The sequence below is a fragment of the Triticum urartu genome, chromosome 6A (assembly GCF_056163025.1).
Source record: "Triticum urartu cultivar PI428250 chromosome 6A, HENAU_Tu73, whole genome shotgun sequence".
Lineage (NCBI taxonomy): Eukaryota > Viridiplantae > Streptophyta > Magnoliopsida > Poales > Poaceae > Triticum > Triticum urartu.
This window is the reverse complement of record NC_141878.1, coordinates 500,486,757-500,557,963: the sequence shown is the minus strand read 5'-3', so window position 1 is coordinate 500,557,963 and position 71,207 is coordinate 500,486,757. Positions and strand designations below refer to the sequence as shown.

The 71,207-nt window shown below is 46.1% G+C and overlaps 5 protein-coding genes and 2 pseudogenes across 5 annotated transcripts; 3 read left to right on the top strand and 4 right to left on the bottom strand.

Annotated features, from left to right (window-relative positions):
- Nucleotides 1–34,968: 34,968 nt before the first annotated feature.
- On the top strand, nt 34,969–36,457 carry LOC147965885 (BTB/POZ and MATH domain-containing protein 1-like). The gene has a single exon (XM_087526983.1). It carries the CDS (start codon nt 34,994–34,996, stop codon nt 35,678–35,680), a length of 687 nt encoding a protein of 228 aa, XP_087383109.1. The 5' UTR covers nt 34,969–34,993; the 3' UTR covers nt 35,681–36,457.
- Nucleotides 36,458–37,459: 1,002 nt separating this feature from the next.
- LOC147965884 (putative receptor protein kinase ZmPK1) lies at nt 37,460–40,137 on the bottom strand. Its single transcript, XM_087528481.1, has one exon. The coding sequence runs from the start codon at nt 40,095–40,097 to the stop codon at nt 37,710–37,712; it is 2,388 nt and encodes a 795-aa protein (XP_087384607.1). The 5' UTR covers nt 40,098–40,137; the 3' UTR covers nt 37,460–37,709.
- Nucleotides 40,138–41,134: 997 nt separating this feature from the next.
- On the top strand, nt 41,135–42,346 carry LOC147965883 (uncharacterized). Its single transcript, XM_087527148.1, has 3 exons — nt 41,135–41,197; nt 41,317–41,463; nt 41,822–42,346. Exons 1-3 carry the CDS (start codon nt 41,135–41,137, stop codon nt 42,344–42,346), a joined length of 735 nt encoding a protein of 244 aa, XP_087383274.1.
- A 1,313-nt stretch (nt 42,347–43,659) lies between these two features.
- On the bottom strand, nt 43,660–48,215 carry LOC147965882 (uncharacterized; annotated as a pseudogene).
- A 3,696-nt stretch (nt 48,216–51,911) lies between these two features.
- Nucleotides 51,912–56,217, bottom strand: LOC125514405 (65-kDa microtubule-associated protein 2). Its single transcript, XM_048679719.2, has 10 exons — nt 56,087–56,217; nt 55,301–55,483; nt 54,978–55,181; nt 54,382–54,639; nt 54,058–54,273; nt 53,810–53,965; nt 53,429–53,740; nt 53,224–53,311; nt 52,885–53,033; nt 51,912–52,486 (listed from the first exon to the last, which is right to left on the bottom strand). The coding sequence occupies exons 2-10, from the start codon at nt 55,352–55,354 to the stop codon at nt 52,160–52,162; spliced, it is 1,764 nt and encodes a 587-aa protein (XP_048535676.1). The 5' UTR covers nt 55,355–55,483; nt 56,087–56,217; the 3' UTR covers nt 51,912–52,159.
- Nucleotides 56,218–56,409: 192 nt separating this feature from the next.
- LOC125514404 (uclacyanin 1-like) lies at nt 56,410–58,080 on the top strand (annotated as a pseudogene).
- Nucleotides 58,081–58,277: 197 nt separating this feature from the next.
- Nucleotides 58,278–66,077, bottom strand: LOC125514403 (uncharacterized). The gene is made up of 5 exons (XM_048679718.2): nt 65,449–66,077; nt 61,134–61,446; nt 59,019–60,735; nt 58,625–58,743; nt 58,278–58,454 (listed from the first exon to the last, which is right to left on the bottom strand). Exons 1-3 carry the CDS (start codon nt 65,803–65,805, stop codon nt 59,057–59,059), a joined length of 2,349 nt encoding a protein of 782 aa, XP_048535675.1. The 5' UTR covers nt 65,806–66,077; the 3' UTR covers nt 58,278–58,454; nt 58,625–58,743; nt 59,019–59,056.
- Nucleotides 66,078–71,207: the final 5,130 nt, after the last annotated feature.

The window sequence follows — 71,207 nt, the reverse complement described above, 5'->3', positions numbered from 1 at the left end:
GGACGGACGAATCGAGAGAGATGGTTGTTGTGTTACGGATGCTCCTCTCTCTATCTCTCTCTCCTTCTCTCTCTCTCACACACACACATACAAGTAAACTAGAAGACCATTCTCTCATGTATACACAACGTATCAGCATCTGTCTATGTCTCACTCATGCATGATCATTTGCACATTCACACCTCTCTATGTCTGTATCACACGCACACCGTCTCCACATTGCCCTTCCGCCACAACACACATATGGACACATACACACGTTCTCTCTCAGTCACACACACAAAATCAGTATTAAAAAAACTAGGGCGCACCTAAAACGTCCAAATCCAAATAAACACGAACTGGAGCTAAATTCAAATATGTGGAAATATTGCAGCGTCAAGAACTTTCACAGGAAAAAAAAAGTTGAGTAATATTCGAGGATTGTTTTCACACACACAAAAAGGTTCGGTGGATGTCCTTCGAGCGCGACACGGTGACGCACCGTTCGATTGACCGCGCGACCGCGGTTCACACGCTTGCATAGGATTCCGTATCGTGGCTATGGTACTAACTAATAAAAGCGCTGCCTAAGTCTAATGTTTACGTGTACTAGTATGGTTTTCTTTTAAGTTTGACCAACCTTATATATAAAACTAAAGTAAGCTCCCACACGCGCACTCATCAATATGCCGCCGCCGTTGCGCATGCCGGCGCCCGCCTGCTCCAGCCAACAATTTCTCGCCCATCACCGCCGTGTCGCCGCCATCCATGTGCCATGAAGCCGAAGGCTCGCCCGCTCACGTCGTCTGCAGTCCCTCCTCGTGATGCCGCCGCGCTGCCAAGCACGCGAGCAGCTGGTGGAGCCGCGTCTATGCACGCAGCGTATGAAGAGGAGGACGAGCGCGTGCTCCAGCACGCCGGCGAGGAGGAACTAGCGTGTCATTATCGTCTCCACCCGCACGGAGGAGGCGCGCATGGTGGCTGTCGCGGCAGAAGCCGGTCGCACGCGCATCGAGCCCGCAAACCGGGTGCGGACGCAGAATCTACCTTCGAGACCTTGAATGCCACGTGGATCCTGCAATCTGAAGGAGCAATTTGGGTCAGTCGACTCATGTGAGCCGTTTGATGCAACATGGATGGCTAGAAGGGCTTCTTCCACCTCTTCTGCTGTCTTCTTCCTTCGCTCCGTCGAACTTCTTTCACAAATCGACTGACCCAAATTATACTACTAGTACGAACGTATTAAGTACAGTAGGAACACGAAGATACGAGCAGTAGTACCAACTGCAAGAAGAACAGTAGTAAGACATAGTACTAGTACTACTGTACGTACTAAAGAGTTCGAATAATGAGAAAGAACATAAACATAGTTCTGCTGGGGCCTCAGCACAACACACCCTTGAAAATAAACTAAGAAACTAGTCCGCTTGACACTGTAGTAGAACCAGCATGAGCGACGGCACTGCCACCTACTCGGAGTCCGAGTCCACGTCCTCGACTTCATCCTCATCCATCTTCCTCTTCCTCTTCGCCGACGCTTCTTTGCTTGAACCAGACACTGGGCTCTGCTTCTTCATCCAACCCTTGTAGATATTTAAACAAAGGTAGGCATCCATTGCTGCGTACAGGATGTGATCTTCATCTAATGTCTTCGACTCCCATGCATGATGAAACTCGTGATGAGGTTTCTTCAGTTTAGCGTACGAAGGATCAATCATGGCTGCTGCCAAGGTCAGCATGGAAGGTTGAGAGGAGGACACCAGGCTTGCCTTCTGGAGATCGAAGGGCTGGCCTACAACAAGACCTATCCAACGCAGGACATCCCTGTCATTCTTAAAGCCTACAGTAACGAATTTCACTCTTTTGTCCTTGAGGAAGTTCTTAAAATCCTGGCACTCAACTTCGGCATGGCATATGTGGTAGACCAAGCAAACGTTATGTACACAAACCTGGATCACGGCGGGCTTCTTCCTCTCTTCGTCCTTTAGATCCTTCTCTCGTCCTAGGACTGTGGTGTACTCAACATCTAGCCCAGCGACCCACACATTCGTTGAACTTTTGAACATGCGTAGGAAGCGAGCAAGCCATGCTTTCACCGTCTCAGATCCACGTGTGTAGATGACGATGAACTGATCGCTGGTGATGGCTCTATCCTGGTACTCAGCGGCGACCATGTAGATTTGGGAGGCCATGGATTTTGGAGGAGGGTTAGGATAAGTTGAACTGTTGTACCCCGTAAAAAAAACTGGGAGCGAACTAATGTGAAAGGACGGGACGGCTGGGAGCGAACTGTTGTAAGGTAGAAGACGGGGAAGAGTAGGGCGTGCGAACGGCGTGGGGATGCTAGCTTGCCCGGTGGATAAACGGCTGCAAGCCCCCAAAGAGTTCTCGAGAACTATGAGGGGCCCACTAGATGTCATGTCTACTAGACCCATATCGTAGGCCTGACGGTATAGTTTCTGCCTGTTCGCACGCCATGCCGGCGTGTGGATGTAACTTCACTTAATTCCGTCAAACGTCGCGCCTCCCACGACCTTCGCCTCCCTCGCGCGGTCGCGCCCTTTGAGACTTCGACCGGCTATAAATGAGCAATTTTTTTGCCTTTTTTGCCTACTCCGCATGCATGATACTCGCTCTGGTCCTTTTTACTCCCGTCAACCGTTTGCAAAGTGTTTGACCAAATTTATACTTTTTTGAACACCACCTTATATTAATTAACTAGCCACACCAGTACACTCATTCGATACAATATTCACCACACAGGGCGGTATGTTATTTAAAAGAATACCATCTAATCTATTGTCAAAGCTATACTTAGCGATTAAGTGTGCCACCTTATTGGCCGAACAGCTAATCTTTGACAATTGAAGATTGTTGATCAACTTCGAGATGCTCAACGCTTTCATCTTCAGGTCATGCATAGCAGACCTGTCATAGTCCCCCGATGCAAGAGACGCTACCACAAAAGCGCAATCAGTCTCTAAAATTACAGGATTATGAAGAGAAATACCTATGTAGAGACCGGCAATGCAAGCCCTAAGCTCCGCTTCCTCCACGCTTTGACAGGCATCAATGGAATCCCACGACCAAATTTATACTAAAAATATCAATATCTACAATACTGATTATAATGAGTATAAGAACTATGTTTTATAATGAGTGTAAAAATATTGATTTGACATTGTGAATGTTGACACATTTTTCTATAAGTCTGGTGAAAGTAGAGGTACATTGACTTCAGACAAAACTTAAATGCACAATGCAGACTAGTTCCTCCGTCCAGGTGCATGCCATGTCCTATCTTGTCATCACAACAAGGTTAGCTATTAGAGTACCACTACCTCCCTTCTAGTTTAAAGGGCTCGATTCAAAAATTTCACCTACTCTTAGCAAGATAGTAGAGGCGGTGGAATAGTTTTTGAAGTCTGCAAAAGTACTCAACTAGTGATGTCGTTCTTCACAAAAAATGTGTTTACCAATGCATGCATGAACACTAGTTACTCTAACCCCCTCTCTTCTTTAATTCTTTGCCACATCAGCATGTTTGCTATTCCCGTGTGCATGATAGCAGCTAAGATACCACCATTATGGTCAGCCTTAATCATCGCATGCAATAATTTAGTGCACCTTGAAATATGAACATGTGTGGGGCGTGTATGTTTTTAATGACTTGAGACTATACCTAGCCCGGCATGCAAGATGACTTATTATGCATCGTTCCCCATACCTACAGGAAGCACGTTCGTCTCCAAATCTTTTCCTCTCCATGTGTGGAAACAATATGCCTGCCAAACTCTCCTTCTCCCTCCGGCGGTCCCACCACTCCACCCCGTGTGAAAAAATCTGCATGCATGACTCTCCTCCCCCCACGCTCGTCCAATCCGTTGTGACCAGCAATATTTCCACCCCTTTGCTCCCCCATAATTTACTCCAACAAATATGCCCACGTAGTTGTTACTTAACTGCAGGTGCATTGGGTCACTGACATATGGGCCCAACAGGGGTCTGGCCCACATGTCAGTGACGCAACTGGACCTGCAGTTAGGTCAGTGCAGCTCAGTCCATATCTTACGTAGGTGTGTCATTGCTCGCTATAGATACTGTGCCTCCCACGACATCGCTATCTCCTCCCCCTCATGTTCACGTTCATCGCCATCTCCTCCCCCTCCCTCTCACGTCGACCACCATGGCATCGCCCCTCCCAAGCCCTAGGAGCCCCTCGCTGCACCGCGCGGACGGTCACGCGTCGCCGTTCTGTTCCTCGCCGCCACTAGTCGAGGAGGACGTGTCGGTGTTCCGCTCCTCGCCGCTACACGATGCGTCGCCGTTCCGTTCCTCGCCGCCACTAGTCGAGGAGGACGCGTCGGCGTTCCGCTCTTCGCTGCGACGCGACGCATCGCCGTTCCGTTCCTTGCCGCCACTAGTCGAGGAGGACGCGTCGGTGTTCCGCTCCTCGCCGCGACGCGTCGAGGTGGACGCGTCGGCGTTCCCAATCTCGCCAGCACGCGCGCCGGAGGACGCGTCGGCTCCCCACTACGAGGAGAACGCCGCGCCGCCCGCCGAGCCCCCCGGCCTTGAGGAGCTTTGGAAAGAAATGGATGTCGCCTTGTGGGAGGCTTTGCCTCCAACAGAGCACGCCAAAATAGAGGCAGAGAAGAAGGCCGAGGAAGAGAAGCGCACCGCGGAACAAGCTGCCTGGGAGGCCTATGTCGCGTCCGAGAGAGTCAGGCAATTGGCTCTTTGGCAGAAGGCTCCTGCAAGGGTCGTGAGGGTGGCAGAGGACGCCCGTGCCGATGCCCTGAGTGCAGTCGGGCCCAAGCGCCTCATCTACGCTTGGCGGTATGTGGACCGGGTGCACGCTTCCAGCGAGGAGGAGTACCTGTTGGCGCCGGATCACCACACTAGTGAGATCATGCTCGCCCGCCGGCAAGCCGCCAATCAGTACCTCGCGAGTTGCGAGGCTGAGGAAGAGGCGTTGTGTCGGCGCACTGGGAAACGGCCGCGCACCAGGGCACTCATGGCGCGCCACAAGCGCTCCTGCGAGCGTCGTGGATTTTAGGAGGAGTATAATTTTTGTTTCGTAAGGCGATCTCATTAGTTTTGGGACGCAAATGATAAATCCCGAACATTCAGGAATTTTTAGCGTCCTTAATTAAGTATGTAAAAGGGAAAGTTTGGAAACCTTGTGTATTCGTACACATTTTGCAAGTACGTGCATATAGCACAAACTTTACTATATACTATCGCACTACACGTCTCTCTCGATATATGCTTGCAGACTGTGCTACTCCCTCCGTCCAGGTCAATAAGTCATCTTTGGTTGTGCACCGTGACCAAGGAGGGAAGACTTATACACCTAGACGGAGGGAGTACTACTATTACTTATGTACGTGCAAATGCACGTTTTAACATTACGATGCGGTTTTTGTAAAAGTAGAAACACAGCACTAGTCAAGCTTGTGAAACGATTCAATGCAAAACAAATGCAAAAATGCTCGTTTGATTGTTTACTTTTAGCTTCCTTCTCTGTGGTTATTTCTATGTCGTACTTTCTAGGGAGTATCTCACTGGCTGGAAAGGCATGCAAATTCCCAAACCGCTTCCTACACCCTGTATCGAATTTTTTGCCTAACAAGTTGTGTCGTGCAATTGGAATTCCAACTTGAGTACTACTACTAGTAGGAGTACCAGGGGCCAGTTCTTTTAGGCTTCTAGATTAGTAATCCCATAACTACTACCTCTGTCCTGGTTTATTGGTCCCCATTGTAATCTGTGTCAAATTTTGATCATAAATTTAACTAATGAAATGTTGGTGCATGTCACATGCACTACTCCATCCGTCTAGGTGAGTAAGTCATCTTAGGCTATGCACCGTGACCAAGGAGGAGGAGAAAATGAGAAACGTTAATGTTTATTTGCTAATTAATAGTATTGCATGCAATGAACTAACCACTGCATGTCGTGTTTGATATCTCAAGTCATTAAAAGCATGCACACTCTTTATCTCTTATTGGTTGATATGTCAAGAAACAAGAAACGGGGTAGAAGTTAATGCACCGCACCTAAGTGTTTCGGGATTATTTGGTTTTCGTAAGATGACTTACACACGTAGACGGAGGGATTACAATGGTGAGGAATAAACCAGTTAAATCTTTGGTCAAAATTTAGCACAAATTACAATGGTGAGGAATAAACCAGGACGGAGTAGTAGTTTAGAAGCCCAAATAAATGAGTGAGGCGCCTTATTGTTACTCTCCACTGTGACTAGTCTTGTGGCAAAAGCTGGGGAAGCCGCCAAAAGAACTGGCCCTAGGAGTAGTAGCCAGGGATCGAGTGTGCGAGATGAACTGGAGAAAGTAAATGCAGAGAGATGAAATGCAAAAAAGACGGAGGGATGTGATGGTTGCTTGTCCATTTATTTTACCAGGCCACTTATTACTGGGAGTGGTTGGGTGTTGTGATATGACGGCTTTACTGCCGCGCCACGAGCGGGGTGAGAGGTGAGACTCCCGTGCAGTGCCGCCCTCTACACTTGTACTACATCGGTCGTGGTTTATTAGTCCCCCATTGAATTTGAATGAAGATTTAACTGACAAAATGTTAGTGCATGTCAACAAAAACTATATCGTTGGATTCGTATTTGAACATATTTTTGAATGATATAATTTTAGGTGACATGCATCAACATTTATCGTACTATATATAATGTTAGTTCAATTTTTGGTCGTACTAATCTATAGTAGTAAGGTGCCCATGCATTGCACCGAAGAGTGAAATGCATTGATCGGGGAGTTGTTTATTTTAACAAAGGATGAGGGGGTCATCTCATGTGTAACGGGTATCGATAGGTTTCTTCGGATATTATTTCATCTCTAGAGCTCACAAACATCCGGGTGAAATAGATAAAAAGGTATCTTTTGCAAACAAAAGCGTTCAACTGTTCAACCTGCATCCAAAACTTGTGAAGAAATAACACTTATTGTGCTTTGCAAGAAATGATCTTTAAGAATTAGTTTTTGAGTATCGATTGTTATACATGTTGGCTACAGATGACATGGCACTTTCTTATAGTCAACAGTTGGCTATACTATTAAGTAATATTAACCATGCCCTTATACACCTAGATGGAGGGATTAAATCAGGATGACTTGCAAGCAGGCAGAGGAGATGTAAGAAATGGTTCATCGTAAGTCTTTCACTAGTACTATAGTAAAAAATCATACATGGAAGATTCTAGACTAAACCATAAATGAATACACTTTTATTCATGCGCGATACACCAATAGAGCAAGATCTTGCATGGAAGTCTCCACATGCTTAGATAGCGGATTACATTGAGCGAAGACTAATGATCAACATTTAACTTGATAATGCGTATGTCCAGGTGAACCTCCTTAGAGTCCCCGTGCACCGCGTCGGCGGGTAAAGGATGCCATGGGTTTTCCAAGTCCACATTGGAGGGATAGTCCCGGCTCCCCAGAGTCCAAGTCCGTTCGATGAGGCTGGTGTCGCCACCCACGCGACCCGGAGGGGTAGTAACACTGACCATGCACCCGTACATCGGCCTCGTGTCAGTGTCAGCGTCAGCGGCGTTGCCCCTGACGCACATTACAGAGACGGGCCGGCGGCCTGCGCGGGCCTCGCCGGTGCCCACGATCAAGAGGAAGACGATGTCGTCCTCCTCCGAGACTAGCAGGCGGCGGTGATCCTCCAGCGACTCCGGCATGGTGAACGGGTAGCACACCTTGTACTTGATGTTCTCCGCCAAGGGCCAGCAGTGACCGCTGCACGCATCCGTGAGGTGATGCACCATGTCCGCCGGCGAGCCACAAAACAGCATCGGGCACTCATAGCAGTGGACCAAGGGCTCCTTGGAGGCATCGACCAGGCCGTCCATGAAACGGGAGTGGCTGTAGGGGACGTTGCGCCATTTGAATATATGAGCAAGTTACTACGAGATTTAATCCGAATAAGCACAAAATAAATCATGACGGCTATAATAGAGATGAAACTAATCATGTGGACTAGCATAGTAGTAGGATACAGAGTAGAAACATGAATTCTACCACAATTTCGAACAGGAAGGACAGAAACACATACGGTGCAACGGGAGCAGCACCGTTGGCGTTGAGGTTGTCGCCCATGTCCAAACACCACGTAGACACGGTCTTTGAGCACGGTTCGTAGTCATTCCACGCTCGGGCATTGAAGTCCTACTCTACTACTCTACTCAAGCAAGTTAGGGCATAGCACCATAGGGAGTACAAGTACTGTGATCACTCAAGCAAGTTGTCTAGCATCGACATGACCCTACGCTGTTGGTATGTGTCTCGTAAGTCAAGCGGCGTGCTGTAGTCATCATCACCTGTCCACTTCCCACAGCACATATTCGCTTCTCCATCTTTGTCCGCACATAATCTCGTCCAATCTTCCATCCCCGCTAAGGCGCCTCCCCCCTTGTCCGAAACCCAAGCACTAACAATGGCAGAACCGAGCAGCGTCCACCGAAAGAGTGGCTGCAATTCGCTCCCCACGGAGATAATCAAGCTCATTGTTTCACGTGTGGACAATCTCAGTACCATGCCGCTCGCCGCGTGCTCGTCGGGGCTGTACCGTTTACTCAAAGACCTCAGGCTGGAACTTTTTAAGCCAGCTCCTTGCTTGCTGATGCCGCCTGATCTTCAGAAACGGCGTGTCACGCAGCATAACGATTGTAGGGTGGCGAGCATCAACCCCCTTGACTGCGATCCGATCCCCGTCAGCCTCAACTACATTAACGGTATGTACTGGGTCGGCATGAACACGTCTTGGATGGTGCTCGTCGATGGTCGCAGCAGCTGGATGCTCGTGGAGGTCTACACCCGGTGATTGATCCCCCTTCCTTCGATTAACACTACACTGCTTTGGCACCGCGGCCCAGAATACTCGGAATCTTACAGTAGCCAACATGATACCAAGTTTGATTTGCTAAAGGTTGTAATCTGCCAAGTGCCCACAAGATCTGCGAATTATAAAGACTTCAGGCTAATTGTGTTCTTCAACCGCGGTCTCGCCTATCTAATAGGTCACTGCGGTAAGTGGATAAATCTGCACGTCCATCACAGGATCATACATCCTCCATGGTTCTCTGATGCCATTGAACACAAGGGCTTCATTTACGTTGTCGACTCCTTCTATGGCTGGACGTATTGCTGGCCTACTCCAGTCATCGCTACAAACGGCTGTTACAGCAGTATGTTACCTTCCTATGATATCATGATGGCTTTCTTATATTACTATCAACATTTGCTGAAAAATATTCATGCTCATAACATGTTGTTCTTAAGATTGACTAAATCAAGAGCCCTTTTTTATTTGACTCCAACTTGATATGATGTTGTAGGCCGCCTGGTGTCCCTACCCTTCCTAATCCCAGAACCTTTCAAAGAAAAGCGGCATGGCAGTTGCGGGTGGTTCCTGGCTCGATCAGACGAAAGATTGATGATCGTTCGCACGTACCGGACGTGTTGTTTCGCAGAATATAATCACAGTCACTGCAAGGTCTTTGAGCAGGATCCCAGCTTCTCTGGGCCTTCAGGAATTTTTGACTGGAGGCTGGTAAGTAGCCTTGGTACACGCTCTCTGTTTGTTGGACTGAATTATCCGATTAACTAGGAGATAACCGACGGCAAGGATCATGATGGCAGCGCGGTTTCGTTCATCAGGCAAAACTGTGTGTACACAGCGTACCATGCGTCTCTGCATGCACCATACCCTGATATGTGCCGCCACGCTCTGCAGCCCAAAGTAGGAGAGAGGGTCGCAAGTATCAGACTTCGACCTCCTGGCTGGAGTTTCCCCCGTCAGGCACCCATCTGGTTCAAGCCATCATCCAATCTCCACAGCTTAATAAATAGTAACGTCTAATTGAGCCAGTTAGTTAGATGCGTACACTTGGTGTAGTAGGATCTTTATTTAGTTCGATGCATACACTTGTTTTTTTTGGTTGCCCTTTTGTAATGATGGCTGATGTTTGGTTTGGAAGAGAGAGTTGCGTCTTCACTCTTCTGGCCTGCTTACTGCTTCTGTTGCACCCCTAGCCCTGGTTGTTGTTGCTGCTGCTATTTTCAATGTACAATCAGTAGTATATTTCGTTTGTTGCTTGAATAAATGTGTTGTTAGAACGACAAACACAATGTTTTGGAAGTCGTTGCACGGTTCGATCCTTTAGTGCCTCGTACCGTACGTAGCGCATACTATTTTTCGTACGGAACACATTTTCCACTTGTTGATAACATGCAGCCCACTGATGAAGGCCCAATAGGGAAGCCCATAATTAACTGGAAGGGAGGCTCTCACATGAATCCAGCCCAGGTACATGCTCATGGTCCCCTAAACATAAATAAGTAAATAAATAAATAAATAAAGTTAAATGCTCATGCACCAGTTCTTTGGGAAAATAGGTAGCCCGGTATTTCTTTTTGAAGAATACCCAAGCTAGGCCTATTTGTTTTCTCCGAATTACCGGGCTGCAAATCTTTCAAGACGAGGAGAGATGCATTCCGGCCTGGCTTAAGAGTATGGTCAATGTCTGTTAAAAGTAATATCAAAAGGGTTGAAAATTCCAAAAAAAAATATAGCAAATGGGATATAAGTTTCTTTTTTTTTTTGTTCTTCACTGATATCTTATACGTATTTCATTGGATTTAACATGACATAGTACTAATTTATTTTTAAATTTGTTTTAGTATGGCTATTAATTTTTGGATTAAGAATATTTCGTTCCCGAGCAAAAATTTGCGAATTTTCAAAATTTCCCACATATTTAGTTGATTTTTTGACCCTGGTACTGACCAGAAAATGGCCAGCAATTTTAAAAATGGAAAACAGGCTGCAATAAATTCCATATGAATTAGAAAATGAGTAAAAATTATAAAAATAATAGCAAATGGGTTGTACACGCCACAGATTTCGAGGCTGACTTATTTACGCAAGGCTTTGTCAGTGAACACACGATTCTAGCAGCAGTGACTGTTGGATGTCCATCCAATGGCCGACGTGCTTCTTCAATCTCTGATCTTCCTGCTCCAGCCGCCTAAACTAGTGCCGGCGGGACTGCCTGCTCCCTCCTCTTGTGGCCCACTGTGATGCCGCGCAGCCTTCCCCGGCCCACCCTACTCCCTCCGCTGGCCTGGCCGCACGCAATCAACTGCGTCCTTATTACGCGAAAAAAAATGATTCCTCCCACTGACATCTGGGGTGCACCGGTTGGGAGGCTGACCTGTGGGCCTACTAAGTTGACGCGTACGCAGGGCTTGTCAACTTAGTCAACAAACGATTCTAGCACCAGTAACCGTTGGATTTGAATCGAACGGTCATGCTGCTTCTTCAATCGCTGCTCTTCTTGCACCAGCCGCCCAAACCAGCGCCGGGGAGACCGCCTGTTCCTGCCTCCAGTGGCCGGTTGTGCTGCCGTTGAGGCCTCATCGCCCCCTACTACTCCCACCGCTAGCCAGGCCCTGCGGCACAGCAGCCTCACACCGCAGCCGAACCAGTGAACCCTCGTACTCCTCTCCGCGTGGGCATCCACTGCCGCGTCTTCCACGGCTGCACGTCGTCCCCTTCCTAGGCCTCGCCGTCGTCCACCGCCTTGGTGCTCTCGACGCGGCGTGGTCAACGTGGTCAACGATATTCTATCGGAAGAGTATTGTACGTGGAGAGGCTGACAGCAGGGTCCACGGCCACAGCCCAGTTTTTTTGTGATTTGCCAAGTAAGTCGCTTTGTCAGGCCTGTTGGGCTGCAAATCTTTCAAGATGAGGAGAGCTTTCATTCGGCTGGCCAAGAAAATGGCCCATTAGTAATGAGAAATGGGCTATACATTTTTAAAACACATCAAACTGGCAATTAGTTTCAAATATCTTTTTTTTCATTTCGAGATTTTAAATTACATTAATTTTTATGCGTGGGGAATTTGTTGGATTTTATATTGATATACATTTATTTTTAAAATTAGTTTGAATGTGAGTCGAAATTTCGGGATTAAAAACAGTTCGGACCGCACCGAAATATGCAAAATTTCATATAATTTTTTAACCGTGGCCACAATATGGGCTGTAATGCTAACAAAAATAATATGGGCTCCAAAAAACCTTAATAATTAGCAAATGGGCAGTAAATTATTAGAAATAATGGCAGATGGGATGTATGCTGTTTTCCACAGATTTGAGGCTTTTCTAAAAAAAGGTTGACGCACAAGCAGTGATTATTGGATGTCCATCCAATGGCCATCGTGCTTCTTCAATCTCTGCTCTTCCTACTCCAGCCGCTCAAACAAGCACCGGCGGGACTGCCTGCTCCCTCCTCCCCACGGCCGGCTCTGCTGCCGCGCAGGCCTCACCGCCCCACCGTACTCCCATCGCTGGCCTAGCCATCCCTCTACTCACCCACACCTGCTGTTATTCTCCGGCGACGGCAGACGAACCAGTAAACCCTCGTACAGTCGTACTCCCATCCGTGTGGGAAACAACTGCCGAGTCTTCCCTGCCTCCGTGACGTTCCCTTCCTAGGCCTCCCCGTCGTCCACCGCCCTGGTGCTCTTGGTGCGGCCTGGTCAACGTGGTCAACGACCGACATGCATCTGAAGTGGATTGTACGTGGAGAGGCCGACAGCTGGGTCCATAGCCGCACATAAGGAAATGCCTCCTTATTACGCGCAAAATAATGATTCCTCCACCTGACATCAGGGACCCACCGAAAGGGCCTCTGTATTTCGCCAAAAAAACGTTACCGCCGCTAACAGCTCGGACCCACCAGCTATATCTTCGTAAGCAAGGAAGTGCCTCCTTATTACGCACAAAAAAATGAATACTCCCCCTGTTAGCTGGGACCCAGTATAGTGGCAGGCTGACTTGTGGGCCTACTAAGTTGACAAAGCCCTCCGTCCCCGTCAACTTAGTATGCACGATTCTAGCTCCAGTGACCGTACGATGTCCATCCAACGGCCGTAGTGCTTCTTCAAACTCTGGTCTTCTTGCTCCAGCCGCCCAAACCAGCGCCGGTCGTGCCTCGTTCTCCTACCTCCCGTGGCCGGCTGTGATGCAGCGGAGGCCTCACCGCCCCCTACTTCCCACCGCTGGCTAGGCCATCCCTCTACTCACCCACACCCCCTGTTATTCTGCGGCGACGGCAGCCTCACACCGCAGTGAACCAGTGAACCCTCGTACTCCTCTACGCATGGGCATCCACTGCCGCGTCTTCCCCGGCTCCACATCGTCCCCTTCCTAGGCCTCGCCGTCGTCCACCGCCCTGGTGCTCTTGGCGCGGCGTGGTCAACATGGTCAAGGAACGGCTTCCATCGGACGTGGACTGTACGTGGAGAGGCTGACAACTGGGTCGACGGCCGCAGCAAGGAAGTGCCTCCTTATTACGTTCAAAATAATTATTCCTCCACCTGACAGCGGGGACCCACCGGACGGGCTACCGTATTTTGCGAAAAAAACGTTTCCCCCCTGACTGCTGGGACCCACCAGCTACATCTTCGCACGCAAAGAAGTGCCTGACGGTCGGGATCCACCTGGTCAAAGCATACGTAGCGTTGTCATTCTGGTCGCGAACGTGTACGTACATATATACTGGTGGATGTAGAGGCGCGCACGTGTCGTATTAGAGGCGCGCACGTAGCATGTACACGTATGTAAAGCGGCCAGGATGCAAGAAAGAAAATACAGCCACGTATGTGTACATACGGGCGGGGTCTCGAACGCCTACTCGCGCATACATACGGCCAGGGCTCATGTACATGGCTGGGTCGGAACGGAGAAACAACGTCGTCGTTGTGTTCATGGGGAGGCAACGGAATGCGTCGTGTTCATGGGGAGGCAACGGAATGTGTCGTGTTCATGGGGAGGCAACGGAATGCGTCATGTTCATCGGGAGGCAACGGAACGCGTGGGAGCCAACCGGTTGGGTCGGAACGGAATGCGTGGTCGTGTTCATCGGGAGGGCTTGGACGGAACAGGCGATGGAAACGAGGCCTGGCATACCGCAAAACGGAGGAAATGGACCTCCTACGTTCGGAACGGGGTCCTGTTGATCGGGAGGGGTGTGGCGTACCGCAAAACAGAGGAAACGAACCTCCTATGGTCGAAACGGGGGTCCTGTTGATCGGGAGGGGTGTGGCGTACCGCAAAACGGACGAAACGGACCTCCTACGGTCAAAACAGGGGTCCTGTTGATTGGGAGGGGTGTGGCGTACCGCAAAACGGACGAAACGGACCTCCTACGGTCGAAATGGGGGTCCTGTTGATCGGGAGGGGTGTGGCGTACCGCAAAACAGACGAAACGGACCTCCTACGGTCGAAACAGGGGTCCTGTTCATCGGGAGGGGTGTGGCGTATCGCAAAACGGGACTCCACGGGATACTGTTCATCTCCACCGTCGACCTCCTCCAGCCTCCACGGGCTACCGTCGACCTCCTCCAGCCTCCACGGGCTCCTGTTCATCCAGCCTCCACCGCGCGCTACTGCACCGGCTACTATTCAACCACCCCTCCACGGGCACCACTCCACGGTCTACTGTTCATCTAGCCCTCCACACCACGGGGTCATGTTCAACCACCCCTCCACGGGAACCCCTCCACCGTCTACTGTTCATCCAGCCCTCCACGCCACGGGGTCCTGTTCATCCAGAGGCAACGCCACCGCTCACTGTTCATCCAACCCCCCCCCCTGCAAGGCTCACTGTTCATCCAATCGATCGGCTTCAGTTAGCAGCAGTAGCAAAGGAATCGCTCAATCGGGTTCAGTTAACAGCCATCGATCGATCGCTTGGGTTCAGTAACGCGTAGCCTGCAGTGCAATCGCTCGGGTTCAGTTAGAGCCCAACGCCTCGCTTAGGTTTAGTTAGAGCCAACGCCTCGCACACACGCGCGTACATGTATGAGAGAAACGCGCATCGCTCGGCCCCCGACCTCCCACCGTAACCGGGAACTCCCCGAAATTTTCCTCCCCCTCGCTTCTACCACGGTTTTTCCCGTCATGGACGGCCCAAAGAATGTCATGCAGCTGCGTCTCCGGCCCGCCCAGGACGAAAGGCCCATTTTCTGTCATGATTTTTTGTCATAGAAGTAGGATCCCACCACATCTATGATGATACCGGGTTTTGTCACAATTATCGTCATAGAAGTGTCATATGTATGACAGAAAAAATTTCATTCGGCCCAAAATGTCACAGATGTGTCTTTTTTTGTAGTGGTACCACTTGGTTTTGCTCCTTTGTGCTATCTATAAAAATCTCAATTATATTGATCTAAAAAATTATAAAATCAAGATTAGTAAAAAGGAGGTGATTTTGCCACGCGGATGGCGGGGGAGGTTTCTTATTTTTAGAGGACATTGGCCTGGCAGTTTGCTAACATGCGGTCCCACGTGTCAGTACTTTACCAAGCCGATCCGTGTCCCACATGAGGCAGAACAATGGCAGAAGCAACTTGTGGTTAACTTGAAGAAGATGAGGGAGAAGCGGATTCAGCAACGTGTCAGGACCCCGATCCTAAGCCACATCGATCTAGCATGTAACACTTCATATCGCTTTGCGGCCTCACGCACAGTATTCCCATGGGTGCCACCTTACCTGGCCCGGGACCATTTGCGCCTTTTGGCTCACGTATATGATAGTGTCGTTAGCATCCATATGACAGAGAACCCGGGCCGACATGACTAGTCATGAACCCAAAGTGGCACTAACTTACAGGGACATGCATACATGACCTAGCAACGAACGTGTTGGTCATCAGCGAGTGAATTCGAGCTGTAGCAACTGGGCTAGCAGGACTCCGGGAATCCGGGCTGTAGCAGGCTAACAGGACTCCGAAAGACACCGCGTGACATTTCCCCGAAGGGATAGACACAGGATCGAAGAAGGACACATGTCGGCCAGTCTAAGTGTTCCGGAGCAGTAGCAACTGGCTGTAGTGGACTACCATGGCTCGGTGGAAGCACTAGACTACATTTCCCCATAAGAGAGGCTACCAAGGATAGACAACTAGGTTGTCGGATCCCACACATACCAAGCATTTCAATCATACACACAATATGCTCGATATGTGTAAATACAACATGGCATCACAACAAAACTCTACGACTCAAAGTATTTATTCAATAGGCTCCGAGGAACAAGATATTACAAACATGGGTCTCATGACCCAACATCCAGAGCATACAAGTCAAAGCACATGTGGAAGCTTAACATGTCTGAGTACAGACATCTACAAATGAAAAAGGCTGAGAAGCCTGACTATCTATCAGATCCTGCCGAGGGCACAAGATCGTAGCTGAGGTATCAAGCTAAACGTCGAACTCCACACGGAACTACTAGCGAGACTGAAGTCTCTCTGCAAAAACATAAGTTAAGAAAACGTGAGTACAAATGTACCCAGCAAGACTTACATCAGAACTAACTACATATGCATCATTATCAACAAAGGGGGTGGTGGGGTGTAACTGCAGCAAGCCAGCTTTGACTCAGTGGCTAACCTAAACTACTACTGCAAGTAACTCTTTTGAGGTGGCGCACACGAGTCCACATATTCACCATTTCAATACACCACTATGGATCCGCTCCCGTCTCCCTACGAGAACGCCATCCATAGCACTCACGCTTATCTAGCGCATTTTAGAGTATCCACTTTCACTTGTCTATGAACTGTTATAGGCAACCCAGAAGTCCTTTACCGCGGACGCGGCTATTCGAATAGATGATGTTAACCCTGCAGGGGTGTACTTCTTCACACACGCTCTCACCACTTACCGTCGTTTACACGACATGTACTCGGCAACCTTCAAGCGGAAGCCCAACGAGGGTGTCGGCCACGGCCTACCTAAACACTCAAGTCTCTAGTCCAGGTTTATCGCCTATTCAAGTTCCATCCGCAGGGAGTCCGGCCGAGGTTTCCACATACGGCCCCGAACAATGTGTACAGGGTTCCGCGACACCAAACAGGCGCCCGACATACCCGGCCACGTGCCTACCACATCACAGCCCACCCTTTGGGTCAGCGCTGCGCACGGCCTCCAGCATACTACAAACACCAGAAACTACTTGCAACTCCTGGACAGAGGACAAGGGTGGTTAAGAAGCCGAGAGAGTCAATTAAGGATCCCAATGTGTGGTAGTAGCTGTTCATGGATCACAAACACAGAACTCAGTTCCTGAGGACGGTTTCAATGAGACAACCCACCATGTACTCCTACATGGCCTCTCACCGCTACCTTTACCAAATCGTGTTCACACACTTAGCTCTCAATAGTAAGACATGTTCACACACCTCCAATTCATCCCCGGTGAATCAGACCTGACTCAACTCTAAGCAGTAGTAGGAATGGCAAACAAGCATGAATGAGTAGGCACATCAGGGCTCAAACAACTCCCACTCATGCTAGTGGGTTTCATCTATTTACTATGGCAATGACAGGTCATGCAGAGGAAAGGGGTTCAACTACCGCAGCATGTAACAGTTGAATCGTTGTTGTCCTAATGCGATAAAAGAGTGCAGAAGCGGGAGAGTGGGATTGTATCGGAATGAACAAGGGGGTTTTGCTTGCCTGGCACTTCTGAAGATAGTATAGCTCTTCATCGGTGTCATCGATCTCAGTGTCGGTACCACGTCTACTGAGGGGGAACAATTACCGGCAATAGAGAGGGAACACAATCAATGCAATGCAACAATAAGATGCATGATCATGACATGGCAAAATGAATGTGTTTGAGCTAATGCAACTAAGAACAGAAAGGTTTGAGCTAATTTGAACCAAGGGTTCAAATTCAAACTCAAGTTATGAATTTATAATGTGCATTATCATGTTTTGGTCTAACAGCAAGGTTAGGTTGTTTATACATGCATGAAACCAGTACAGATGGAAAGATTGGATTTTTCTGATCATTTTTCATATATAATTTATTTCAATCTGAGTTATAGATTATTTTCTATGAATTTTCAAAGTTCAGGTTATTTTCTGAAAATAATTAAATCATTTAGATTTATTTAAAATCCATAAAACATTATTGCATCAGCAATGCGTCATGGTGATGTCAGCAGGTCAACAGGGCGGTCTAGGTCAAACCTGGCCGGTGGGACCCGCACGTCAGTGTAACAGATCAGGAACAGAGTCTGACTAGTGGGGTCAGGTCAACGTTTACGTGGCAGGGTCAACTGACATGTGGGCCCAGTCAACGGCCACATCAGCGCGGTCAAAGCTGACGCGTGGGGCCAGTGTGCTTAATTAGAACTAAACAAGAACTAAACCGTGGTTAATTTGGCAGCAGGGCCCGACTGTTAGTGGGCCTGTGGGTGGTTAATGGTGTGCTTATAGGGAGCTAATGACGACATTAGCCGGCGGCAAATCGCCGGCACTAAGCAGTGCATGACGGCGGCGCTCGTGTGGCCTACTTCGGCGTCTTCTGGACGCATGGTTGGGTTCTTTGGAACCTTCGCGACGAGGCGCGTCGGACGGTGGATTCGGCTGCTGCTGGGATGGTCTCTAGCAGCAGCGTCGGCGAGCTTTGCAGCGGCGGCGCTCGGGCTTGGTCAGGCTTGGTCGGGCGCGGGGCTGCAGGTTGCAAACGAACAAGCTAGGCGGCTGGGAAGCGTCTACGGGACATGGCGAACTCGCCCAGGTGCTCATCCTGGTCAGCAGGGGTCGCTAGCAACGGCAAACTTCACGGCGGTGGCAGCGATCTCTCAGCCATCACGGGAACAATGCCTAGGGGACGCAATCGATGCTGGGGAGAGGGGGAGAACGAAGAGGAGCTCACAGTGGTGAAGGGGAGTAGCTCGGTGTGGCCGGGGACGCGCTGGGGGCAGCAAATTAACCGGAGGCGGCCGTCGGATCCAGAGTTTGAAGACGACGCGTTGGCGGGGATGCAGGGCCTCCCGTGATGCGTGGCTCGGTGTAGAGGAAGGGCGAGACGTTGCGAAGTTCGAGAACAAGGTCGTGCAGCGCTCCGTCGACGGTGGCCACGCGGCGAGCTGTGGTGGACGGTGGGAGTGTTCGGGTGGAAGCAGAGGAGCGAGGGAGAGAGAGGCCAGAGGAGGGGATGCTCGAGGGAGAGAGAGGGGATTCAGAGGGGGTGTCGTGGCATCCTTAGCCGGTCTAGGATGGGGTGGCAAGCAGGAGGTGGCTCGGGCGCGTGCCGGCGCGCTGCGGCCACGCGCTCCGGTCCTTCTGGCCGAAGGAAGGAGACGACTGGCAGCCGATAAGGGGGGCTGAGCCGGCCACTTGGGCTACAGGAGCGCCAGGTAAGAAGGCCCAGGTGGTTTCCTTTCTCTCTCTTTCCCTTTTGTTTCAGTTTTTCTATTTCTTTTATTCTGTTTTTGATTTAGCAAAAATACTAAACCATTTTCAAAACTCCTGAAAATATTTGTGGGCACTGTTGAAATTATTCCCAACAGCCCTTAACTAGTTTCAGAATTATTAGAGCATTTAAAATATTAATAGCATTTAAATGCCCTGATTCAAATACTTTATGATTTAATCCAATGATCCAAAATATTCCCCAAAAATGTTCACTATTTTTGGTTTGGAATAAAAGCCTTGCCAAAATTATCAAACATTGATGAAGGCATTTTGGGTTCATTGAATGCATTTTTTTAAAGCTGGACCTAGTTGGATTTCAAAGTGCTAGGGTTTGATTATTCCCCATTTCAAGTTTAATTGAAACTTAAGTATGATGCAACACAAGACTAGTCCACAAACAAATATGAAGCTAGGGCTGTGACAACTCACCCCCACCAAACAAGAATCGTGTCCCGAGATTCAGGACGTGAGGTAAGGAGACAAAGAGGACACAAAGCTAACACAAACTTCATGATCCAGGTTGCACTTCAAAAGAACGTTGATTCGATCATCATCCTTGTCTCGATGTCTTGCTCTGAGAACTCCATCCAACATGACAACGAGAAGAAAGGGGAAACTCTAGAATAATCGATCTTCACGATGATCAAGCAACTGACAATCAACTCACGGAATGAGACGTAGGAACACCTCTTATGTTGAGAGTCAAAACACACATCGAGAGAGATGGAAAGTAACAGATGACAAAAGTTTAATTTGGTAAGCAACAATCCCACGCTGGAGTAGGATGGTGCAAGGTTTCAAAGTAGCGAGGAGATAATTGTCATGATTCCATAACGGGACACCTAAGAAGAGGTGACTCGTAGAATTATTCCCTTAAGTGGCAAAAAGAATTACTTTTGATAAAAAGATCATTGAAACTCTTTGTACCAGCTGAAGGCAATCACAAACGATCGTGTGAAGGAGCTTGAAGAAATGGCATACTCATACTAGAATGGATGATGTGGACTACCTTGTTGAAGACAACGTAATGGATGATTTTTTTTCTTATCATCCGAAATGGATGGGACCCATGGTAAGACCACTTTTGAAGATGATCCTGAACAGCAATTACTGAGAGAGCAGTCCATGGGAAATTGGCACAACGGTGGTGCAAGCTGGGAACAAAATGCAAATGTTGGGAATGTTCCAACCATCATATCTGCCTGAGATTCAGATCTAATTAGTAACAAAATACTTCAGACTCAACATGTCTGCAGAAGAAAGTTTGCAACACAATTCAACGAGATGACGTTGCGAGATTCTCGGGAGTTGAACTACGATAGAAAGCTCCAAAACATGAGCTAGTTCTGCTACATACATGTGAGCACGCTGTCCCAGACAAGCATGACCATGTCGGTTAAGTCATCGACAGTGGCTATTAAGTGGGTGGTGGGTGGGGAATGAATTTCTTCATCGTCCGCTTCCCAATCAAGCCGGACATAGTTCGGCCAAGGGTCTCCTGACAAGGAGAGAGACCTTAATGAATTTAGCACGTCGCCCAGGGGCGAGTACTGAAAGATATCCGTGGAGGAAAACTCCATGATCGGTGCCCAATCAGATTCGATAGGCACGGACGCAGGCGGTTCGGAGCCCGTGGCCGGGGACGAATCCAAGGATCCGGCAACACGGGTCTCGTAGGAGGTGAAGTCAGTATTCAGCTCTATTGCCGCTGAGTGTGCGGCCTCCATGGCGGGGTCCATACGCCCGTCCTCGGATGGCGTGATCTGCTCCGGATTGAGGGCCGGAGTAGCCACAGGTGTGATCTCCCAAACACCGTCTGACGGCAGAGCTAAGTCATGCTCGTCGTGATTGTGCGGTGCACCTGACATGGGCTCGAATCCGTCGAAGATCAAGTCTCCGCGAATGTCGGCAGTATAGTTTAAGCTTCCAAATCTGACCTGACGGCCAGGGGCGTAGCTCTCGATCTGCTCCAGATGGCCAAGCGAGTTGGCCCGCAGTACGAAGCCGCCGAATACGAAGATCTGTCCCGGGAGAAAAACCTCACCCTGGATCGCATCGTTGCCGATGATTGAGGGAGTCATCAAGCCTTTATCGTGACGGCACAGTGGAACTCTCAATGAAAGCACCATTGTCGGTGTCAAAACCGGCGGATCTCGGGTAGGGGGTCCCGAACTGTGCGTCTAAGGCAGATGGTAACAGGAGGCGGGGGACGCAATGTTTACCCAGGTTCGGGCCCTCTCGATGGAGGTAATACCCTACTTCCTTCTTGATTGATCTTGATGATATGAGTATTACAAGAGTTGATGTACCACGAGATCGTAGAGGCTAAACCCTAGAAGCTAGCCTATGATTATGATTGTTGTTGTCCTACGGACTAAATCCTCTAGTTTATATAGACACTGGAGGGGGCTAGGGTTAAACAGAGTCGGTTACAAGGGAGGAGATCTACATATCCGAATTGCCAAGCTTGCCTTCCATGCAAAGGAGAGTTCCACCCGGACACGGGACGAAGTCTTCAATCATGTATCTTCATAGTCCAACAGTCCGGCCAAAGTATATAGTCCAGCTGTCCGAGGACCCCCAAATCCAGGACTCCCTCAGTTACCAAATGACAACTCATGTCTATGGTCAGGAAACCTTAACCATCTTTTGATTAACGAGCTAGTCTAGTAGAGGCTTACTAGGGACTTGATATTTGTTATGTATTCATGCATGTATTTAAGTTTCCGATCAATATAATTATAGTATGAATAATAAACTTTTATCATGATTAAGGAAATATAATAATAACCACTTTATTATTGCCTCTAGGGCATATTTCCAAAAATAAGTTGATGAAAAAAAACCCTGGTAACTTATTTGTAAATTGCATGGTAATATACACATCGCAAACCTGATAACTTAGGTACAAATACCATGATAACTTTGACCTAGAAAAAAAGATGTTAAAAACATACCACCAATAACTTTTTGTGTAAATAGCATGGTAATATAGGCTCCCGGACCTGATAACCTAGGTACAAACACCATGATGATTTTGACCCGTGGAAAATAGTTGTTCAAAACATACCACCGAAAATTTCTGTGTAAATAAGATGATAATATACGCTCCTAGATCTGATAACTTATGTACAAACACCATGACTATTTTAACCCGTGAAAAAAAGTTACTGAAAACATACTCATGGTAATAAAGGCTCCCGGGCCAAATAACTTATGTAAAGACACGAAAATAACTTTGACCCTGGGGAAAAAGTTGTTGAAAATATACTTCGGTAACATCTGTGTAAATAACATGGTAATATACGTACAACAGAGCTGATGCCTTACTTAGCATGGCAACTTTTGATCCAGAAGAAAAAGTCGGCAGAACATGCCAACATGAGATCTAGTTTCGAAGGTTTTGTCATGGCGTTTTTTTGTGTGAACACGGGTTTTCAATCGAACCGATCGTTTGAGCTACATAACATTTTGAAATATCAAAATAAAGATAATCTACGATGACATTATCTTTGTGCACTTTATGTGCATTTGCATGTGTGGAGAAAGTTGGAAGAAATCATCTGTATACCCGGAATTTGCCTATGTAAACATCATGGTAACTTATGTAAGATAGACGTGATAACTTCGGAAATCCAACTCATGCCCAGGCTCATCTGCTCCCGCTCAGAAAAAAATCAAAACAAATACTAGAAAAATCCAAAACAAATCCAAAAAAATTGTGTGGTAGATAATTTTATGTGTGAGGTCCGCTCCAAATTTCAACACATTTGGACATCTCTCGTCAAAAAAGACAAATATGGTCAGAACAGTGCATGAACAGTAAACCTTTTTACAGACCCCGATTTTGTCTTTTTTGCCGAGAGCTGCTTAGATGTCCAAATGAGTTGAAATTTGGAGCAGACCTCATGCATCAAATCATCTACCACACAAAAAAAGTGGATTTTTTTTCTAGTCTTTGTTTTGGTTTTTTTTTTCAAGCGCGGGTGCAGATGAGCCCGGGAGCAGAAACTCCGCGTCCTGATAACTTGCATACCCCAAACGTGGTAACTTTTTACTAAAAATAATGTCGTCAGAACATATCAATATAGAGATCTTGTTTCGAAGGTCTCGTCGTTACTATTATTTTTATGTGAAAACAATTTTCGATCGGGTCGGCGGTTTGGGCTACAAAACATTTTGAATTTTGATTTTCGTTGGAATCTTTGTTGATGTCATCATTTCTATTTTATATGAATGCATGCATACAGAGTTGGAAACCAATTAGAAACCGGCTCGCACGCCACACTCACTATCGCGGTTGCTTTTCGAAATCGTTCTGGTGTACGCAGCCTCCGACGCTGAAGAAATCGTTTGGATCGTTACTAACTACCGATCAGTCGATAGTTAGTCCAATCCTTTATAAAAAAATATACGACGGTGGACAGGCAGAAGCAATCTGTATTTTATTAATAGGTATAGATATATAATAATAGATATAGATATAAATAGATAGATATAGGTATAACACCAATTACTTTTACCATATCGTTTTCCTCCTGTAGTGAAACCTAGCCGCCGCCATCAGGAGAGCCGCTCCTTCCCGCCCGTCTTTCGGAGGCTCTCCTCCACCGGCGACCTTTTGGTCGTCGGTGGTGAGGATGGTCGCCGGATCTCGTGTGTGTGGATCGTTTTAGCTTTAGGGTTTAGGGCCTAAGAAGCTTAGGGTTTTGGATCGTTCGACGTCTTGGCTTGGCGGCGGCGACGGCGATGCTGAATAAAGAAGCTCTGGATTCTTCTCTGGCGAGGCGATCGTCTCTATTATCGGTGAAGGATCCGGGAACCAGCCTATTCAAGCGGGGATGTCATGGCGGCGGCGGCATCCTTGTGGTGGACATGTGTCCTCGGACTCCGCCGTTGCGACGGCGTATGCTCCAACGTCGGCGCGGAGCTTGGGAGGTAGTCGATGAGCGGATGCAGACTACATCGACGACATCTAGAAGATGAAACGTGTGTTGGGCTCGTGGTTCATGGATGGCAGGTATGATTTCCTTCTTCGATGTCTTAGTCGTGTGGGGTGCCAGATCTGAAGTTTGATGCGTGTGAAGGAAATATGCCCTAGAGGCAATAATAAAATTATTATTTATTTCCTTATAATCATGATAAAAGGTTTATTATTCATGCTAGAATTGTATTAACCGGAAACATAATACATGTGTGAATACATAGACAAACAAAGTGTCACTAGTATGCCTCTACTTGACTAGCTCGTTAATCAAAGATGGTTATGTTTCCTAACCATGAACAATGAGTTGTTATTTGATCAACGGGATCACATCATTAAGAGAATGATCTGATTGACATGACCCATTCCATTAGCTTAGCACCCGATCGTTTAGTATGTTGCTATTGCTTTCTTCATGACTTATACATGTTCCTGTAACTATGAGATTATGCAACTCCTGTTTACCGGAGGAACACTTTGGGTACTACCAAACGTCACAATGTAACTGGGTGATTATAGAGGAGTACTACAGGTGTCTCCAAAGGTACATGTTGGGTTGGCGTATTTCGAGATTAGGTTTTGTCACTCTGATTGTCGGAGAGGTATCTCTGGGCCCTCTCGGTAATGCACATCACATAAGCCTTGCAAGCATTGCAACTAATGAGTTAGTTGCGAGATGATGTATTACGGAACGAGTAAAGAGACTTTCCGGCAACGAGATTGAACTAGGTATGGGATACCGACGATCGAATCTCGGGCAAGTAACATACCGATGACAAAGGGAACAACGTATGTTGTTATGCGGTCTGACCGATAAAGATCTTCATAGAATATGTAGGAGCCAATATGGGCATCCAGGTCCCGCTATTGGTTATTGATCGGAGACATGTCTCGGTCATGTCTACATTGTTCTCGAACCCGTAGGGTCCGCACGCTTAAGGTTACGATGACAGTTATATTATGAGTTTAGGCATTTGGATGTACCGAAGGTTGTTCGGAGTCCCGGATGTGATCACGGACATGACGAGGAGTCTCGAAATGGTCGAGACGTAAAGATTGATATATTGGAAGCCTATGTTTGGATATCGGAAGTGTTCCGGGTGAAATTGGGATTTTATCGGAGTACCGGGAAGGTTACCGGAACCCCCCGGGAGCTAAATGGGCCATGATGGGCCTTAGTGGAAAAGAGAAGAGGCAGCCCTACATGGGCTGCGCGCCTCCCCCTTCCCCTAGTCCTATTAGGACTAGGAGAGGTGGCCGGCCCCCTCTCTTTCTTTTCCCCCTTCGCGAATCCTATTCCAACTAGGATTGAGGGGGGAATCCTACTCCCAGAGGGAGTAGGACTCTCCTGGCACGCCACACCTTGGCCGGCCAGCCTCCCCCCCCTCTAGTCCTTTATATACTGAGGCAGAGGCACCCTAGAACACACAAGTTGATCCACGTGATCTATTCCTTAGCCGTGTGCGGTGCCCCCAGCCACCATATTCCTCGATAATACTATAGCGGAGTTTAGGCGAAGCCCTGCTGCTGTAGTGCATCAAGATCGTCACCACACCGTCGTGCTGACGGAACTCTTCCCCGACACTTTGCTGGATCGGAGTCCGGGGATCGTCATCGAGCTGAACGTGTGCTCGAACTCGGAGGTGCCGCAGTTTCGGTGCTTGATCGGTTGGATCGTGAAGACGTACGACTACTTCCTCTACGTTGTGTCAACGCTTCCGCAGTCGGTCTGCGAGGGTACGTAGACAACACTCTCCCCTCTCGTTGCTTTGCATCACCATGATCTTGCGTGTGCGTAGGAATTTTTTTTTGAAATTACTACGAAACCCAACAGTGGCATCAGAGCCAGGTTTTATGGTTTGATGTTATTTGCACGAGTAGAACACAAGTGAGTTGTGGGCGATATAAGTCATACTGCCTACCAGCATGTCATACTTGGTTCGGCGGTATTGTTGGACGAGACGACCCAGACCAACATTACGCGTACGCTTACGCGAGACCGGTTCCCCCGACGTGCTTTGCACACAGGTGGCTTGCGGGCGACTGTCTCTCCAACTTTAGTTGAACCAAGTGTGGCTATGCCTGGTCCTTGCGAAGGTTAAAACGGAGTCTATTTGACAAACTATCATTGTGGTTTTGATGCGTAGGTGAGATTGGTTCTTGCTTAAGCCCGTAGCAGCCACGTAAAACTTGCAACAACAAAGTAGAGGACGTCTAACTTGTTTTTGCAGGGCATGTTGTGATGTGATATGGTCAAGGCATGATGCTGAATTTTATTGTATGAGATGATCATGTTTTGTAATCGAGTTATCGGCAACTGGCAGGAGCCATATAGTTGTCGCTTTATTGTATGCAATGCAATCGCGATGTAATGCTTTACTTTATTACTAAACGGTAGTGATAGTCGTGGAAGTATAAGATTGACGAGACGACAACGATGCTACGATGGAGATCAAGGTGTCGCGTCGGTGACGATGGTGATCATAACGGTGCTTCAGAGATGGAGATCACAAGCACAAGATGATGATGGCCATATCATATCACTTATATTGATTGCATGAGATGTTTATCCTTTTATGCATCTTATCTTGCTTTGATTGACGGTAGCATTATAAGATGATCTCTCACTAAATTATCAAGAAGTGTTCTCCCTGAGTATGCACCGTTGCCAAAGTTCGTCGTGCCCAGACACCACGTGATGATCGGGTGTGATAAGCTCTACGTCCATCTACAACGGGTGCAAGCCAGTTTTGCACACGCAGAATACTCAGGTTAAACTTGACGAGCCTAGCATATGCAGATATGGCCTCGGAACACGGAGACCGAAAGGTCGAGCATGAATCATATAGTAGATATGATCAACATAACGATGTTCACCATTGAAAACTACTCCATCTCACGTGATGATCAGTTATGGTTTAGTTGATTTGGATCACGTAATCACTTAGAAGATTAGAGGGATGTCTATCTAAGTGGGAGTTCTTAAGTAATTTGATTAATTGAACTTAAACTTATCATGAACTTAGTACCTGATAGTATCTTGCTTGTTTATGTTGATTGTAGATAGATGGCTCGTGCTGTTGTTCCGTTGAATTTTAATGCGTTCCTTGAGAAAGCAAAGTTGAAAGATGATGGTAGCAATTATACGGACTGGGTCCGTAACTTGAGGATTATCCTCATTGCTGCTCAGAAGAATTACGTCCTGGAAGCACCGCTGGGTGCCAGGCCTGCTGCTGGAGCAACACCAGATGTTATGAACGTCTAGCAAAGCAAAGCTGATGACTACTCGATAGTTCAGTGTGCCATGCTTTACAGCTTAGAATCGGGACTTCAACGACGTTTTGAACGTCATGGAGCATATGAGATGTTCCAGGAGTTGAAGTTAATATTTCAAGCAAATGCCCGGATTGAGAGATATGAAGTCTCCAATAAGTTCTATAGCTGCAAGATGGAGGAGAACAGTTCTGTCAGTGAGCATATACCCAAAATGTCTGGGTATAATAATCACTTGATTCAATTGGGAGTTAATCTTCCGGATGATTGCGTCATTGACAGAATTCTCCAATCACTGCCACCAAGCTACAAGAGCTTCGTGATGAACTATAATATGCAAGGGATGAACATGACTATTCCCGAGCTCTTCGCAATGCTGAAAACTGCGGAGGTAGAAATCAAGAAGGAGCATCAAGTGTTGATGGTTAACAAGACCACTAGTTTCAAGAAAAAGGGCAAAGGGAAGAAGAAGGGGAACTTCAAGAAGAACAATAAGCAAGTTGCTGCTCAGGAGAAGAAACCCAAGTCTGGACCTAAGCCTGAAATTGAGTGCTTCTACTGCAAGCAGACTGGTCACTGGAAGCGGAACTGCCCCAAGTATTTGGCAGATAAGAAGGATGGCAAGGTGAACAAAGGTATATGTGATATACATGTTATTGATGTGTACCTTACTAGAGCTCGCAGTAGCACCTGGGTATTTGATACTGGTTCTGTTGCTAATATTTGCAACTCAAAACAGGGACTACGGAATAAGCGGGCACTGGCAAAGGACGAGGTGATGATGCGCGTGGGAAACGGTTCCAAAGTCGATGTGATCACGGTCGGCACGCTACCTCTACATCTACCTTCGGGATTAATATTAGACCTAAATAATTGTTATTTGGTGCCAGCGTTGAGCATGAACATTATATCTGGATCTTGTTTGATGCGAGACGGTTCATTTAAATCAGAGAATAATGGTTGTTCTATTTATATGAGTAATATCTTTTATGGTCATGCACCTTTGAAGAGTGGTCTATTTTTGATGAATCTCGATAGTAGTGATATACATATTCATAATGTTGAAGCCAAAAGATGCAGAGTTGATAATGAAAGTGCAACTTATTTGTGGCACTGTCGTTTAGGTCATATCGGTGTAAAGCGCATGAAGAAACTCCATACTGATGGACTTTTGGAACCACTTGATTATGAATCACTTGGTACTTGCGAACCGTGCCTCATGGGCAAGATGACTAAAACACCATTCTCCGGTACTATGGAGAGAGCAACAGATTTGTTGGAAATCATACATACCGATGTATGTGGTCCGATGAATATTGAGGCTCGTGGCGGATATCGTTATTTTCTCACCTTCACAGATGACTTAAGCAGATATGGGTATATCTACTTAATGAAACATAAGTCTGAAACATTTGAAAAGTTCAAAGAATTTCAGAGTGAAGTTGAAAATCATCGTAACAAGAAAATAAAGTTTCTACGATCTGATCGTGGAGGAGAATATTTGAGTTACGAGTTTGGTGTACATTTGAAAAATTGTGGAATAGTTTCGCAACTCACGCCACCCGGAACACCACAGCATAATGGTATGTCCGAACGTCGTAATCGTACTTTACTAGATATGGTGCGATCTATGATGTCTCTTACTGATTTACCGCTATCGTTTTGGGGTTATGCTTTAGAGACGGCCGCATTCACGTTAAATAGGGCACCATCAAAATCCGTTGAGACGACGCCTTATGAACTGTGGTTTGGCAAGAAACCAAAGTTGTCGTTTCTTAAAGTTTGGGGCTGCGATGCTTATGTGAAAAAGCTTCAACCTGATAAGCTCGAACCCAAATCGGAGAAATGTGTCTTCATAGGATACCCAAAGGAGACTGTTGGGTACACCTTCTATCACAGATCCGAAGGCAAGACATTCGTTGCTAAGAATGGATCCTTTCTAGAGAAGGAGTTTCTCTCGAAAGAAGTGAGTGGGAGGAAAGTAGAACTTGACGAGGTAACTGTACCTGCTCCTTTATTGGAAAGTAGTACATCACAGAAAACTGTTTCTGCGACACCTACACCAATAAGTGAGGAAGCTAATGATGATGGTCATGAAACTTCAGATCAAGATACTACTGAACCTCGTAGATCAACCAGAGTAAGATCCGCGCCAGAGTGGTACGGTAATCCTGTTCTGGAAATCATGCTACTAGATCATGATGAACCTACGAACTATGAAGAAGCGATGGTGAGCCCAGATTCCGCAAAGTGGCTTGAAGCCATGAAATCTGAGATGGGATCCATGTATGAGAACAAAGTATGGACTTTGGTTGACTTGCCCGATGATCGGCAAGCAATTGAGAATAAATGGATCTTCAAGAAGAAGACTGACGCTGATGGTAATGTTACTGTCTACAAAGCTCGACTTGTCGCGAAAGGTTTTCGGCAAGTTCAAGGGATTGACTACGATGAGACCTTCTCACCCGTAGCGATGCTTAAGTCCGTCCGAATCATGTTAGCAATTGCCGCATTTTATGATTATGAAATTTGGCAAATGGATGTCAAAACTGCATTCCTGAATGGATTTCTGGAAGAAGAGTTGTATATGATGCAACCAGAAGGTTTTGTCGATCCAAAAGGAGCTAACAAAGTGTGCAAGCTCCAGCGATCCATTTATGGACTGGTGCAAGCCTCTCGGAGTTGGAATAAACGCTTTGATAGTGTGATCAAAGCATTTGGTTTTATACAGACTTTCGGAGAAGCCTGTATTTACAAGAAAGTGAGTGGGAGCTCTGTAGCATTTCTGATATTATATGTGGATGACATATTACTAATTGGAAATGATATAGAATTTCTGGATAGCATAAAGGGATACTTGAATAAGAGTTTTTCAATGAAAGACCTCGGTGAAGCTGCTTACATATTAGGCATAAAGATCTATAGAGATAGATCAAAACGCTTAATTGGACTTTCACAAACAACATACCTTGACAAAATTTTGAAGAAGTTCAAAATGGATCAAGCAAAGAAAGGATTCTTTCCTGTGTTACAAGGTGTGAAATTGAGTAAGACTCAATGCCTGACCACTGCAGAAGATATAGAGAATATGAAAGATGTTCCCTATGCATCAGCGATAGGATCTATCATGTATGCAATGCTGTGTACCAGACCTGATGTGTGCCTTGCTATAAGTCTAGCAGGGAGGTACCAAAGTAATCCAGGAGTGGATCACTGGACAGCAGTCAAGAACATCCTGAAATACCTGAAAAGGACTAAGGATATGTTTCTCGTATATGGAGGTGACAAAGAGCTCGTCGTAAATGGTTACGTTGATGCAAGCTTTGACACTGATCCGGACGATTCTAAATCGCAAATCGGATACGTGTTTACATTAAATGGTGGAGCTGTCAGTTAGTGAAGTTCTAAACAAAGCGTCGTAGCAGGATCTACATGTGAAGCGGAGTACATAGCTGCTTCGGAAGCAGCGAACGAAGGAGTCTGGATGAAGGAGTTCATATCCGATCTAGGTGTCATACCTAGTGCATCGGGTCCAATGAAAATCTTTTGTGACAATACTGGTGCAATTGCCTTGGCAAAGGAATCCAGATTTCACAAGAGAACCAAGCACATCAAGAGACGCTTCAATTCCATCCGGGATCTAGTCCAGGTGGGAGACATAGAGATTTGCAAGATACATACGGATCTGAATGTTGCAGACCCGTCGACTAAGCCTCTACCACGAGCAAAACATGATCAGCACCAAGGCTCCATGGTGTTAGAATCATTACGGTGTAATCTAGATTATTGACTCTAGTGCAAGTGGGAGACTGAAGGAAATATGCCCTAGAGGCAATAATAAAGTTATTATTTATTTCCTTATAATCATGATAAAAGGTTTATTATTCATGCTAGAATTGTATTAACCGAAAACATAATACATGTGTGAATACATAGACAAACAAAGTGTCACTAGTATGCCTCTACTTGACTAGCTCGTTAATCAAAGATGGTTATGTTTCCTAACCATGAACAATGAGTTGTTATTTGATCAACGGGATCACATCATTAAGAGAATGATCTGATTGACATGACCCATTCCATTAGCTTAGCACTCGATCGTTTAGTATGTTGCTATTGCTTTCTTCATGACTTATACATGTTCCTGTAACTATGAGATTATGCAACTCCCGTTTATCGGAGGAACACTTTGGGTACTACCAAACGTCACAACGTAACTGGGTGATTATAAAGGAGTACTACAGGTGTCTCCAAAGGTACATGTTGGGTTGGCGTATTTCGAGATTAGGTTTTGTCACTCCGATTATCGGAGAGGTATCTCTGGGCCCTCTCGGTAATGCACATCACATAAGCCTTGCAAGCATTGCAACTAATGAGTTAGTTGCGATATGATGTATTACGGAACGAGTAAAGAGACTTGCCGGCAACGAGATTGAACTAGGTATGGGATACCGATGATCGAATCTCGGGCAAGTAACATACCGATGACAAAGGGAACAACGTATGTTGTTATGCGGTCTGACCGATAAAGATCTTCATAGAATATGTAGGAGCCAATATGGGCATCCAGGTCCCGCTATTGGTTATTGACCGGAGACATGTCTCGTTCATGTCTACATTGTTCTCGAACCCGTAGGGTCCGCACGCTTAAGGTTACGATGACAGTTATATTATGAGTTTAGGCATTTGGATGTACCGAAGGTTGTTCGGAGTCCCGGATGTGATCACGGACATGACGAGGAGTCTCAAAATGGTCGAGACGTAAAGATTGATATATTGGAAGCCTATGTTTGGATATCGGAAGTGTTTCGGGTGAAATCGGGATTTTACCGGAGTACCGGGAAGGTTACCGGAACCCCCCGGAAGCTAAATGGGCCATGATGGGCCTTAGTGGAAAAGAGAAGAGGCAGCCCTACATGGGCTGCGCGCCTCCCCCTTCCCCTAGTCCTATTAGGACTAGGAGAGGTGGCCGGCCCCCTCTCTCTCTTTTCCCCCTCCGCGAATCCTATTCCAACTAGGATTGAGGGGGGAATCCTACTCCCAGAGGGAGTAGGACTCTCCTGGCGCGCCACACCTTGGCCGGCCAGCCTCCCCCCTCTAGTCCTTTATATACTGAGGCAGAGGCACCCTAGAACACACAAGTTGATCCACGTGATCTATTTCTTAGCCGTGTGCGGTGCCCCCAGCCACCATATTCCTCGATAATACTGTAGCGGAGTTTAGGCGAAGCCCTGCTGCTGTAGTGCATCAAGATCGTCACCACGCCGTCGTGCTGACGGAACTCTTCCCCGACACTTTGCTGGATCGGAGTCCGGGGATCGTCATCGAGCTGAACGTGTGCTCGAACTCGGAGGTGTCGTAGTTTCGGTGCTTGATCGGTTGGATCGTGAAGACGTACGACTACTTCCTCTACGTTGTGTCGACGCTTCCGCAGTCGGTCTGCGAGGGTACGTAGACAACACTCTCCCCTCTCGTTGCTTTGCATCACCATGATCTTGCGTGTGCGTAGGAATTTTTTTTGAAATTACTACGAAACCCAACAGCGTGTACGGGGTGTTGTCCCGGTCTAATTCGTTCAACGGTAATGGTTTCGTCTTTGTCGAACTCAGGTGAGAAGGTGATCCATCATTTTTTTTCCGGTGGCTGCTATGGTGATGTCGGAGGCAGGTGACGGGCGTTGGTGTCAAGCTCAGAGACATTGTGCCGTCTTTTCAGTTTTGTTATATCGGTTTTTATGTGACTTGTACTTTAATCTTTATAATATAAATGAGACACATATTATCATAAAAAAAGATAGATATAGGTATAGATTAGTACTCGCGGCGGAGAGCGGAGGGTTACTCATGTGTTCTTGGACGGGAAAAATGTACATAGGCCTCTACTCGCCGCGGAGAACGGGCAGTCAGTTATGTGTTCTTGGACCGGAAGATGCACCATAAGCGAGAAGATAAGAGGCCGCGCCATGCACGGCACATTTAAAATAGATTGATACAATTATCTACATTTAACGGATTCGGTTTGCCTGCTCTTTCTTCATGCTCTCATCCGTACTTCCACCTCATTTTAAAGGGTAGGGCTGGGTTTTATTTTATTCCAATCAAATCAAGTCATGTATGCGGAAGCATAGATAGGCGCACAAGCGGGGAGCAGGCAAGTCTCGTCCATGCTTAACAGCCCAAACAGATTCCTGTAGAAAAGGTCCAAATCAGTTAGATTTTTTAGGAGAGTTAGATTTACGGAAATGTTAACGCCTACATGTGTGGGCGTTTGCATCTCGCCCACACACGTGGATCCACGTCCGTTCGTGAGCGCATGAATCTTGGCATGTTTCTAGTGCCACGTAGGACTGGCCTGGTGTGTGGGCGTTCAGCCGGTCGCCCACACGGCCGTTTCACCACACAGGAGGGGCTGGTGTGTGGACGTTCAGCAGTTCGCCCACACGCCACTTTGCACGCACACACAAGGGCTAGTGTGTGGGCATTTCGCATCTTGCCCACACGCCCTTCTCCTCTCCCACACCCAAGCTGCTAGTTGCCATGTGTTTTTGCACTGCACATGGCAACTGCCCCTAGTGTGCTTTTATAAGTAGGTGGCAACTCTCTTTTTTTACCCGAGTTTGCCATGTGTTTTGCAGGGTACACGGCAACTGCCTAGTGTGCACGTAAGCAGATGGCAACTCTCTTTTACCGATGCCATATGTTTTTGCATGGTACATGGCAACTGCCATAACGTGTATGTACATGGCAACTGCCCTAACGTGCACGTAAGCAGATGACAACTCTTTCTTTTTACATGACAACTGCCCTAGCATGCTTGTGAGCACATGGCAACTCTCTCAACTGCCTAGTGTTAGTATGTGGCAACTCCTAAAATTATGAAATTATGGCAACTACATTAGATCAGACCATACATGGCAACTGCAGTTGAGCAACCATGGCAACTGCAGTTGTCCGACATGGCAACCGTAGTTCAGCGACATGGCAACTGCAATTAAACGAACATGGACGAGGGTCTAGACCATGGCAACTGCGGGCGCGCGGTGACCGTCACGCGTGGTGTGCGGGACCAGGAGGTACGAGGCCTGACATACGGGCGTGTGGGCGTTATCAACTTCACCCACACGCACGCGTGTGAGAAGGATCGGGAGGGAAAAAAAGAGACGTGTGGGCGCTAATTGTTTTGCCCACACGTAGGTGTATGGGCTGTTCCTTTTATACACCACACAAAATGTGTGGGCGGACTTCCTAACGCCCACACATGTGGCATTTATCGGCGTCCTAGATTTAATGTTTATTGCGATCTTCCAGCACCGTTTTTCTAATCTAAGAATAAGGCATGTGGACGTACGTGTATATAAATCCGCTACGTATCCTTATCGTCGTTGGCATCTTCTTGGGTGCTGCGTATTTGGTAGAGTCCACCATGTCGTCACAGGAAAGCGACATCGTCTCCGCCTCCACCATCTCCACTACGGCGACCACCGGCGGCTGCCACCTGCTCAAAATCGCCGGCTACTCGCAGAGCAAGCAGCTCCGCAATGGCGCGAAGCTGCGATCATGCGAGTTCGAGGCAGCCGGGTGCTCGTGGTGCATCGTGTACTACCCACGACCCTTGAAAAACACCGAGTACGTCGCCCTCGCCCTCAAGCTCACCACCGAGCGCGTCAGCCAGCCGATCAACGCCACCGTCCGGCTCACGCTGGTCCCTCACCACGGCAAGCCGGCGCCGGCCACGCCGCACTATCTTAGCCACCGATCGAGCTTCGATCACACGGGCGATTTCTGGTTCTACCCGCTCATCACAAGGGAGGAGCTGGAGAGCTCCGGGTACCTCGTGGACGACTGCTTCTCCGTCCGGTGCGACATACATGTCATCAGCACGTCGGCGGTGGCGGACGAGGTCGTGCAGGCGCATGACCTGGAGAGGATGGGGCTGGCCTGCGCCTGCACGGACGAGCTTTGCACGCGCCGCCACGCGTCAAGCTGGGCCTTGGAGAAGGAGAAGCCTTACGCCTCGGCGTCCACGACGTCGGTGCAACGCCGGTCCGCGACGTCGGTGCAGGGCCGCATTAAATCAATCTGGTTTCGCCTCTTCGGCCGTAAACATTAGTTTTTGTTTCCAGGAAGTACATGTTAGCAATTTATGAGTATTATACACGGTTTATTTATTGAGACGATGCCGGTGAATAATGCATGAGATCGCTGTAATCAGAATCAGATCACCCATGTCTCTTGTTCTTATAGTAAAGACAATACTTGTCTTGCATTGCATGTACTCTTTCCGTCTCTTTTTTACTCCCTCCATCTCATGATATAAGAACGTTTTTGACACTAGCATTCTTATATTATGGGACAGAGGAAGTACTTTCATTGATCCTTAGTTGAGCAGTGTTGCCTGCCGGTGGAGAGAAGAGGCCATTGAATTTGAGTAGATGCCATACTAAATTGGTTGGGTATTTCTGCAAACTCTGTTACATTACATCTGACAGTCACCGCTGCTCTGAAATGCAGGGTTGGGACTATACATGTCTTGCCCTGCGCCGTGTCTTCTGTGGTAGAGAGGTTTCTAATTTGGCAAAGTTCGGGCACCGGAATCCTGAAGCGAAACAGCAATGTATATTTATACGACGCTCTGTTAACTCGCTCAGTTAACTCTGGACGACAAGACATCGGCTCCTGTTAATAATCAAAAATTCAGATAGTGTGTGACTGTACCTTTTTTTATATGCAATTGAGGAGGATGGTATTCCATACTGATCAATACCTGCATTTTGTGTAATAATATGGTCTTCAGTGCCTTGGTAACTTTGTTGGCCAGTACTATGTTGTTTTCAAACAGGTATGTGGTACATGTAATGGTTCTACCACATTAAGTTGGAGGGGCTGTCCACACACCTGATTAAATGACAATATTTGTAGACCCTTTGAGGATAAGATTCAATTTTGGGTGTGACTCCTGACCTTAGTTGTGCAATTTAAAATTTTGCTCTGTTTTAGATAGGAAATATGTATGAGTGCTCAGGATGTGCATGTGTTGGATTCAATACATTGCGGCCCCAAATAGTTTCCCCGTCTTCAGTTTAGATGAGCCAAGGTTGCTTTTGGGTCTTAGTAGAAAAAATATTGTTCTGGATTCAGATATTCTCTTTAGATGTGAATTTGGATGGTTACTGCATCATGTGGGTTCAGAAACCATGATAAGAATCGTAATATGTTAATGCTTAAACAAAAGGTGTCTTTAGCATGATGCCCCCCTGTCGCCGTTAGATATACAACAGGAAAGCAACTGTGAGCAAGCATAACCATAAACCAGAAAATTACTATGCTTGAAGAGTTATATTCAGTATAATATTTTGGATGGGTGGTAAGTAAAACTGATGGATGCATTTCTCTGATTTTTTTCACCAAGTTGTGATCTCTCAAGAACATTATAAATTTGTTCTACCAAGACACTATCAAATATTCTGTCAAAAATAATATTATCATATTTGTTTGATATGGTTCAATTAACCAGTATGATGTCGTAATGTATTATAAGACAATATACAGATTATTTGTGAGCACCATATGTAGGTTTATTTGTGTTTTTCTGCACTATTACTTTCCAATTTGTCCTTTCACAACATTTTTTCTTCAAGTTTTCTTACTACAGAATTTTCGAAGGTATTATTATTTGTTTTAACAGTAAGGAAATTACTTGTTGCATGCATATTGCAGAACTTGGATGGGAAATTGAGCTGTTGTAACGTACAAGGTACCTCAGGCAAGCTATCTCATGGCAGTACCCAAGTTCAACAAGGTATCCACAAGAAATTGAACTGTAGGTTTCAATGCAAAGCAAGACATTTAAGGATAATAGGCAGACCACACATAAAAGATCCAGAGTACAGGAGGGGGCAACAATGCAAACATAACACATAAAATGGAGGAGACCCACAGAACAAAATTTTCAGGAGCAGCAGCACATATGCTACTCAACAAACAAATACTAGTTGCTACACCAAAGAGATGTTTTAAGGGCACATACAGAGATGAAATTATGTTTCCACAACAATGAAGTGAAACATACCCAACCACACAATAGGAAAGGAGAATTCAGCAAGGTAAACTAAGAAGAAAGGCAACACAAGTCACCAAATTCAGTCAAATGAGAGGAACTTCTGAACCACATGGTTCATGCTCGGTCTCTGGCTCTTCTCCTTCTCCAAGCACATAGCAGCCACCTCCAGCATCAACAGCACCTCCGAATACACGAAGTCACCCTCCAACCTAGGATCCACAAAGCCATCGATCCATGTCAGGTCGTCACTTTCCATCTTCTCTTCAATTGTCCATTCTAGCTGCTGCAGTGCAGCCTCGGCATCCTCGCGGCCATCGGTAGCCCGCTCGGATACTCGAGACCCCATGACCAGCTCCAGCAGCACCACCCCGAAGCTATAAACATCCACTTTTTCAGTTAAGGGGGCGGTGGACACCCATTCTGGAGCCATGTAGCCTCTAGTTCCACGAACCTTGGACATGCTACCGGGATCAGCCTGGCCTCTCTGCAGCAGCTTTGCGAACCCGAAGTCGCTGATCTTGGGATCGAAATCCATGTCTAGAAGTATGTTCTCAGGCTTCACATCGCAGTGAATGATCCAATCCATGCACTCATGGTGAAGGTATGCGAGGCCTTTGGCCACACCAGCCGCGACCTTGTACCGCTGATGCCATTGCAGTGGCCCTTTGTCACCAAACAAGAACATGGCCAGCGAGCCATTCTCTACATACTCGTAGACCAGCAGTCGGTGATTGCGCTCTGAACATACGCCCATCACCCTCACCAGGTTCATATGGTAGATCTTACCGATCACGCTCACCTCGGCCTCAAACTCGTCTTCACCTTGCTTCACGTCGTTGAGCTTCTTGACTGCGACTACACGGCTGTCGTGCAGAATCCCCTTGTACACAGAGCCATGTCGCCCATGGCCAAGCTCCTCCTTGAAATTCTTAGTGGCCCTCCGCAGTTCCTTGTGGGTAAAACTACGGAAATGGTCCGTCACCACCCTGTAGCCTTCCTCTGCTGCCCAGATCTCTGATCGTGCCGAGTGTTGTCTTGACATGAACCACCAGCCAGAACCAATGAAGCAGACCTCCACAAGAAAGAACGCAGCGAGGAACCAATAGTAGTAGTGCCACATTGCACCCTGTCCGTCATTGGTGTGCGTGGTATAACTCACGGTCTGCTTGTTTGATGCATCACAGGCATGGCCATGATGAAGAACAGAGTCAGACGTGTGCGGCTGCGACAGAAAGCTCTCGGGAACCTTGAGATATGCCGTGCCGGGGTATCCTGGAAGCGTCTTGCCATTGAAGAGAGCAGACTTGAGGAAGCAGGCGTTTGGAAAAGTTTTGTACTCAAATGCCACACATGCGCAACTCCCCAAGCACATCTCCTTGCAAGTGTGCATGGACGTCGACATGGTGTAGTTCAGATCGGAGCCCCAAAAGTCGGTCTCAGGAATGCGCACGAAGCCCGTACGCTGGCCGCAGGTGAGGTTGAACACCGGCTTGCAGCCCTTGCTCCAATCACTTGGATCACTGACCACATAGCCAGGAGGACAAGAGCAGCGTGGTGTTGGTGAGTACTCACATATTCCATTCCAACCACATAGGCCATGTATGTCACAGGGCTGGGAGAAAGCCACCCAAGAAACGTACCAGCTCCGATGAAATTCATCGAGGCTGTAAAGCCTGAGATTACCATCGTAGTCTAGTGTTAGCCTCCTCTTGATCTCCAAGCCCCAATCAGAGGCACGAAAGGTGGTATTGTCAGTAGCCACAAACTGACCCAGCTTATCAAGCACAGCTCTCCTACTACTGTTATAGGAGATTCTATAGTTCATCCAGCTACTGTGGTCAGGGTTAGGCCAGTAGTGGTTAGAAAGATCCGGCCCCTCATATGCGAGCGACAAGACATATCGGTCGTCGAAACTCAATGTATAGTAACTTGAGGGATGTGAGAGATCTTTTGATACCAACTTTGCAGTGGCCGTCACTGGCTGGCCTGGTAGCAGAGTGTCGGTCGGATGGTCGAAGCTTTGCCACAGTATGTTGCCACCTTGATCCTTCATCACGAGGTTCCCGGAGTCCATGAGCTCCGCGTGATCGGCCTCCGCGGTCAGCGAGTTGGTTCGCCACACGACCGTGCCATCGTAGTCCGTGAGGACCATGCTTCTTCCATCAGTGTTCAGCTTGACCTTGGACCCGATCCCGTGTACGGGGCGATCCCGGTTCGCGCTCCAGGCGATGGTCCTGTCAGCCGAATTGGTGAACCAGATCGACAGGGTGAAGGCTGTGGATGAAAGGTTGTAGAACCCAAAGGAGAAGGTGCCGTCAGGCGACTCTATGACATGGGAGGCATGCTTCACGGCTAGTGAAGATCCTTTGTGCAGGTAGTTAGCACGGCCAACTTCTGCTATAGTGGGAGCTACAAAGGAAGAGATCAAAAGGAATGTGATGTTCAAGATCCAAAATGAAGCTGCCATAATGGCATGAAAGGAAGCTGCTGCTGCTGCTTGATGATGAGAGAGGAGATAAATCACTTTCATGTATGGTATTTTCGTAGTTTTGTATGATCAAGTTGCATTCAAAGTGTTAAACAACACAGTCAGCACATGCGAGTGATTAAGAAGAGTAATTAATAATCATGACCTAATCTGTTGGACCGATTTGCGACATGATCATTTGGACGATTGTCCCATTTAATATTTCTGCCCTTGGATTTCCACAACCTCTGTGTTATTGATTTCACACATCTCCATCATAGCTAATTTTTTCACTCGACCAATCCGGCAGCCCCCTAATAAGCGGGGACTTCTTAAGTTCAGGATGGTCAGGTCTTTATCTTGGTTCTACTTAAATAAATTATTACATTGCTGTAGATCTAAAGGCATGGTTGGCTGATAGTATTGGAAAAGTACACGTGATTTTATATGGGGAACAGTAATATATGGAGCGAGATTAACAATGGATTTTTTGCGCTATCAACAAGTCACAATCTGTTTTAGTTTCTTCCATCCATTTTCGTTACTTGACTATTATGATGGTAGTCTTTGTGTGAATGTGTGACCGACGGATTTTGCATTCAATGATAGTCCTGTAATAATACATCAAAGAAGTTTAGGGGAAGATGGCTCACCTGTATGTTCATTGATAGAAGGAAGTATTTACCAGCAACCACCACATTATGGGCTAGGGTAACAGATCAGTACCACAATTGAGGCAGGGCACACAAAACCATCAACAATGGGGCTAATCTGTAACCCGGAGCACTGACGCTGCGTTTTAGCCCAGAAAACAGCGAATCCGACAGGTGGGTCCCGCCTGTCGGGCTGACGTGGCGCTTGTTGACGGACGCCGTTAGACGGCGAGAGACGGCCGTTTCGGCGCGCCCATTCAAGTGGCCCGTACCGGTCGGTGTTCGAACCAGACCAGCCATTTCCTCACTCTCTCTGTCCTCTCTCTCGACCCCGACCACCGCCGGCGCCGCCACTGTCGACTCGCCGCCTTTCGCCGCTCCGCCATGGTTTCTTGGAGCGACCAGTCCTCTAGCTCTTCTTCGGACGGCGAAGAAGTCACTAGCCAGGTATGCGTGTTCGCCTCTCGCCTCCCTCACGGATTAGGGTTCATCCCGCTAGGGTTAGGGTTCATCATTTGGGGATTTTTTACCAGGCCGCTGATTTGTGCAATTTGTGTGCTGGTTAGCTTCCTAGGACTATCTCTTGCTATGAATGGAGTGGCATTGCTCACGACCTGTCGTCTCGTTGTCTGCATCAAGCACCTTGCGTCAGGCTTGTTGCATTTGAATATGTGGACACAGGCAGACGTTTTCTTGCGTGTGCTGAGGAGAAGGTATGTTGCTTCTGTTGCTTCTGTTGCTTCTGTTGATGTAATAGTTGTTGCCCATAATCTATGCATATACAATCTTATAGATGGAAAAAATTATATATGCTTTTATAATTGGTTCTGCCCATAATTTGTGCATACAATTTTGACAATATATCTATTAATTAAGAGTGATGTAATATTTGATTTAGGCACCAATTGATGCATAGAATATAATTCAGTGGGTAGAACTAAACTAAAATTCAGTGGATATAACTGAACTACAATTCAGTGGATAGAACAAAGTAGAGAGTGTACAGAGTATTATAGAATTTGTGCACATTTCATACAATTTCTTATTGAGAACATATTTATTTAATTGTAGGCAGAACTAAAGTGCAATTATCTGGAGTGGATAGACCCAGAGTGGTCAGTGGCTATGCAGTTCACCCTCACTGAATTGTGGAGCATGTATAACAAAGAAATCGATGACAGGCTGAAAGAAAATGTTGAGCTTGGTGAAAGAAATTACAAACTAGTTGGAGAAAAGAGGAAGATGGAGGAAGATCTGAGGTTTTTCAAACTGGACTTTGCAAAAATGGTTGCTGACAAGGAGGATGCTATCATAGAGCTGGGCAATGTTAGGTTGGCTCTAAGTGATCTCAAAGAGGAGATGGAGAAGAAGAAGCTGGCAGACCATGGTTGTACCAATCTTCATCAGGTACTTAGGGCAAAGGCAGAGAAAGAGAGGGACCAGCTAGTGGCAGAGAGAGACCAAGTTGTGACAGAGAGGGACCAACTAAAACAAGAGAAGAAAAAACTGGAGTACATGATTGCAGATCTGCTCAAACAGAAACATGGGTACAAGGACAAGATCAAGAAGTTGAAGGAGATATGTGATGATTTTTAAGTATGTATTGTGGTGTGGTTTAGGGTAGCACTGCAGTTGATTTGAATGTGCTGTTATGCACTTAATAAGTTGTAATGCTTTATGTATCTTTATGTCCAAGACTTGTGTTGTGTACTCTGAAGACTTGTGTTGTGTACTCTTAAGAACTAATGTCCAACTTATTATCATTGCATCTTTGGATCAATGGCCTACTTATTAATGTATTTTGTTTGTATCAAATGAAATGTTTGTAGTTGTCCATACTATTTGCACAGAACATATATTGCACAGATCTTTTTTGCTCAAAATTTATTTTGCACACAACATATATTTGCACAGAACATCTATTTGCACAGAATTTTAACAGCAGGAGATAAACATAGATAACTTCAAAGTGCCATACATAGGTTCACAACTCCATACATAGGTTTTAACAAACATAGGTTTTGAGTGCCATACATAGGTTCATAATGTCATAAATAAAGTGATGTAATGCCTGATTTAGCACACATGCACTTGCATACAGACTTCAAATTTGAGCATTTAGTAGTTCCCACTGGCATAGAAGTACCCCTCCATCCTCTTGATCATGTACTTTGTCCTCTTTGGCCTACTGCCTGCAGGCTGGCTAGTAGAAGCTTCTGCAGAACTTCTTGGAGGCTTGAACCTTTTTGCACCCCTTCCAGCAGCAGTGGAAGATCTTGCACCTCTACCAGCAGCAGTAGGAGAAGAACTAGCACCCCTTCCAGCAGCAGGAGTAGTAGCAGACCTTGCTCCCCTTCCAGCAGCAGCAGGAGTAGTAGCATACCTTGCTCCCCTTCCAGTAGCAGCAGGAGAGGAGTTTGTAGTAGATGATGATGGTGCACCCCTAGCACTTCCAGTAGCTGATGAAGCTGCACCATGGTGCCATTCTGGTACAGTCCTGTTTGCCTGTAATCAAAAAATTAAACAACTTTATAATGACCAGTCAATAGAAATGAACATTCAAGTGATTTCAAAATAAAAATACCATGTGCTTGTTCTTCCTGATTTGCAGATCAGGCCTCAATGGCTTTGGACAACTTGTGTACTTGTGTCCTTGCAGCTTGCAGTTCCCACATGTTATAGTAGCCATCCTAGATGTCTGCTTTGCTTGAGGTGGCTCAAACTTTCCTTTTTTCCTTTTCTCTTCTGCTGGCCCCTTCTTGTCATCTTTGAACTGTGGTGGTTCAATGTCAGGTGTTGGAGTTTTCACCCAGCTATCTGGACCAGGAACAGGGTAAATCACTGGCTTATATGCCTCCAAGTACATAGATTTCTTGAAAAACACATTGATATGATCCTCTGGCGGCTGTTTAGACCTATAGATGGCAGAACAAGCATGTTTGCAAGGAACTCCAGTGATGTCCCATTTCTTGCACCCACATGTCTGTATGTTTGTGTCAACATCATAGGTCTTGTCTCCACTACTGACTTGGAAAAATCCTTGGCCAACTATGAGTGCTTTGCAATCCCTTGCATACTTCTTGTTCATCTCCAACTTCTCTGCATAGGTTGGTGCAATCTCCCATCTAGCACATTTTCCACCCTCTCTCTTCTGGTGGAACCTCACTAGCAACTTGTCCTTGATCCCATTGATCATTGTGACAATTGGCTTGTTCCTTACATCTAGAATGTACTTATTAAAAACTTCACTTAAGTTATTCACCACTAAATCAGTTTTGCAATTAGTGTCCATTGCATGCCTAGACCAAGCTTTAGCAGGAATTCTTGACATCCACTCCCAAGCAGCAGTGCACTCAGCCTTCATGCTTTCCATGGCCAAATTGAAGTCATGTTCAGTGTAAGCATAGGCAGCTGCATCCATGCATCTCTTCAAATCCTCTCCTCCAAATCCTGCTCTCTGGAAGTTTGCATAGATGTGCCTCAAACAGTACCTATGATGGCAGTTTGGGAATACTGCTGTCACTGCATTGAGTAGACCCTGCATGAAAGTGAATTGAAATGATTTTAAATGATTTTAAATGATTTTATATGATTTTATATGAGTTAATATGATTTTATATGATTTAATATGATTTAATATGATTTTATATGATTTAAAATGATTTTATATGAGTTAATATGGGTTAATATGATTTTATATGAGTTAATATGATTTTAAATGATTTTATATGATTTTATATGGGTTAATATGGTTTTAAATGATTTTATATGATTTTATATGAGTTAATATGATTTTAAATGATTTTATATGGGTTAATATGATGTTAAATGATTTTATATGAGTTAATTAGATTTTAAATGATTTTATATGGGTCACCCTAGTCACCCTAGGCTATCTATGACTAAGTGTCGACAAGAAGGGTTACGACTCGACACCTACCAACTAGTCATGATGGCATCACTTTGATGATGGATATGTTCTACGATACCACATGGGTCACCCTAGGCTATCTATGCCTAAGTGTCGACAAGAAGGGTTACGACTCGACACGTACCAACTAGTCATGATGGCATCACTTTGATGATGGATATGTTCTTTGATACCACATGGGTCACCCTAGGCTATCTATGCCTAAGTGTCGACAAGAAGGGTTACGACTTGACACGTACCAACTAGTCATGATGGCATCACTTTGATGATGGATATGTTCTTTGATACCACATGGGTCACCCTAGGCTATCTATGCCTAAGTGTCGACAAGAAGGGTTACGACTCGACACGTACCAACTAGTCATGATGGCATCACTTTGATGATGGATATGTTCTTTGATACCACATGGGTCACCCTAGGCTATCTATGCCTAAGTGTCGACAAGAAGGGTTACGACTCGACACCTACCAACTAGTCATGATGGCATCACTTTGATGATGCATATGTCCTTTGATACCACATGGGTCACCCTAGGCTATCTATGCCTAAGTGTCGACAAGAAGGGTTACGACTCGACACCTACCAACTAGTCATGATGGCATCACTTTGATGATGGATATGTTCTTTGATACCACATGGGTCACCCTAGGCTATCTATGCCTAAGTGTCGACAAGAAGGGTTACGACTCGACACCTACCAACTAGTCATGATGGCATCACTTTGATGATGGATATGTTCTTTGATACCACATGGGTCACCCTAGGCTATCTATGCCTAAGTGTCGACAAGAAGGGTTACGACTCGACACCTACCAACTAGTCATGATGGCATCACTTTGATGATGGATATGTTCTTTGATACCACATGGGTCACCCTAGGCTATCTATGCCTAAGTGTCGACAAGAAGGGTTACGACTTGACACGTACCAACTAGTCATGATGGCATCACTTTGATGATGGATATGTTCTTTGATACCACATGGGTCACCCTAGGCTATCTATGCCTAAGTGTCGACAAGAAGGGTTACGACTCGACACGTACCAACTAGTCATGATGGCATCACTTTGATGATGGATATGTTCTTTGATACCACATGGGTCACCCTAGGCTATCTATGCCTAAGTGTCGACAAGAAGGGTTACGACTCGACACCTACCAACTAGTCATGATGGAATCACTTTGATGATGCATATGTCCTTTGATACCACATGGGTCACCCTAGGCTATCTATGCCTAAGTGTCGACAAGAAGGGTTACGACTCGACACCTACCAACTAGTCATGATGGCATCACTTTGATGATGGATATGTTCTTTGATACCACATGGGTCACCCTAGGCTATCTATGCCTAAGTGTCGACAAGAAGGGTTACGACTCGACACCTACCAACTAGTCATGATGGCATCACTTTGATGATGGATATGTTCTTTGATACCACATGGGTCACCCTAGGCTATCTATGCCTAAGTGTCGACAAGAAGGGTTACGACTCGACACCTACCAACTAGTCATGAACAAGTAAATGAACTAAATGAACATGTAAATGAACAAGTAAATGAACTAAATGAACAACTAAATGAACAAGAAAATGAACTAACCTTCTGTCTATCAGACATGAATGTGTACTTTCCAAACTTGCCCTCTTCACTTCCCCCTAGAGCATACTTTAGCTGTGTCAAGAACCAGGACCAGTTAACTGTATCTTCAACTCCAACCACTCCAAAGGCAATGGGGTACATATTGTTGTTTGCATCCCTTCCAGTAGCTGCTAGTATCTGTGCACCACTAGTCAATTTGATGAAGCAGCCATCTAGACCTATGAATGGCCTACATCCATTCAAGAAGCCCTCACAACATGCATTCAAACTGAAAAATAGACCATGGAACCTTGGTCCAGCAGTAGGATTTTCTCTGGTTCCACTAACAGTAGTGACAATGCACCTAGATCCAGGATTTGTAAGCTTCACAGTCTCCAAATAGTCTCTCAGCCTCTTATATTGCTTCTTGTGATCACCAAGCACAATCTCTTTTGCTTTCTTCTTAGCCCTCCATGCCATCATCCTAGGAATCTCAAGCCCAAATTGTCTCTTTGCCTTGTCAACAATAGCAGGTACAGTAGTGTTGGGATCTGATCTGATGGTCTCAAGCATTTTGTTGCCAAGCTACCTTGAACTAATCCTAGTTTTCTCAGACTGGGTGGGACATGTGTGCTCCAACCTCATCTTCTTAATGCAGAAAGTGGGCTCATTTGTTATCTGTGCTGCTACCATGTAGAACTGACAACCATCTCCCTCACAGCAAACAATTACCCTATCACTGCAGTTTCTGTGGTATTTATATCTTCTAAGTTGTTTCACATGCAAATTGACAAGGGCCTCTCTGAATTGGTAAGCATCTTTGAAACAGAGCTTTAGCTGGAATTGCTGTTCTGGATGCATCATGTCCTCATCATACCAGACCCTAGGTGGTCTTTTCTTAGCCCTACTCCTTCTGCCAGAGCTGATAACAAAGGACATTGGTTCATTTCCATCATCATCTGCTTCAAAGCCTGTATCTTCCTCTTCTGAAGATGGAAACCAATCAGGATTAATGCTTGGACCAGCACTAGAGTGGGACCTACTAGTAGGACCTGGCCTCTTTGCCTTCTTCTTAACAGGCTCAGGAACTGGAATCTCTTGGGCCTCCTCATCATCTTCTTCCTGCTCCATGTCATATATATCTTCAGGATCTGTGTCCCCCTCACAGTGTGTACTTGACATATATTCAGCTCTCTTCCTCTTTATTTCAGAAAGAGTTTCATCTAGCTCAGGTTCCTCTGTCCTCCTATTTGCAATTTGTTCTTCTACATACTGCACTGAATCTGAGTCATCTTCTTCTTCTCCTGCATCTAAGTGGTCAACATCAACTACAAAATCTTCATCACTGCTTGAACCTTCCTCACTAACTGCATTGTCCTCCTCATCAGTGTCCATGCCTACAGGAATTGCTTCCTCACTAACTGCGTTGTCCTCCTCATCTGAACCAAACTAAAAATCAGCATAATTGACACTTACTTCAGTGTTAAGCTGTGTCCCAAGATGGAACTGATAGTTAGGAGGAACTGATTTGAGTGGCAAAAAATTTACACTTTCCTGTGTCCCAAGATGTAACTGACAGTTAGGAGGAACTGTTTTGTGCACAACACCTGATTCAGCAACAGCAAAAACAACAGGTGCCTCCTTTTCTATTTGCTGTGCATGTTGATCTTCTCCAACTGCTGGTTCAATAACTACCTTTCCCTTTCTAACTGTCAGTGACAATGTCTAGGTGCTCTCAAATTGTCTCACCATGTGAACTACTTCAATGTTGCCTTTAATCACACAAACACCTTGCAGCCCTATATTTTCATCTTTCAAGTAGCAAAGACTGTCATCCTTACAGTATCCATTGCTGACCATTACATTGACCAAACTACCATAAGTGATTTCTCTTTCAGACATCTTAACAAGAGCATACTTCTCTCCAGGAAACTGGAAATAGATTGACCATAAATCTTCAGGCCTAAAATAGACATACAAATGAATATTAACAAGTCAATTGTATTAACATAACTGACCATTATATCTGACAATTATAATGAACTATTTTAAATTATAGTAACATAGCAAATCAGTACTAACATTACTATCAGTGTAAGCAAAATTTTAAATTACAGTAACATGACAATGCAGTGTAAGCAATTCAGGCCTAAAATAGACATATATTAACAAGACAATATCTACAAGCCTAATATAGCTCAGACTGGTTACAATGCAGTGTAAAGCATTACAATGCAATGTAGTGTAGCAATACCATAAATGAAAACTACAGTGTGATTTTCTCCAAAAATTCAGAACCATACAGTACTACTAAGATAACTGAACCCTAACTAAAGATGTGATAGTCGACAAATATTCAGGACTACAATCACTTCTAAATGACTAACAAATCAATGTTTAAAACAGATCCTGCAGTAAGGAGGAAAGATTGAAAGAACAGATTTTGAAAGATTCAGATTACCTAGCTGAAGATGGGACGAACGGGAGCACATCCGCGGGACCAATCTGCGAAGCTGCTTCCTCGGTACCATGCTCCGGCGACAGGCCCGCCGCCGCGGCAGACTCTGGATCTAGGTCGCAGCCGTCATCGGTGTGGGGGCCGATGACCCCGCATTGCGAGCGCAACAGCTTCTGCCCTGAAGTAGTACCAAGGCCCTCGCCGCTGAGTGCGGCGTCGCCGCTTCCGTCGACTCCGTGTGCGCCATCGCCGCCGGAGCTGGTCGCCATCGGAGCGGAGCGGGGAAGGACTGAATCGACTGGATTGAATCGAGCGGGGGAAGGGAACGACTTGACCTCGTAGACGGGCGCGCCGAAACGGCCGTCTCTCGCCGTCTAACGGCGTCCGTCAACACGTGCCACGTCAGCCCGACATGCGGGACCAACCTGTCGGATTCGCTATTTTCGGGGCTAAAACGCAGCGTCAGTGCTCCGTGTTACAAATTAGACCCATTGTTGGTGGTTTTGTGTGACCTGCCTGAAATGTGGTACCGATCTGTTACCCTAGCCCATAATATGGTGGTTTTGGGTAAATAACTCTGATAGAAGTGATAAAAGTTTTATATACCCCGCTGATGCTGAGGTTGGTGGCGACCTCTTGCCATGGTAGTATGATATTCCCTCTATTTATTTTGGCAATCAACTATAACTATTTCAACCTCACTCATTTTTAGTATATCTTTTTTTGTCGAACTCCCCCTATCCTGGACTCAAACGTTTGTTACTCTTGGTGTAGGTTCAAATCAATGGGTTACACATTTGAGGCGACATCAGGGAATGCAGTTGGTTGCAGAGATGCACTGCCTTGTCACAGTTTGAAATAATTGGATGCTCCTATGGGCAAATTACTAAAATGTTGCTATGGGTTAAGCATTGATGAGAAAACTCCACCGAAGACGATGTCCTAAAAAAGCATTGCTCCTCTGTATATTGTGCATATGCAGCTCAAGCATATTGTAGACATGACCCTGGTTCTGTTGCTTCTCATTGTCTTACTTATTTTGTTCCATATTATACATTTAACTTCATTCTTGAACACATTCTCTGAATAGATAAACTACCAAATTCAGGGTATAGATAGCATTTTGGAAGAAGCATATCCTGATGATATTCCAAACTGCTAACGTTGAATCAAATAGGTAGGGGTTTGTTGTTGTTTTATGAAAAATTGGCATGCCATTATTCTAGGAAGCTTTGAGTAGTTTGCACTACCTTTACTATCTACTTTCTTGTTAAAAGCTTTATATATTTTCAAAATGCCAAAAAAGTCACGGAAGATAACTGGAGACTAGCAACTGAAGATGTATGTAATGTAAGCACCCGGGTTAAACCCATTATGCCTGAATGAGGAGATTTGGAATGAGGCATGTTCCTTCTTGTGGAGAAGCTACTGGACTGGTGTATGCATCTATTATTGTATTTACTTTTTGTTTGGCAGCTTCAACTTATAAATGTGTTATGTTTCTGGTCGACTTTAAGAAAAATATCCTTTGCGGGCATTCCGGGTTTGGATAATTTTGATGTTTCATTTTTATTTCCTACATATTCATTCACCCTGCAATGCTGCAAACAAAAAAACTATTAGGCAAGATGTTGCATTCACGTGCGTTATTACTACTATCATAGATATTTACTTTTACTGTGATGAAATAATAGTAAGTCTATGACATACTCCCTCCGGTCCTTTTTACTTTGCATATGAGGATTGTCTGAAGTCAAACTTCGTAAAGTTTGACCATATTTATATGAAAAAATATTAACATCTATAATGCTAAATTTATACAATATGAAAAGTAAAGTCATGACGCATCTAATGTTGTTGATTTCACATTCTAAATGTTTGTATTTTTTTCTATAAACTTGGTTAAAGTTTATGAGGTTTGACTTCAAACAAATCTTATATGCGAACTAAAAAGGACCGGAGGGAGTACTATGTTAATAGTTCAATTCCATGTGGGCGAAAAAAACTTGCAACTGCAGCAGCACAGACACCAAAGTATGGTTCAACATATTTATTTTCCTAAATATTGAGTTGGCCTCACATGCTCTGTCTAGTGGATTTACAATATTTACCATATTATGCTTTTGTTGAGTCAGCCAAGTGTGTTGCTAAAAAAGAAGGGAAAGGCGGGGCGACAATAGAGAATAGGGTGGACAACCTGCAAGGAACCCTATGACGGCGCGAAGCAACATGGCGATGGGAGGAGGGGCCAAGGGAGGTGGATAAGAGGGTTGGGCGACCGGGGCACAATGCTGGAGAGGTACCAACCACATGCAGTCCTCAACAGATTCAGATGTGGACTTGAATTAGGTTTATGCACAGTAGTGATTCGAAAGTCATATCCGAAGGCATGGAATGTGTGCAAATGTGGTTGGATGGTTAGGAGGTATCTTTTGCCCATTAGAGTTGAAGTCCCATATTTGACATTGATACTTGCATTTTTCTAAATTTATTTCAGGCCTTCTGATGATGTGCGCTCAGTGGGAGGAGACGCGTCGACTATGAAGGTGTAGGGCCATTTCGTCAATCTAAGATAATGTGTCAGCTCAGTCTCTCAAAGGTGCTCATAGGGATAGAGTGTGTGTGTGCGCGTTCATAGAGATGAATGTATGTGAGCAACTTCGATTGTACTTTGTTAAGAAAAAAGGCATGTGATATGTTGTTTCTGACTTTGATTGTGCGCCGTTGTTACTTTATTGGGTATATGCCATAATAATTCGAATGCACAAAATTTATTTCTGTTAGTCGAGACATGCTTGCGTATTCAAATTCCAAATTCTAACAAGATTGTACATGTATGCTTGCTAGTGCAAGTAATTCTTGTGCTTTTTTTCCTGTTTTCCTACCTTAGAAAGTAATCAGCTTCTTTCGACGGATGGAATGTGGATGTTGCCATGGTTATCCATAGGGCAAAGGTAACATTTCTTGTAATTTCATTTTCTGCTTCTGTTTCACATTATTTTGTACTCCATTCCAAAATATAAGATGTTTTGGTAGGCTATCTACCAAAACGTCTTATATTTTAGAACGGAGGTAGTATAAATTATTTAATGAATAAAATTTATAATAGTACACTATCCTGCTATTTTAGGTAAAGAAAATCCATGCTCCAAATGCAGAGAGTTGATGCTAAACAAACAGACACAAGTGCAGTAAAGAAAATTCTCAATTACCAACCACAAAATTGTACACCCAGGTAAGTAAAAACGACGCAAACCTGCAAGAGCCTCTCTTACTTTCAAGGAATAGATTAAAGCTAGACATCTAGTACAACTACTCAGACGTTAGGATACCACCACTAATCGATTACAAGAATCAGATAACCAAACTCCAGTTCTGAACCTACCAAGAAATCGCTACAAAAATAGTACAGGGCAATCGAGCGAGAAGAACGCAACAGTTCATGGTGAACAAGGGACCGGATCGGCGTCCGTGTGCTGAATGGACGCGTTGTCTTCTTTTGCTGTTGCAGCTTCATTCGGGGAAGCTGGTGTTTTCGGCGGTGCCGCCACAGCAGCAGCTTTCTTACCAGCAGACCGGGAACTCTTGCTCTCGTTCTGCTGAGTGCTCATCGAGAGCCTTCTACCAGGGGACCCGTTGGTCGTGCTGCCATTGGGCTTTGGGCTAGGTACCTTCTTTGTGCTGGCCACTCTATAGGGACTGACACGTGTCCCAAACGGCCCTTCACGGTCGATGTTCAGTAACTGCTCGGTGTAGCGCTTTTGTTCCTGGAATGTGAAAGGAACAGAACTATGACAGCTGATTGCAGTTTCAACATTTGATCAAAAGCATGGATAAGTATCACTTCAACATCCTTGTTGGTTTATATGTGAACATTACATATCTTCAACCAAACACAAAGTAACTCAGAACTGTGGCAAACTGGCAACTGAGAGAGAATTTTTAGTATGCAAAAGAGGTAGAGACAGAAACTACGCATATTGGCCAGTGTGGCAGATTGAGATCTGGAAAACGCAAGGAAGCAACATATTGTAACTACATCGCAGTTAACAGAAAGCAAGAACGTTATATAACTAGAATGACACAGGTACATTCAGGTTCAATATCTAGTTTCTACTTGGCACTTAAATTCTTCCAAGAGTGCAATAAAGGAAGTAACACTAACCCGCATTTTTCTCTTCTCTTCTTCCTTCTCTTGCCTAAGCATCACATACTCATCCAACATAGCTAGAAGAGGAACACCATCATATGTGAAGGATAGACCGTGATTCTCTTCCCAAGCCGTTGTCTTGGCCACCAGAGTTTCAACAAGGCCTAGAAGAATGCTTACATCAGCAAACAGACAGGAAAATAAAATAAATTGAGAAGAAAAGCATTTGCCTATTCTGCATTTCCCCTCAAAGAATCTCTTCTACACTTGGATTGTAGTAAATGCATCAAAAGAAGGCATAAGTTTATTCAGTGTCACAGCAAAGATTATTTGCTTATGCGCCAACAAAAGCACCTGGAATTTTGTTAACTTGAATACGAGCCTTTTCAGCGCGTTTGAGATTCAGGTGGGCACCTCGGCCTGAATTATATCTGTTATCATCCTGCAAAAGAAATTTGCTATAAGAAAAAAAGTTCCAGAAAGGAATAATTTAGTCGCACCAGTTCACAGAGAATACAAGCATGATAACATGATTTACTAGAACTAGAGACTAGCGTACTCGGTTATAATCTTCAAGCCAGCTTTCTTCCTCGCATGCAGATATCCATCTCTCAACTTTATCTAAAATTTCTTTCCTGCTTAGAGCTTCTTCCTTTGCTTTCAATATCTGACTATCCATATCAGCAATCAATTCTGTAGGTTCCATGCTCCCTGATTCGATCAGCGCAAATATTTTATCATGGGCAGCTGCTGTGTCTATTACGATGTGAGCACCCGCATAAATGTCTTCCAGTGTGGTTTGCTTCTTAAAAGCTATTTCTTTCATCTTGCTGTATTTGAGCTCATCCAATCTTTGAACCTCAATCTCAGCCTGAATATTGGGGGAAAAGGTCAAAGAAGAATACTAGAGGAATAAAATGACAATATTGCTTCATCTCACTTGATTAATTATGTCTAGAGCAAGTGCTCCAGGTGCGGTGACTTCCTCAGCACTCGCTGTTCTGTTACAGGTAACGTGATCAAACAAGCTTCTTTCTTCCGTTGGTGTGTCCATGAGATCCCAGAGATCATTTAGCTGAGTGGCAAGCTCTTGAAGCTGGAAATGATATTTTGAACATATTCACAAAACTGAACGTAAAAATAGAGTGGCTATTGGTTGGCAAGTACATAATTGGACATATGCCTTACCTTCTTTAGCCTCAATGTTTTGTCCTCATTAAGAGTAGCTATTGTCCTATCAAGTTTTGACAGGGTATCATTGCTAATGCTCTTGTGGTCTTTACCAACAGAGTCATCTAGACTCTCATGAACTTCAGTTATTATGCTAAAATGTTCCATCTTCAATACAGAACAGAGATCTTGTACTGTACTCACATGCTCAAGTACCTTCTTCAGCCTCTCCCTCTGTAATGTCAAGAAAAATGTATCTTATCTTCTCCATGAAACCAAAGATATGACAATCAATAAGCACTGAACACTACTACAAAGCAAATGAAACAGAGAAATGCATACCTTCTTTTTCTCGAGCTCTTGGAGCTGAGACTGGAAGTCCCGAAGTTTCTCATCTGTCAAGTCATCCTCATTGATTTGTGGTATTGCTACCTGCTGGCCTATCTCAAGATTGCCAGCAATCTCACCCCTTATTTGCTCGATTCTTGACATTATGTCAGCAAATTTATTTATTCTCTCCTTTTTCTGCTTGCCCAGTTGTTCAAGTGTTGGAGCTAAAGCAGCAAGCTGTTGCTTGATTGTTCGTGCTGTTTTCTCAGGCTGCAAACATAAAGAACTATCAATCTTACACCCTTTTGTAATAATTATGAAAACATGTGAAAGTATCATCTGACATCTGGCATGCAGCAAACCAGTAACTAGTAAGATCAACTGCTTCTGAACTGAACTTATGTGGAAGTAGCAACAAGGCAAGCACTGAAAGTAATCTAGCAGAGCAGAGCAGAACTACAAATCCAACAAAGAACACACAAAACATTGCTACACGACACTGAGAATGCCGAAGACACTAGTGGGTCAAGCATGCCTCATTTCTTCAGAGTTACAGACAGACTGAATTAGCCTAACATTATTGAAAGCAGACATGTATTTTCACTTACACTTGTTGCTATGGATTTCTCTCCAAGGGCAGAAGCGAGCCTGGCTAGCTCCATCTTTGAGTAGTCCAGTGCTTGGAGAAGAAGGTCCCTTGACTTGAGTGCCTGATCAACTTTCCTCTTGTACACATCCAAGCATTCCTGATCCAGCTGAAACAGAACCTTGTCACGGTCCTCATCGCTCTCACCAACTTCATCCCATACTAACTGAAAATCCGAAAACAGAAAACAAAGAAGAAATGTCACCTTACCATCATATCAGATGCCAAATGAAAGAATCTGCTTTTTTATGGCATTATAAAGTAACGAGCAGCCTGAGCATGTACCTGCAGTTTTTGTAGCAATGATCCACACGAGGTTTGGCCGTGCAAAGCGTCCATTCCAGAATAGACGAATCCTTTCGTTGAGGGCTGAAGGATATATGACTGTAGAGAAGTCTAGCTTATGGTTACGGCGATGACGAAATGTGCTTCTGAACTTCCCAACGCCAATGCTTAATCGAACAGCGCCTGCTGGTTGAGCATTCAAATCAGTCGGAAACAAATAGATGGTGAAACTAAAGACACACATGGGCATACCAGCTAGTACTACCGAACTTGACATGTCCACCCTAAATTGGCAGGCATTCGGTTAAATGTTAATTACTTTACTTCAACAAGACAACAACTAATGGCCCAAGCAAAACTGTAGTACCACGTGATAAATAACTGCCACACAGCAAGCGAAACAGGCAGTCTACATTCGGGAGTTTCAACAGCCAATGCCGGTCCAAAACCTAAAGGATCCACCGGCGCAATGCGGCCGGAGACCGAGAAGGAGCGGCGTCGAGAACATGACGACGGGACGAATCACGTAGGTCGCACAAATCCAAAACCGCAAACATGGCAGAGATTTTCACCAGTTCCACTACCGGAAGCACCTCCTAAAACCACCAGAAACACCGGGCAATCTGAACCAGTGGGGGACAAATAGAAGCGTTCCTTGGCCGCGGCGATCGCATCTCCCAGGCCGAGGCCGTCCCCTGGATCCCACATTCGCTCGCAAACTCTCCGCTCACCCACGCTAAGCGCCGCCTCGCCAGATCTCGGCGTGGACAGTGGAGAGAGGCTTACCAGATACCAGATCGCGCGAAGGAGAAAGCAGGCGGCGGGCAGGGGGCGAGGGGGCGGGGAGTCGGGGAGGCGGCGGGAGCTGGCCACCGCTGTGCGGCGCTCGGGGAGGGGAATGGCGGAGGAGGAGGGGGAGGGGGCGGTGGTCGGTGGTGGCAGTGGCACTGCTGTGTTGCTGCGCCTGCTGGTGTGGCGGTGTTGGCTGTGGGGTGTGGCCGTAGTGGAGTTGGTGTGTGGGATCGGCGCGACGTGGCGGTCGACGAAGCGGTCACCGGGCGGTGCGGCCCGGGCCAAGGAGGAGGATGCGGCGGTCGACGCTTGACTCGCTGACCGGATGACACGACTGAAAACAGATTATTATTATTTTTATTAAATCAGGATTTGGAGCTGTGGATCGGCAGAGTTTGGACTATGGGGTCGTGAAATCTAAAGAACATCCGTATCATGTTAAATATTCAGGAAGGTACCTTCATTTTCAAATTATTTGTTTTAGATGTGTTTAGATACGGATGTATCTATCTAGACCCTGGGGCGGAGGAAGTATGAAACTCTACTCTGTAAAAGTTTCATTTGGTAAGTGGGCATATATGCCTCTAATGAGTTGAAAACGCAACCTTAGAGCATCTGTAACAGGTGATTTATAATAGTTTTGGTGATGTAAAAACTAACTTTTTACATCACATGGGGCCAAAAATGCCTCTCCAACAGGTGATCTAGACCTATACAGTGATGTAAGTATAATTGTGGGCCAAGTGATCTCAATCAAACGGCTGTAAGGGCGTTCGATGGGAGTTCCTTCCCCACGAACGTCCGCCAGTTAGCATTATCATAGAAAAAAGCTGCCATTATTCAAGCGAAAACAAATACGAGTGGAGCACTGGACTGGTTGTTCTCTCGACCTTAGCCTTGCCGTTCTCGTCACTGGAGCTTTAGCCTAACTCTTCTTCTTCTTTTGTCATGCAACGCCCTTTCAGAAACTGAGAGCCTACAACCTTACCTTCTCGTGGCTGGAGTACTGGAGTGGTTGCTCGAGACAGCCCACTTTTAGCCAACCAAGTATTGCAAATGACTCGTTTCATCGTGTGTCCATCTTCGTCTTACCACACATCATGTCTTTCGTCTCCGCCACGAGCCGCCGGCATTCTGTTTCTGGCCGCCGCCATGCATCAGTACGTCGCAGGAGCCGCACCCGCTGCTGCCGTCCACCACGTCGTCGGAGGCGACCCGGGCTGGGCCGTGGCCTCCGACGTCCTCGCCTTGTTCGGCGGGCAGGCTCTTCACGGTCGGGGGCACACTATGTACTATGTAAGTCCACCCCACCCGTACGAATCGCGTTGAAGAATCAGCATATTTCAGCTACACGATAAATTGGCCTTTCGATCTCAGGGTTTGCGTCTGAGGCGGCGGAGGCCGGCGTCGCCGAGGCAGAGTTCGAGTCGTGCGAGGCCGGCGACGCCATCAGAACGTACACGGACGGGCTCAGCAGGGTAGGCCTCGACGACCAAGGCACGAGGTATTTCCTCAGCGCAGACCCCGCCAAGTGCAAGGGCGGGCTGAAGCTGCGGGTCGACGTGCGGGCTACGGTGTCGCCGCGGTCGGAGAACCGAGCTGCCACAGCGGCGCCCGCGCCGTCCGCGTCGAGTGGCACCCAAGCTGGTGCGCCGTGTGTTGCGTCTGGTCTCCGTGTGGTGCTTTCTGTTCCTGGGTGCATGAACACGACGATCGTGCTGTGTTTGATCGGGTTATGATGGGGAACGCCATGATTACACGCATATGTATGGCATCCTATGTGTGTACGTCATGTACTATAAATCAATCAAATCAAATCAAATTTTATCAAAACCTTAGCTAAATCAAAAAAAAAACCTAAATCAAATCCTATCTTACCAAAACCTCGACTAAATCAAAAAGCTTCTTAGCCTTCACTTACTCATACTCAAATCAAATTAAATTACCAAAGACTAGAATATGATAGGTATAAGATTTATGTCAGGCATGATTAATGTTTAACCATTAGATTATGTATGCCCAAGGTGCAACAACAATTCACTAGTACAGGTAACGACTCACTTATTTCATAGCTCATTGTCTGACGAGTTGTACTAATATAACATTGCGGTGTTTTCACTTTGGTTCATTTCATCACCTTCGCATGGATGCAGTCTAAGGTAAGCTCTCGTCTCCTTGGCACAAGTTGATCATGACGGCAAATGTCATTATTATGACAAACGATTCAGTCCCCAGTCAAAGCATGTCTAATTACAGCATCGCAGATTAACACAGAGCAACAGAACGAATTCGCTAACTAGAAACGCATAATGAACCACATAAAGTACAACAACCTCACGAGGCACCAAGAGGCTCCGGGCATCTGCATAAATTCAAGAGAAACCCGTGTCAGCAGAAATGAAGAATGAGCTGGGCGATGCCGACAAACTGGTGTAATAATAACCTATCTGGTGAGCGTGTTTCATTCAAGGGGCAAACCAGTCAAGAACACAGATAGAAGGATTTTAAGAGAGGTCGGGGTGCAGAACAAACCTCGACGAAAATGGTTGTCCATCACTAATAAATCTAAATAGGTGATCCTGGAGAATGAAGAGAGCATGGCTAATCACTGATGCTAGCTGATCTACTGGTGCATCCTTCATGCCCCACATCTGTTGAAGATTAAACATAAGGTCAGGTACAAATTGCTAAATCTGAAAGGGTTTAGCAATTACAATTTGAAAAGGCGGATGGGGGTATGACATTTGTTTGTTACACTAGGTCTCATCTGTGAAGCACATACTAGACCATGAGGATTCAATTAGGCCACGGTTGCATCATAAGATTCTAAATCAGCTATAGAAACAGCCAATTTTGAGTAAATTTTCCACTATGACTAAAACATATATTTATGATAAGCTAATAACTGGTTGGATTAGAAACGCACCTGCAAAAGTAAATTGGATGCAACACTAATATCTGAATCTAGTTGTCTTCTCTTAGGGCCGCACTGCAACCCACAAGGTCACCCTCCTCAGTCTCCTGTCTGCATAAAACTTCATCTGTAGCGGGTAGCACCCCATTTGGAATTAATTGATAGTTGTTATGATGACCTGACAATTCGCTGAAGTCAGACTTATCTATGCATGCCTCTTCATGGTGAGGTTCTCCTGCTCCATTTCCAGTTGATCCATCTGCTAGTTGTGTGTGATCTGCTTTTATTCCAGCAACAATGGTCATCTCCACATCTTTGACTGCAGATGTCGCTTCAGATTGGGGCTTTTCTCCAATACCAACGTTGCTTTTTTCATCCATTACTGATGTCATTTCCACATCTTCGATCAATTGTGGCTCAGAGGTTGCCTGAGTTCCAGCATTATCTTCACCAGTGATTTTTTCTTCCATAGCAATGTTGCTGCTTTGACCTATGGGGATTCCAGTGCTGGTAGTCATCTCTACATCTTTGATTGTATGTGGTTCAGAGGTTGCTTCAGTGTGGGCTTTCTCCTCCGCAACAACAGCGCTACCTTGATCTATTGGTTTTTCTTTGTTAGTAATGTCCACATCGTTCTCTGTATCTAGCTCTGGCTCAGAGGTTGCTCGAGTCCCCTTATTATGTTCACTGCCAATATTGCTTGCTTGATCCACAGGTGTCACATTTTTATCAACCATTTTCATGGCTCCGCCCGGGGCTTCAGACTGTGCTTCAGACTTGATCTTCGTATCAGCAGCAATAGCAGAAGAATTATCTGGACAATTCGCCCTAGAAGTGACTGTAGATTGCTGCCCGTGAACGGTATCATTGGGTGAATCCACAGAGTGCAAAGATAATTCACTACCAGCAGTGAATTCGCATCCTGTACTGCTGCATGATTGCTCATTCCATTCCATATCATTAGAGGAGGTTTCAGCATTATTAGCATTTCCTTTTGCAGGCCCGGAGATGGAAACTGTTTGTGATTGCGAGAGATCAGTAGCAGCATTCAGAGCCAATACAGGACTGTTTTTTACAGTGTTACCAGTTTTCATGGAGTTTGGCTTGATAATGTTTCCATTTGTAGCAAGCGCTTGGTGATTTCCCTTTGCAACCGTATTTCCCCCCACTCGCTGAACAGAAAACTGTGTTCCACCAACAGGTGGACCAGACTGTGATGTTACAACAGTTCTTGTAACCTTGCCATATTTTGGTGGAAGGGGTTTACCCTTGCTCTGTGCTGCACATGTTGGACAATGCCAGTCAGCTATAGGAACACCTTTGTTACCATAATGCTGAAGGCACTTCAAGTGTGCTCCCCTCTCACAAGCATCACAAACAAGCAAACTGTTTGCATCCATGATAGCAACTTTGCATATTTGGCAGTCCAAACGAGCTTGCATATACTCAGTTGATGGTGGAGTCCAGCTAGGATGATTAGCAGGTTGTTGCAGAACATTTTGAACACTTTTCGCTATTGCATTGTGGTTGGCAAAAATAGGTTTTGGAGTAACAGAAGACGCTGTCCCTGGTGTAGCCTGATGCCCCATAACAGGGTTTACGGTCACAGCTTGAATTGCCGCTACCTTTGTGTCCTGATTTTTCACGACCTGATTGTTACTTGCAGCAGCATTTGAATTGGACCTAGCAGATGTATCGTGAAACGGTTTGTTCAAGTGGCCAACAGACGCTGCAGCAGTGGGCAACACAGCCAAATTAGTTTCTGAGCTAGGAAAACCAAAAACAATCACACATACCAAGATTATTTTTAGACATGGGAGGAAGTAATAGTGTGAAACTGAGTACGAAAGCACCTTTAGGAATAATTCTCGAGTAAAGTTTTAAATTCTATATGAAGAGTAGCTTAGACAGTTTCAGTTATCCATAACCATCATATTTAAGGAGTTCACAATACAAAACATTTATGTAGAAGTAAAATCATAGGCAAAAGCAAGACATCGTTCCAGAACCAAGCAAACATGTTACAGCGTTTAATCTACACTCTAGAAAGAATGGTATTCATGAGCTAAAAACATCAAGTGTTTACTTAAAGAATGAAATGCTGTAGACAAGATGATGGAGCAGTACCTCGTGTTAGATTCAAAGGACCATTAACACCTCTTTCCGACTTAACATGTGGTTGACCAGTTTGGGATAGTGCAACAACTGAATGGTTGGTAACTGGCTTTACAGGAGATGATCCATGCTGTTTCAAGGCCATTACAGAGGTAGAAGTTACTGGGGCAGTAGTAGGCAAGGCTGCAGCACCTGGTGGGGTCCTATGAGATCCAACAGCAAACATGGGAGTCCCATGCGGCTGGAATTCAGCTGTTCCACTCGAGACAGTCATTTGAGGTGTGATTGCTGTTGGTTGAACTGGAGATTCCTTGACTTCTTCCATCTATATAACAAAAGAAGGTAGCCAAAATGATCCATGAGCAGATATATATTGTGTTTAGCATAGACCAGAAATAATTCAAATGAATTCAGCAGCTAGGATTATTAGTTAATCTCATAACAGTTACTAGCTAGCCAAGCAATACATAATCAGTAGATAAAAAAAATCCATATCCAAATGACCAAGTTAAACATCGCTGTGCTTTAAAGTACACTCATATACACACAGTATAGTAAATGACATCACAAAGATAGAAGCAGTAAGCTTAACAGAGGTAAATTCAGAACGAGACCAAAGTCACAGACGTTAATTTTAGAACCCTGAAAAACATAAAGCTAAATATTTACCCGCTTTGGCTCCCGAGCCCCAGTGCACTTGTTATCTTGGCCATCTGCTGCTATGTGAGATGTCAAATCAACGCTTGTACAAGGCCTAGTACTAAACCGTATATGATACTGTATTTCTAGTTCTCTCCTTGTATTTCTCTCTCTGCCACTGCCAGGGCCATTAACTAATATCCCAGAACACATGTCCACGTAGCATTGCATATCTGAGTATGCTTGCAAGGTATTATCACGTAGGCTGCCCTAGTTGCCTACCTAACATAGCACGTGCTTTGTTACTTATTCTTTTTAATTCATTATTCCAGCAATTCAATTTTTTCCTTGCTATAATATCTCAGAGATAATTATTTTTGGAAATAATTGCTCATCATAGTAAAAAAATTATATTACTTCCCAAATTTAGCTATTTGTTATTTTTTCATTTCTACAATTTCCTACAGTTCATGATATAACTTATTAGTATGATTAATGCTTTGCGCACATTAAATTCCACCCAAAGCAATGCTGACTTTAGCTAATTACGTGTCCCACGCAGCTACCCTTCAAAAGCATTGTAATCTTTTTGGTGAGGTAGAAAAGAAAGGATCGGGTCCGGAATGTTGATATACGTGATAGAGCTGGGGTAGCACCAATTGAAGAGAAGCTTGTCCAACATCATCTGAGATGGTTTGGTTTGGGCATATACAACGTGCATAGCGGAAGGATAAGCGTGCTGATGATATCAAGAGAGGTCGGGGTAGACCGATGATATCAAGAGAGGCCGGGGTAGACTGATGATATCAAGAGAGGTCGGGGTAGACCGATGATATCAAGAGAGGTCAGGGTAGACCGGTGATATCGAGAGAGGTCGGGGTAGACCAAACTTGACATGGAAGGAGTCCATTAAGAGAGATTTGAAGGACTGGAATATCACCAAAGAACTAGCCAAGGACAGGGGTGTGTCGTACGTGGAAAGTAGGGACGGCAATGGCCTTCGGCCCCATACCTGCCAAACCCATGGGGATTTCATCTATTAGGGGGTGGGGATTGGCAAAAACCTTCCCCATAGGGATACTTACCAAACTAGTTTATTCCCGTAGGGTACGATGGGGATGGGGACAATACCCTCTTCCCCATACCCAATTCCATCGGTAACCCGCTTTTTAAATATAACACTTGGACCATGTATATGCCTATATATACACAATGGGGTCAACCCTAACAATTTCACAAACAAATTCGCAGAACAACAAAAGCCTTGAAAAACTTTAACCCTACCTTACCTCAGTCTCCGCCATGACGAAGAAGTCAAAATGGACAAGATTGGCTGCAACTTGGACAAGGCAACTCCGTAGCACTAGGTCCAAAGGTAACACATCGTCTTATCCGGGCATGTTGCTGCCTTACTCAGCCACTACCCATTCACCAGCTAGAGTGCCTCATTATATTTATATATTCATATATGATTATTTTATGGGGAAAGGGGGAACCAATGGGGTCCCGTTCCCCAATGGGGATGGTATGGGCAAATTTCATCCCCGGTCATGTAAATGGGGATGGGGTAATTGGTAATAGATGGGGATGGGGATGTCAGCGCCCACAATAGGGGATTGTCCCCATTGCCATCCCTGCGTGGAAGTTAGCTATCCACGTGCCAGAACCATAACTAGGCTTTGAGATCTTATGGGTTTCAACTCTAGCCTACCCCAACTTGTTTGGGATTGAAAGGCTTTCTTGTTGTAATAAGTTTGGTGTAGACGAATTAGAGGAATGTTGGCTTAAATGAATCAGAACAAGCCTTCTACAATTGGACTGGTGGATTCTTATCATTCCATTTTTACACATCCATGATTTTCGATAACTTTTTTGCGAGGTTAAACATAATAGCCGTGTATAACTTCTCATTTCATTTGTACACATCCATTAGAACTTTGCTTGCTTACCTTTTTTGCAAGGTTAAAAAGCCAGTATAATTTATTTACGTGCCAAAATCACGATCAAAGTGTCATAGCTGAGCCCCATGGTTTTCGAGTCACGACTCATCTGAGTCGCTCCGGGGTAGCGACTCGGAAAGTCGAGCCTGCAGTTGCGACTAGTCGCGACTCGTGACTCGAGTCGACATTTTTTTGCGACTCATCGACTAGTCGACAACTAGTCGCGACTAGTCCCGCGACTCGAAAACCATGCTGAGCCCACCTATCTCATGTACGCGCACATCACCCGCTGATGAAATTAATATCCATTGTGCACGTCCTGGACGCACTGAAACACGCTGTTTTCCTATACATATCCCTTGTATTACTATTGTATACTCCCATATATATTGATTAAATAACCATTTTGGCACAGATCACAAGTCAATGTCTGTCGGACAGGATTCCAAGCACCAGTGTGCTCGGGAGCCCAAAACCTGATTCATAAATATTTGCTCAATATATGTGCATGAAAAAAGCAGCTCTATTAGCATGGTCACATCACGTGCTGGAATATCCGGAATCATAGGATCTTCGACTCGGTTTATGATTTGGACCAATCAGTTTGTAGATGTTACCATAGAAGGCACTTTGCAGCCTTTACCGTGGTAAAATGATAATAATGGCTAGATATCCCTACCCCAGGTTTTCTTCCTGTAGTTATTTTTCAAGCGTTTCAGATCCCCCCCCCCCCCCCCCTCTAACAGTCTTAGGAGAAAGCGCTCTTGAGCAATGACGGACTAGTCTGATAAATGGGGGTGCAGCTCTGCAGCCCCTGATGTTTGTGTCAGCGATGATACTCTGACGAAGGAAGACCAGGCGAGTGAGGCAGGAAGGAGCGTTTGAGCCTCACACGCTCATTTAAAATCCAGTGGACCGGACAGTGATGGTGGGCTGCAGCCCAAATCAGGGAAGGCACCAGCCAAGAGTATAAGGATGACTGTATGGTGTTTGGCTAGTTTCAGTTTTCGAATTAGTTCAGTCCCTATTTCCATTTCTTGTATCTGTCTCTGACCTTCCCCTTCCCCAAGTCTATCTCTCTCTCTCTCTCTCTCTCTCTCTCTAGACTCAATTCTCCAATGTATCCCAAATTATCTTACCTACAGTGAAGTTGTGATCCTAATCGGGTTTGGGATATCACAGTTTGTAACCACAAGGATAGTGATGGTTTAGTGGACAAGATGTTATTGCCATACCACAAGCAGTGTTTAAGCCTTGAGTAGGCAATTGGCGTGCAGCTGTTCTGCAACTGATGCTTCAAACATGTTATGCTTTTTGCTAAGCTATTTTAGTTGCTGTCGCGTGATTTTTAATACCGTTTAGGTAACTGAACCTTTTTGGTTGGCATATCTTAGAATCATGAATATATCAGATATTAGAGACGACTGCCAGATATTGGCAAAGCTTGCACCCCGCTCGGACAAAAGCCTGCCTCCCCCAATCCTCATAAGAGCAAATAAAATCCATCGAACTAAAGTACAACAGGAGTAGATGAACTATATCAAAAAATCAGCAGACATAAAGCAGCATCCACATGGTAATACTCATAGCCTGTGCTTGTACGAGCATACAGACTACAGAATTTTGATAGACGCGAGCAGCCTCACATCGACATCGACATCACCAAATTGCTCCGATTCCGGTCACTAGTACGACTTCGCCACAAGGCCAGTAAACTGGTAGGAAGCGAGAATCGGGAATCCACAAACCTTGCGCTTAGTAAGCGAGAGCCTGTCGGCGATGGAGGCCTTGGGCGGGCGGAACCCCATGGCGGCGGGGTCCTTGGCCCTGTTGAGGCCGAGATCCTCGACGACGGCGCGCACCGCCTCCCCCGGGAACAGATCCTTGGGCCGGGTCGCGCCCCCGGCGACTGCGGCGGCCAGCCTCTCGCGCGCCTCGGCCGCGAGCGCCCGCTCCGCCGCCGTGGGGTCCCTCCCGCCCCGCATCTCCCCGGCGGCGGCCAGCACCATGACGATCTCCGCCACCCGCCGCATCCCCGCGCCGTCGTCCGCGCGCCGCCGCTTCGCCGGCGCCGCGCGGGGCGACGCCGCCGCGGCGTCCCCCATGGCCGCGCGAGGGGGGTCCCGGAGCGAAACCCTAGGCGGGCCGGGCGGCAGAGGGGGCGCCCCGAGGAGGCGCTGGGGGCGGAAGCTCCCGGGGAATTCAAATGGCGCGCCCGTTTGGCGCTTCAATTAGACGGGGGTGGGGGTGGCGGTGAGATGGGCGAAGCGGAGGAGAAGTTTCGGTCGGGGGAGGCGGGGCGGGGGCGATGAGAGAGGGGACTCCCTTCTAGTCGAGCACCACACCAGCGGAGCACGCAGAGTTTCCGTCGGCTTTTTTATCTGAGCCTTTCTCTTCTGCGTGGGGATTTCTCGGAGCGGTGCGGTGGGTTGGTGTGTGGGGTACTCCGGGGTCCGGGTCCGGGGGCAGATGGACGGCGTGGATGACAGCGGAGGGTTTGGAAGGTCATGTCGATGACGTTGGTTTGGCTTTTCTGGGATGACGCTGGTTTCTTTTTCCTTTGTTTCTTGAACCCGTTTATGAGGCGAACGTTCGCTGAGAAGAAATTGCCGGCGAATGACCCGGTTGTTATGCCAAAATAACTAAAATTGCCATGCATTTTTTAGGGACTTCCCATATATGAAAAGAAAATTGTCATGTTTAGGGGGAAAAAGCCAACGGCGTAGTGTAATTCTTCTAGAAAAAATGTTATGTGTTTGACCACAATCCAATGACTTTAAGGTCGTTCGCTAGGAGCTCCCTCCCAGTGAACATTTGCCATTTAGATATACCTTTGGGGGGTGGCCTTATCAAACTACTCAGCTGGAGGAGGCCTGGGCTCATAGTGGGCTAGGACTTGTCAAACTAGAGCCTTTGGCTTGTTTAGCATCAAGTCTTTCTTTGTTAGAAAAAAATATATATGATACCTTGATAAAGAAATAATGTTGTTTTGTTTAGTAAATATCAAGGTGGCTTAACTACTGAAATGAAGATCCCTATATCTCAAAAAACTCTTCTGATTTTCTCACTCAAACAGGCCCGAGGATTTAAAGACGATTAAAATTACACCATTGTTGCCCACCTATCGGGTGTCACCTGCAAAACAAACAACCGACATGAACTTGGTGCACTCATTATTTCAGATCTGTTTTCCAAATCAACTCATTATACCGTGTTCATGCACACAATGTTGAGATTGCCAAAAATAGCTCAATTACACGGGATATTAGATTTACCAAAAGTGTTCTTGGCATAGTCATCTATCCCGCGCCGCCGCCCAACGTCAAAGACATCACCGGCATGCGCCCGTTTGCAAGAGATAGATGGGGGAGGGAGGGAGCGAGGATATATGGGAGAAAAAATGAGATGGGCGGTGTACCTTGATCTAGCCGTTGTCCATTGTTCCAACTCGGGGGGTGCCATGTCAGGAGAAATCAAGATGGGAGGGTCGGAGGAGGCCAGATCTGGAGAGATCGAGAGGGGCATGGTAATTGAGTCATCGGACAGAAGGAACGGGGGAGGGCTTTGATCTGCTTTAGTGGAGGGTAGGAGGTAATTGAGCGAGTGGGTGTGGTTGGCTCCATCCTGCACATTTTGTCAGCTCCGCTCGACCACTGTTTCAGGGATATTTTAGGAATATTGGATACCCCAACCTTCCCCATCCCTCTTATCCCCAAACCAAATAGATGGCATTATCCCAATCCGAGGGATAGCTCATAAAGCATATGCACTCATAAAATAGGATTTTTATCGCTCGACTGAAAAATAACTGGATCAAACATATATTTAACCTCCTTCAAGTACCCTTGTTTGTTTATTTCTCATGGAATAACATTTTAAGGGAGAGGAACCAGATAAAATAACCTCTGACTCAGTTTTAAAGGCTTTGTGAATTGGCATTTTTATTGTGGTGTGGAAATTTCGTCCTCCAAGACCCTTTCAAGGTCGGGCACTCGTGTACAAGTTGATAAAACCATGCCTGTGTCATTATGCATGGAGGCTCACGCAATACAGTAGTCGTTACGTTGTCCCCTCTCTCCCCTTTCATCGTGTTGCGCCACCGGAGGAGGACAATTTCCGTTTGGCAGACAACAAACAATGGGCTTGGTTTCTCTTCTGGAAGGTGCCACTCACGATGGAGTTGTTGGATTTCCCCGAAGTGGAAGGGTGATGTAGCACAACAGTAGAAAGTATTTCCTTCAGTTAAGAACCAATGTTTATCGAACCAGTAGGAGTCTGTAACACCCCGGTGTAATGATGCTACAGTAACCCCTGGGGTTAAGTTAATCTTTTTGCTAAACATGTGCCTGATCATTATTATCTCATGTTTCTTTCAACTTACCCTTTGAATGCAAATTCAAATGCTAAGTGAAATGCAAAATTTCTCAAACATAAAACAAAAATGTTCATCATGTGCCAAATATTCCAGAACTAATATTGGTGGTGAACCAACATTTTTGCAAAGGGTTTAAGTGGCCTAAACTACTTATAACAATGACCTAAGCAATAAATTAAATGCCCTTTTTAATTTATAAAATTGGCAACTTTCACAAACTTTTTGTGGCAGTGCACTTTAATTATTTGAAAATGTTTTGGCTAGTGGCATAATTCTGCAAAGTCATTTTTGGCTAAAAAGAAAATGCAAAAGCTGCTGAAAATAAAAAAATAAAAAAATAAAAAGGAAAGGCAGGGGAGAGAGAGAAGTGCCCCTGCCCCCTGGGGCCAAGCCCACCTGGGCCGGCTGATGAAGCTATGTACCTAGGTAGGGTTATGGATCTGTCCAAGATACCCTCCCCAAGGACATCTCTAAAGGAGCCGGAAGCACTCGAAGAAAAATCATCATCCACTCGACCATGAAGCTATGTTCCACTCGACAGTCTCGAGGACACTCGACCGTATGGACAATCACTCGACTACCAGAAGATCTAGAGCCACTCCATTCTGCAACGGTTGGGAATTAAGTCATAGCTTTAATGGTCATTATGTATCTTTATTGCAGGCGTTACCAGTAACGTCCCCCTCTTTATGTACCTTACACCCTTTGTAACTGAGGGCAGGAGGAGTCTGGTGAACTCTATATAAGCCACCCCCCTCCTCAGGGACAAGGGTTCGACCCCCTGTAACATACACGCATATAATGCAGTCGACCGCCTCCGGGCTCCGAGACGTAGGGCTGTTACTTCCTCCGAGAAGGGTCTGAACTCGTAAAACTCGCGTGTACAACTCCTCCATAGCTAAGATCTTGCCTCTACATTCCTACCCCCCCCATTCTACTGTCAGACTTAGAACCACGACAGTTGGCGCCCACCGTGGGGCATGTGTCTTAGTGACTTGTTGGAGAAGTTGTGATTTTTCCGATCCCCATCAACATGGTTTCAGGCAGAGGTTTGGCCAAGGGCCACGAGATCCGTCTCGGTGCGCTCGTATTCATCGCCGACGACTTCGCTGGGCTCCAGGAAGCGCCACTCGACGTCGAGGCGCTCCCCGTCCGTGGGGCAACGCACTTTCGCGCGTGCGTCCGTGGCGTCCTCTTACGGCAGCCGTCGACTCAGTATCGGCGGGCTCCCGTGCCGACCTCCCTCCCTGCAGCCCGTCGGGGCAAACGTTTCGGTCGGTCGAGGCTTCAGCGGTGGGTGAGGCACGCGGTGGCTCGCCAATCGGCCACCCCCAGGTCGCGGCAATCGATCTCGACGAAACTCTCTATGGCCTGTTCGACTGGCTCCGTAGAGAAGGCATCCGAGTGCGACAGCAGCGACCCCGCGACGGAAGTTTTGATGGTCAATGGACCACGTAGTCCTCCTGGCTTCACCCGTGAGGACGGAGGCGATGGTGGCGGCGATCCGTCGCGTGTACACGAAGAGTACTGACCCGAACCCCTCTCTTCACAGAGGAGGGAGGAACTTCGCCACTGGAACATGGATGCGCTTCACACTCCTATCGTTGGAGAAACCCCTGAGGCCCAGGCCTTGGAGGAGGCACACCTGGCCAACTTGGCTGAGCGCACTCGACTAGAGAACCTCCAGCGCTCACTCGACGAGCGTGCTCGGCAGCGTGCTCCCGAATCGAGTTGACGTCAACTTTTTCCGCCTCCGACTCAGGTACCGAGCTCCAATCCAGAATCTCGCAGCTGCGGCCCGAATAGCGGAGTCAATTCAACCTTCCCAGTCAGAAGCTGGTCGAGGTTTAGTGCAGATCCGGGCTTTGATCCGAGCCGCGGGAGAGCAGAATACAATAGCATCTCAGTCGCGGAATAGGATTCACAGCAGATCCGTGGTTGCAGACACAGTCCAGTCGGCTTACAGCCCAAGATCGCCCCCGGGGCGTGAGGGACGTGGAGACCGACGATATCAGTACAGAAACCGTGAGCAGTATGATCACCGACTCGATCATGATGATCGTCGTCGAGGGCCCACGCCTCCCCCAAGGAGTGGATCATACATGCCTCGGCAGTAGGATGACAGACGCCCTCACAGTGGTGGGCGAAGGATTCCAGTCGACCCCAGGGAACCGGGCTTTGATGCGAGATCTATTCTCGTTCAGGGTCTGGTCGACCGAAACAGAGCTCACAGAGAAGGCCCCGACAGAGATTTTCCAACCAGTAGCAGAGTGCATGTCTCAGGCCCAGAGTGCTTCAGTAGAGCCATCAGGGCTGCGGTGATTCCTCCCAACTTTAGGTTGGCGACTTGAGTCAGTAAGTTTACTGGTGAGTCCAAGCCTGACACTTGGCTTGAAGATTACCGAGTGGCTGTACAGATCGATGGCGGCAACGATGAAGTGGCCATGAAGCACCTTCCTTTGATGCTAGAGGGCTCGGCCAGGGCGTGGCTGAATCAGTTAGCTCCTGGTAGTATTTATACTTGGGAAGATCTTGCTCGAGTATTTGTCAGAACATTTGAAGGTACTTGCAAGCGACCAGCAGGGTTGACAGAATTACAGTGTTGCGTTCAGAAACCGAATGAAACTTTGAGAGATTATATCCAGAGATGGATCACGTTGCACCACACAGTGGAGAATGTGTCAGATCACCAAGCAATTTGTGCCTTCAAAGAAGGCGTTAAGTATCGGGAGTTGAATCTGAAATTCGGTCGGACAGGAGATATTACTCTGACTCGGATGATGGAGATTGCCACCAAGTACGCCAATGGTGAAGAAGAAGACCGACTCCGGAGTGGCAAGCACAAAACAGTCTCCCACGAAATCGGAGGAGGAAACTACAGTCGGAAGCAGAAGCGCAAAGCCGAGCCAGCCGCTCCTGGTGAAGCCTTAGCCGTGACTCAGGGGAAGTTCAAGGGGAAGCCCAAAGTACCGTGGAACCCCAAGAAAGTAAAAGATCAGGATGGAAATGATGTGGTGGATTTACCATGCCACATTCACACCAAGAAAGATGAAGAGGGTAATTTCATCTACCCAAAGCATACCACTCGACAGTGTCGACTCCTAATCCAGCAATTCTGAAAAAAACAACCCA

What these genes read in the sequence shown, in the direction of transcription:
- LOC147965884 (XM_087528481.1), bottom strand. Translation starts at nt 40,097, where the DNA reads ATGGCAGCTTCATTTTGGATCTTGAACATCACATTCCTTTTGATCTCT.
- LOC147965883 (XM_087527148.1), top strand. Translation starts at nt 41,135, where the DNA reads ATGGTTTCTTGGAGCGACCAGTCCTCTAGCTCTTCTTCGGACGGCGAA. An exon ending in GCGAAGAAGTCACTAGCCAG is followed by an intron (nt 41,198 to 41,316) that starts GTATGCGTGTTC and finishes TGTGCTGGTTAG; the next exon opens with CTTCCTAGGACTATCTCTTG. An exon ending in TTGCGTGTGCTGAGGAGAAG is followed by an intron (nt 41,464 to 41,821) that starts GTATGTTGCTTC and finishes ATTTAATTGTAG; the next exon opens with GCAGAACTAAAGTGCAATTA.
- LOC147965885 (XM_087526983.1), top strand. Translation starts at nt 34,994, where the DNA reads ATGTCGTCACAGGAAAGCGACATCGTCTCCGCCTCCACCATCTCCACT.
- LOC125514405 (XM_048679719.2), bottom strand. Translation starts at nt 55,354, where the DNA reads ATGGACGCTTTGCACGGCCAAACCTCGTGTGGATCATTGCTACAAAAA. An exon ending in GGCTTGAAGATTATAACCGA is followed by an intron (nt 53,312 to 53,428) that starts GTACGCTAGTCT and finishes TTTCTTTTGCAG; the next exon opens with GATGATAACAGATATAATTC. An exon ending in TCAAGTTAACAAAATTCCAG is followed by an intron (nt 53,034 to 53,223) that starts GTGCTTTTGTTG and finishes GCATTCTTCTAG; the next exon opens with GCCTTGTTGAAACTCTGGTG.
- LOC125514403 (XM_048679718.2), bottom strand. Translation starts at nt 65,805, where the DNA reads ATGGGGGACGCCGCGGCGGCGTCGCCCCGCGCGGCGCCGGCGAAGCGG. An exon ending in TCTCGCTTACTAAGCGCAAG is followed by an intron (nt 61,447 to 65,448) that starts GTTTGTGGATTC and finishes TTTGTTATATAG; the next exon opens with ATGGAAGAAGTCAAGGAATC. An exon ending in TCCTTTGAATCTAACACGAG is followed by an intron (nt 60,736 to 61,133) that starts GTACTGCTCCAT and finishes CCACTGCTGCAG; the next exon opens with CGTCTGTTGGCCACTTGAAC.